Below are 66,523 nucleotides of genomic sequence, written 5' to 3' on the forward strand. Positions count from 1 at the left end.
GACATCATAAACATTGTTGTTGTTGTATTGGATGTGATACAAACTTCACCTCCAACTTCACCAAAACACACACTTGATGTGCGTAAGTGTAGCAAGACCAGTTACAATAAAGGTCAATCAGAGTCCAGCAGCATGAATCCAGACAGACAGACAGACAGTGTCCTGTGATGAGGGCAGGAGGCAGAGTCCAGCTCCACAGTTGTGATGTGTAGGACCCAGCCAAGCAGTCACATCTATCTGTCCTCAGAAAGGACCCAGTCAGACAGTCACATCTATCTGTCCTCAGAAAGGACCCAGTCACATCTATCTGTCCTCAGAAAGGACCCAGTCAGACAGTCACATTTATCTGTCCTCAGAAAGGACCCAGCCCAGACAGTCACATCTATCTGTCCTCAGAAAGGACCCAGCCAGACAGTCACATCTATCTGTCCTCAGAAAGGACCCAGCCAGACAGTCACATCTATCTGACAGTCACATTTATCTGTCCTCAGAAAGGACCCAGCTAGACAGTCACATCTATCTGTCCTCAGAAAGGACCCAGCCAGACAGAAAGGCAGTCACATCTATCTGTCCTCAGAAAGGACCCAGCCAGACAGTCACATCTATCTGTCCTCAGAAAGGACCCAGTCACATCTATCTGTCCTCAGAAAGGACCCAGTCAGACAGTCACATTTATCTGTCCTCAGAAAGGACCCAGCCAGACAGTCACATCTATCTGTCCTCAGAAAGGACCCAGCCAGACAGTCACATCTATCTGTCCTCAGAAAGGACCCAGCCAGACAGTCACATCTATCTGTCCTCAGAAAGGACACAGTCACATCTATCTGTCCTCAGAAAGGACCCAGCTAGACAGTCACATCTATCTGTCCTCAGAAAGGACCCAGCCAGACAGGCAGTCACATCTATCTGTCCTCAGAAAGGACCCAGCCAGACAGTCACATCTATCTGTCCTCAGAAAGGACCCAGCCAGACAGTCACATCTATCTGTCCTCAGAAAGGACCTCAGGAGAGACCGTGTGTATCAGGTATCTTAGAGAAGGAGTGCTGGTGTAGGATCAGGTCCCCACTGTCCATATAATTGATCCTGAATCAGCATTTCTGCTTTCAGAAGCTTTATGTATTTGGCCCCTGGAGGATTACAACAGACAGCAACAACCATCAATCAGATACTCCATCAACAGACCTCTCCTATCTGACCTTCATTTAGATCCCTGTATATGTGGCTAGGAAAAACTCCCTAGAAAGGCCAAAACCTAGGAAGAAACCGAGAGAGGAACCAGGCTATGAGGGGTGGCCAGTCCTCTGCTGGCTGTGCCGGGTGGAGATTATAACAGAACATGGCCAAGATGTTAAAATGTTCATAAATGACCAGCATGGTCCAATAATAATAAGGCAGAACAGTTGAAACTGGAGCAGCAGCACGGCCAGGTGGACTGGGGACAGCAAGGAGTCATCATGTCAGGTAGTCCTGAGGCATGGTCCTAGGGCTCAGGTCCTCCGAGAGAGAGAAATAAAGAGAGAAAGAGAGAATTAGAGAGAGCACACTTAAATTCACACAGGACACCGAATAGGACAGGAGAAGAACTCCAGATATAACAAACTGACCCTAGCCACCCAACACATAAACTACTGCAGCATAAATACTGGAGGCTGAGACAGGAGGTGTCAGGAGACACTGTGGCCCCATCCGAGGACACCCCTGGACAGGGCCAAACAGGAAGGATATAACCCCACCCACTTTGCCAAAGCACAACCCCCACACCACTAGAGGGATATCTTCAACCACCAACTTACCATCCTGAGACAAGGCTGAGTATCGCTATATACAGGGAGCACCAGGCAATTACATGGTTATATAAAGGGAGTACCAGGTAATAACATTACTATATACAGGGAGTACCAGGTAATAACATGGTTATATACAGGGAGTACCAGGTAATAACATGGCTATATACAGGGAGTACAGGTAGCTATGTACATATAGGTAGGGGTAAAGTGACTAGACAACAGGATAGATAATAGACAGTAACAGCAGTATACTGTAGGTAGGGGTAAAGGATAGATAATAGACAGTAACAGCAGTATACTGTAGGTAGGGGTAAAGAATAGATAATATCATCAAATCAAATCAAATCAAATTATATTTGTCACATACACATGGTTAGCAGATGTTAATGCGAGTGTAGCGAAATGCTTGTGCTTCTAGTTCCGACAATGCAGTAATAACCAACAAGTAATCTAGCTAACAATTCCAAAACTACTACCTTATAGACACAAGTGTAAGGGGATAAAGAATATGTACATAAAGATATATGAATGAGTGATGGTACAGAGCGGCATAGGCAAGATACAGTAGATGGTATTGAGTGCAGTATATACATATGAGATGAGTATGTAAACAAAGTGGCATAGTTAAAGTGGCTAGTGATACATGTATTACATAAAGATGCAGTAGATGATATAGAGTACAGTATATACGTATACATATGAGATGGATAATGTAGGGTATGTAAACATTATATTAGGTAGCATTGTTTAAAGTGGCTAGTGATATATTTTACATAATTTCGCATCAATTCCCATTATTAAAGTGGCTGGAGTTGAGTCAGTGTGTTGGCAGCAGCCACTCAATGTTAGTGGTGGCTGTTTAACAGTCTGATGGCCTTGAGATAGAAGCTGTTTTTCAGTCTCTTGGTCCCAGCTTTGATGCACCTGTACTGACCTCGCCTTCTGGATGATAGCGGGGTGAACAGGCAGTGGCTCGGGTGGTTGTTGTCCTTGATGATCTTTATGGCCTTCCTGTGACATCGGGTGGTGTAGGTGTCCTGGAGGGCAGGTAGTTTGCCCCCGGTGATGCGTTGTGCAGACCTCACTACCCTCTAGAGAGCCTTACGGTTGTGGGCGGAGCAGTTGCCGTACCAGGCGGTGATACAGCCCGACAGGATGCTCTCGATTGTGCATTTGTAGAAGTTTGTGAGTGCTTTTGGTGACAAGCCGAATTTCTTCAGCCTCCTGAGGTTGAAGAGGCGCTGCTGCGCCTTCTTCACGATGCTGTCTGTGTGGGTGGACGAATTCAGTTTGTCTGTGATGTGTACGCCGAGGAACTTAAAACTTACTACCCTCTCCACTACTGTTCACTCAATGTGGATAGGGGGGGTGTTCCCTCTGCTGTTTCCTGAAGTCCACAATCATCTCCTTAGCTTTGTTGATGTTGAGTGTGAGGTTATTTTCCCGACACCACACTCCGCGGGCCCTCACCTCCTCCCTGTAGGCCGTCTCGTCGTTGTTGGTAATCAAGCCTACCACTGTTGTGTCGTCCGCAAACTTGATGATTGAGTTGGAGGCGTGCGTGGCCACGCAGTCGTGGGTGAACAGGGAGTACAGGAGAGGGCTCAGAACGCACCCTTGTGGGGCCCCAGTGTTGAAGATCAGCGGGGTGGAGATGTTGTTGCCTACCCTCACCACCTGGGGGCGGCCCGTCAGGAAGTCCAGTACCCAGTTGCACAGGGCGGGGTCGAGACCCAGGGTCTCGAGCTTGATGACGAGCTTGGAGGGCACTATGGTGTTAAATGCCGAGCTGTAGTCGATGAACAGCATTCTCACATAGGTATTCCTCTTGTCCAGATGGGTTAGGGCAGTGTGCAGTGTGGTTGAGATTGCATCGTCTGTGGACCTATTTGGGCGGTAAGCAAATTGGAGTGGGTCTAGGGTGTCAGGTAGGGTGGAGGTGATATGGTCCTTGACTAGTCTCTCAAAGCACTTCATGATGACGGAAGTGAGTGCTATGCAGTAATAATGCAGTAATAACCAACAAGTAATCTAGCTAACAATTCCAAAACTACTACCTTATAGACACAAGTGTAAGGGGATAAAGAATATGTACATAAAGATATATGAATGAGTGATGGTACAGAGCGGCATAGGCAAGATACAGTAGATGGTATTGAGTGCAGTATATACATCAGACTGGGATAAGGATTGATTGAATATGTCCGTAAACACACCAGCCAGCTGGTCTGCGCATGCTCTGAGGGCGCGGCTGGGGATGCTGTCTGGGCCTGCAGCCTTGCAAGGGTTGACACGTTTAAATGTTTTCCTCACATCGGCTGCAGTGAAGGAGAGTCCGCATGTTTTAGTTGCGGGAACAGGAACGTGTCAGTGGCACTGTATTGTCCTCAAAGCGGGCAAAAAGTTATTTAGTCTGCCTGGGAGCAAGACATCCTGGTCCGTGTCTGCCTGGGAGGGCTGGTTTTTTTTTGTAATCCGTGATTGACTGTAGACCCTGCCACATACCTCTTGTGTCTGAGCCGTTGAATTTGAGATTCTACTTTGTCTCTATACTGACGCTTAGCTTGTTTGATTGCCTTGCGGAGGGAATAGCTGCACTGTTTGTATTCGGTCATGTTACCAGTCACCTTGCCCTGATTAAAAGCAGTGGTTCGCGCTTTCAGTTTCACGCGAATGCTGCCATCAATCCACGGTTTCTGGTTTGGGAATGTTTTAATCATTGCTATGGGAATGACATCTTCAACGCACGTTCTAATGAACTCGCTCACCGAATCAGCGTATTTGTCAATGTTGTTGTCTGACGCAATACAAAACAAATCCCAGTCCACGTGATGGAAGCAGTCTTGGTGCGTGGAATCAGATTGGTCGGACCAGCGTTGAACAGACCTCAGCGTGGGAGCTTCTTGTTTTAGTCTCTGTCTGTAGGCAGGGATCAGCAAAATGGACAGTAACAGTAGTGTACTGTAGGTAGGGGTAAAGGATAGATAATAGACAGTAACAGCAGTATACTGTAGGTAGGGGTAAATGATATATAATAGACAGTAACAGCAGTATACTGTAGGTAGGGGTAAAGGATAGATAATAGACAGTAACAGCAGTATACTGTAGGTAGGGGTAAAGTGACTAGACAACAGGATAGATAATAGACAGTAACAGTAGTATACTGTAGGTAAAGGATAGATAATAGACAGTAACAGCAGTATACTGTAGGTAGGGGTAAAGGGTAGATAATAGACAGTAACAGCAGTATACTGTAGGTAGGGGTAAAGGACAGATAATAGACAGTAACAGCAGTATACTGTAGGTAGGGGTAGATAAGGATAGATAATAGACAGTAACAGCAGTATACTGTAGGTAGGGGTAAATGATAGATAATAGACAGTAACAGCAGTATACTGTAGGTAAGGGTAAAGGATAGATAATAGACAGTAACAGCAGTATACTGTAGGTAAGGGTAAAGGATAGATAATAGACAGACAAATGCCAAAATGACATGAATTCCAGGCTTGATTGCTTTTTTATAACATTCTGCATTTAGTATTAGTATATGAAGTGTCTGACAGTGTGTTGGTGAGCACACAGGGCCATCTAGTGTCCATCTAGTGATTGAGATTATGCTCAACAATGCGTCATATTCAGCTTGTTAAAAAGAGAACATCCTCAGCACTGTGTGATTATTATTTATTTTTTACTCACTCATTCACATAAATGCAACATACCAACATGCTACCTGTTTTCACACAACTCTACTGAGACATCTGGAAAACATGAAGACACAAACATGTTTCAAACATTATTCCAGCAAATTATTCCACTGAAACTCAGGCAGCTCCTGACTGGCGTAGCAGTCTAAGGCACTGCATCTCAGCACTTGAGGTGTCACTACAGACACCCTGGTTCAAAACCAGGCAGTATCAGAACCAGCTGTGATTGGGAGAACCATAGGGTGGCTCACAATTGTCCCAGCTGGGGTAGGCTGTCATTCTAAATAATAATTTGTTCTTAACTGACTTGCCTAGTTAAATAAAGATATATAAATAATTTTTTAAACAAAAATATAAGCAAAGTTTGAGTTTGCTCCAGTATGCCAGTTATCCTGTAGAGATCACTGTTGTCTTTCACCTCAGTGACAGACTGTAGGCCTATGAGGACAGAAGATGTCACTGAAGCAGAGTGATCAGCTCATTCCAGAGGATACAGTCTGTTTCAGACTCCTAGAGTTAGGAACTATAGTAACCCTTCTAACCAGTCTGACTGCTACTGTGAACCTGTTTCAGACTCCTAGAGTTAGAAACTATAGTAACCCTTCTAACTAGTCTGACTGCTACTGTGAACCTGTTTCAGACTCCTAGAGTTAGGAACTATAGTAACCCTTAACCCTTCTAACCAGTCTGAACTTTACTGTTAGGAACTATGAACCTTTAACTGGTTACTGAACCCAGTTGTCTATAGTAACCCTTCTAACCAGTCTGACTGCTACTGTGAACCTGTTTCTGGAACTATAGTAACCCTTCCTAACCAGTCTGTGACTGACTCTGTTCAAGCCTTCCTAGAGTTAGAACTATAGTAACCCTTCTAACAGTCTGCTGTTTCAGCACCATAGACAGCGGCATGACTTTAATTGTGTATCTTCTCATCGGAACCTATTTAATCTACTGAGAACACTGTGGTTTCTTTCTGATCATGTCGGGTCCTAGCCTATGTTTCTGGCTTGAACAGACGTATGCTTGACTGTCCCTCTACTAAACACATGAAGGAAGGCCTATGTCAATCGTATTGGATATGACTCGAGATGACAGCAGAAGTACCCTAGCCCAATCCCCCCTCCACCTCTCTCGGTAGCACCGCCTCGGTATCTAAAATACTGCACAGCAGTCTCCATCTGTAGAGCTGTGAGATCAATCTGTGACATCCACCGTCCGAGCTATGCTCCCGCTACTACTACTACTACAGCATGCGCATGCGCACTGACAGCACCCAGCCGGTCGGGTGGAAGAAGTCGTATGCCGACGGATGTAATCTTGGCAGAGAATTCCCTCTTCTCCCTGGGCATACATGGTGAAACTGTGAGTATTTGGTTTCCCGATGGGTCCTGGTCTGGTCTGGTCGGGAGAAGAGCGGGCTAGGCGGGTTAAAACGGTCTGTCACGGTGGTTGTACCGAGTGGTGGTAGAGGGCGATGGATGGATGGAGCTGTAAGCTTCGTAGCGACTGCGTCTTTTTCTGTTCACTCTTCATCATGGCACTTTCTATTGATGTGATGTTGTGTTCTGGGCTGATGGTTATTCAACGGGTTCTCTGTGTTCGTCTCGCACAACAGCCTATGCCGTGTAGATATCTATAGGTTTTATTCTGTAATACGAGTTGTGATTGAGTGACATCAGGATGTTTTTCCTGTACGGAATCCCCCCCTCCTCCTCTTCCTCCTCCTCCACCCCCATCCAGCTGGTGATGGTGAAGTCAGCCTACCGATATTCCTCGTATGTCAGCTCTTAATGAACCAACATACCAATCGTAAAGAGGCTGTTTGGTAATGCTACAAATATCCAAATATCATCCCCCATCTCCCTATTTTCCCTGGTCTGGGTCTATTTTACTAGCGAACATGCAGACACCACCCACTGGGCACATACTGGCTGAATCAACGTTGTTTCAATGTACTTTGCCAACGTATTGTGACGTGGAATCAATGTTAAAAAAAATACATCGGTTTTAAAAAGTCATCAACCAGTGCTATTTTCATCCCATTTCAACCAGCGTTGTAAATTGGGGCAAAACTTCAATTTAATTAACATTGATGTAACAACCCGATTAAGTCAATCTAATTTCAACATAATCATCAGAACTATGTATACATTGAAAATTGCATTGAAAATGTCACACAGAAATTTAAAAAAGATTGTTTCAATGAACCTAAACACAGTAAACAGCAGTGGTATATTGAAATAAAATGTGGAGCCACAGTCCTACATTTCCTGTCTGAACAGTGACTCCTACTGGTATATGAGGGGTAACAAATGTACCATCCAGATTAGAGCCGGGATGATAAACAAACCATTTTCAACACCGACCACACTGACCACTTATCGCAGGCACTTTGCTGATATTGTTCATTATGATAAGAAGCCTATACTAGAGAAATGTGAAGTTTAAAATGAAATAAGTTTGCGAATATGGGTGATTGTTAATGGGACAATGAATGGCTACAACCACCACATTAGTAGTAGTAGTTTCAAGGGTAGAAACAGTGGTCCAGGGTGTTCTGAAGCATTCTATTTACCTTATCAATTCAGGCAATTTATTGCGATATGGATTTGTGTCCATATCGACCAGCCTAACCCAGATCCTCTGTGTACCCTGTTTAACTTTGTAACCCATCTGTGTTCGAGACAGTGGAGTTATCATTTAGACATTGTCTGTTGCTTAGGGATACTCACAGTGCTTTTAACTTCCATATTTTACATACCTGATTACATTGTGAATGTTCATTTATACAGTAATTATTATCCAACACCTGGGATTTGAGCTCAAAACAACCTCTTGGTTCACAGCTTTCAGATATTCCTGCTCCACTACCATGTCTGTCAGTTAGCAGTCAATTTGACTGTTCTCTCATCATTGATTTGATTTACTTATTTCAACAATTGAAGGGTTTTCTGTATTGTTGTCTAATGTTGGTGGGGCATTTTAACCTGTTTTAATGATACTCCTGAATCACCATGAGTGTACTTTTAACAGAGCTGAGACTGACTTCAAAGTGCATTCACCCTATTGATTACACCAATCAGGTTGTTTCAGATCTACACAAGTACCTAGGGAGGAGGGGGTAGGGTTTCTTCAGGAAAGGGCCTTTGATCAAATCAATGATGAGAATAGTCAGATGAACTAATACCTGAAACGGAGATCGGAGTACCGTGAACCAATGTTGAGAGTTCAAATCCCAGGTGAGGACATGTTGAATAATAATTACTTTATAAATGAACATCCACAATGTAATCAAATCAAATCAAATCAAATTTTATTTGTCACATACACATGGTTAGCAGATGTTAATGCGAGTGTAGCGAAATGCTTGTGCTTCTAGTTCCGACAATGCAGTAATAACGAACAAGTAATCTAGCTAACAATTCCAAAACTACTGTCTTATACACACAAGTGTAAGGGGATAAAGAATATGTACATAAAGATATATGAATGAGTGATGGTACAGAGCGGCATAGGCAAGATACAGTAGATAGTATTGAGTACAGTATATACATATGAGATGAGTATGTAAACAAAGTGGCATAGTTAAAGTGGCTAGTGATACATGTATTACATAAAGATGCAGTAGATGATATAGAGTACAGTATATACGTATACATATGAGATGAATAATGTAGGGTATGTAAACATTATATTAGGTAGCATTGTTTAAAGTGGCTAGTGATATGGTGTAGGTGGTGTAGGTGTCCTGGAGGGCAGGTAGTTTGCCCCCGGTGATGCGTTGTGCAGACCTCACTACCCTCTGGAGAGCCTTACGGTTGAGGGTGGAGCAGTTGCCGTACCAGGCGGTGATACAGCCCGACAGGATGCTCTCGATTGTGCATTTGTAGATGTTTGTGAGTGCTTTTGGTGACAAGCCGAATTTCTTCAGCCTCCTGAGGTTGAAGAGGCGCTGCTGCGCCTTCTTCACGATGCTGTCTGTGTGGGTGGACCAATTCAGTTTGTCTGTGATGTGTACGCCGACGAACTTAAAACTTACTACCCTCTCCACTACTGTTCCATCGATGTGGATAGGGGGGTCTTCCCTCTGCTGTTTCCTGAAGTCCACAATCATCTCCTTAGTTTTGTTGACGTTGAGTGTGAGGTCATTTTCCTGACACCACACTCCGAGGGCCCTCACCTCCTCCCTGTAGGCCGTCTCGTCGTTGTTGGTAATCAAGCCTACCACTGTTGTGTCGTCCGCAAACTTGATGATTGAGTTGGAGGCGTGCGTGGCCACGCAGTCGTGGGTGAACAGGGAGTACAGGAGAGGGCTCAGAACGCAACCTTGTGGGGCCCCAGTGTTGAGGATCAGCGGGGTGGAGATGTTGTTGCCTACACTCACCACCTGGGGGCGGCCCGTCAGGAAGTCCAGTACCCAGTTGCACAGGGCGGGGTCGAGACCCAGGGTCTCGAGCTTGATGACGAGCTTGGAGGGCACTATGGTGTTAAATGCCGAGCTGTAGTCGATGAACAGCATTCTCACATAGGTATTCCTCCTGTCCAGATGAGTTAGGGCAGTGTGCAGTGTGGTTGAGATTGCATCGTCTGTGGACCTATTTGGGCGGTAAGCAAATTGGAGTGGGTCTAGGGTGTCAGTTAGGGTGGAGGTGATATGGTCCTTGACTAGTCTCTCAAAGCACTTCATGATGACGGAAGTGAGTGCTACGGGGCGGTAGTCATTTAGCTCAGTTACCTTAGCTTTCTTGGGAACAGGAACAATGGTGGCCCTCTTGAAGCTTGTGGGAACAACAGACTGGGATAGGGATTGATTGAATATGTCCGTAAACACACCAGCCAGCTGGTCTGCGCATGCTCTGAGGGCGCGGCTGGGGATGCCGTCTGGGCCTGCAACCTTGCGAGGGTTGACACGTTTAAATGTTTTCCTCACGTCGGCTGCAGTGAAGGAGAGTCCGCATGTTTTGGTTGCGGGCCGTGTCAGTGGCACTGTATTGCCCTCAAAGCGGGCAAAAAAGTTATTTAGTCTGCCTGGGAGCAAGGCATCCTGGTCAAATATGTAAGTTAAAAACACTATATGTTAAAAACGAAATGTTAAAAACACCATGTTAAAAACACTATGTTAAAACACTGTGTGTGTATCCCTAACCTTGCCAACAGACAGAGAGCTATGAATGGATCAGTGGTTAACCAATCAGGGCCTTAATTGGCTCGGTAATGTGATTAAAGATTTTTTCTTCGGACACAAATGTTCTTACAACGTTCCAATGAAACATGTCTTGAACATTAATATAGTAGGTTCTGAGAACATGGTAACTATGTTCTGGCTAAGTTCTACTTCATATTAAGGGAATGGTCTCTTGAAAACATTCCATGCACATCACGGGAACATTTATATGAAAACCTCTTAAGAGACTCTTAACGGAACTCTAAAGTTGGGGGAATGTTCGTTGTTAGCTGGGGTTGGGTTTATGTAGGCTACGTTGACATCTGATTTGCCCAACACCATCATGTTGAGCAAATCAAATGCATAAAATGCATAAAGTTTGATTTGATGTAGTCCTATTCTTTAACTTGGATTTTTGGTTGAGATGGAGACGTGAATCCAACATATTAAAAACTTGTAGATTACATTTGAAATCAACCAACCATCCTTAATATACAAGACAACATACAAAGGAAATTGTATTATTCATATCTTTGGCATCCTATTTATAGGGCGAATGATAACTACTTATAAGCTTCCAAAGATTGAATAAACCAGGGAAGAATGCTTGTATATCTAGTGTCACGTTGAAATTATGTTATTGGGCAAATCACATGGCAATGTAGCCTACATAAACCCAACCTCATACAGCCTGTGTAAGAGAAGTTAAAGGAGTTCCTTTCCAATATTCAATTATATTTGGGTAGTCTGCACAAATGAGGTTGGAGGCTGACCAATGTCTAAATGTGTTGGCATGATAGCTCAGCTAAAATGTACACACTTGTTTACAAAGTCAAGCAGGGTCTGTAGAGGTAGGCATCTGGATGGCAGACTTGTTTTCAGTGAAGTGCATTACCCCTCATATACTATTTGGAGTCTCTGTTCAGAAAATACTGTGGCTTCTTACTTTATTTCAATATAGCTCTTTATTTAGGTTGATGGCATGACATTGAAACAAGATCTAATCAAATATAAAATTCAACAATTTCAACAACCCAATATACAGTATATTGAAGATAGGATGAAAAAGAAGTGTAATGTTTCGATGTGGAATTTTCAACGTATCCAGGTTGGAGTCATTAACACTAGTTTACATACACTCAGGTTGGAGTCATTAACACTAGTTTACATACACTCAGGTTGGAGTCATTAACACTAGTTTACATACACTCAGGTTGGAGTCATTAAAACTAGTTTACATACACTCAGGTTGGACTCATTAAAACCCATTTTTCAACCAGTCATTAACAAACTAAAGTTTTACACATCACTTTGTGCATGACACAAGTCATTTTTCCAACAATTATTTTCAGACAGATTATTTCATATAAATCACTGTACCACAATTCCAGTGGGTCAGAAATTTACATGCACAAAGTTGACTTTGCCTTTGAACAGTTGGAAAATTCCAGAAAATTATGTCATGTCTTTAGAAGCTTCTGTTAGGCTAATTGACATCATTTGAGTATATTGGAGGTGTACCAGTATTTCAAGGCCTAGTCATTGACATCATGGGAAAATCAAAAGAAATCAGCCAAGACCCCAGTTTACACCTCCACAGTCTGGTTGGGAGAAATTTCCAATCGCCTGAAGGTACCACGTTCATCTGTACAGTACGCAAGGTTGGGACCACACAGTCATTCCGCTCAGGAAGGACATTGCTGCGAAAAGTGCAAATCATACACAGCAAAGGACCCTGTGAAGATTAAAACAGTTACATATCCACAGTAAAACTACAGGTTGGAGTCATCCACACATCAGAAAAAAAAAAATTTGGATTATGTCCAGGATTATAGTTTACATACACTCAGGTTGGAGTCATTAACACTAGTTTACATACACTCAGGTTGGAGTCATTAACACTAGTTTACATACACTCAGGTTGGAGTCATTAAAACTAGTTTACATACACTCAGGTTGGACTCATTAAAACCCATTTTTCAACCACTCCACAAATTTCTTGTTAACAAACTAAAGTTTTGGAAAGGCGGTTAGGACATCTACTTTGTGCATGACACAAGTCATTTTTCCAACAATTAGTTTCAGACAGATTATTTCACTTATAAATCACTGTACCACAATTCCAGTGGGTCAGAAATTTACATGCACAAAGTTGACTTTGCCTTTGAACAGCTTGGAAAATTCCAGAAAATTATGTCATGTCTTTAGAAGCTTCTGTTAGGCTAATTGACATCATTTGAGTATATTGGAGGTGTACCTGTGGATGTATTTCAAGGCCTACCGTCAAACTCAGTGCCTCTTTGCTTGACATCATGGGAAAATCAAAAGAAATCAGCCAAGACCCCAGAAAAAAAATTGTCGACCTCCACAAGTCTGGTTCATCCTTGGGAGAAATTTCGCCCCCAGGTAGTGAGGGTAGGCAACAACATCTCATCTGTACAAAGAATAGTACGCAAGTATAAACACTATGGGACACAACAGCCGTCATACCGCTCAGGAAGGAGGCGCGTTCGTCTCCTAGAGATGAACGTCCACATCGTGGAACGAAAAGTGCAAATCAATCTCAGAAACACAGCAAAGGACCCTCGTGAGGAAGATGCTGGAGGAAACAGCTTGTCACAAAAGCACTCACAAACTTCTACAGATGCACAATCGAGAGCATCCTGGCGGGCTGTACAAAAGTATGCTGGAGGAAACAGCCCTCAAAAGTATCTATATCCACAGAAAACAAGTCCTACATCGACATAACCTGAAAGGTGGCTCAGCAAGGATCCACTGCTCCAAAACCGCCATAAAAAAATGTGGATTATGTGGATTATCCAGTATGTGGATATATTGAAGCAACATCTCAAGACATCAGTCAGGAATTTAAAGCTTATGTACATATTCTTTATCCCCTTACACTGTGTATGACGCAAATGGGTCTTTCAAATGGACAATGACCCCAAGCATACTTCCAAAATTGTTGCAAAATGGCTTAAGGACAACAAAGTGAAGGTATTGGAGTGGCCATCACAAAGCCCTGACCTCAACCCTATAGAATATTTGTGGGCAGAACTGAAAAAGCATGTGCGAGCAAGGAGGCCTACAAACCTGACTCAGTTACACCAGCTCTGTCAGGAGGAATGGGCCAAAATTCACCCAACTTATTGTGGGAAGCTTGTGGAAGGCTACCCGAAACGTTTGACCCAAGTAAAAAAATGTAAAGGCAATGCTATCAAATACTAATTGAGTGTATGTAAACTTCTGATCCACTGGGAATGTGATGAAAGAAATAAAAGCTGAAATAAATCATTCTCTCTACTATTATTCTGACATTTCACATTCTTAAAATAAAGTAGTGATCCTAACCGACCTTATGAAATGAGTAACGTTACCTCGCTTGTCCGCGGTTATAAGGAATATACACAAATATATTATGCTCCATACACACAGTGAGCTACAGTAGAAACTGTATAACATAACACACAGAAACTATTATAACGTAATAAGGCACTTACTTTGATAGAAACACAGTCTGGATTTAAACCTGGGTGTCTGTAGTGACACCTCTAGCACTGAGACACTGTGCCTTAGACAGCTGCGCCACTTGGGGGTCATAAGGCCAGGGTAGCGTCAAAATACAACACATGCTAATACTTCTCTGAAGCAATTAGCATTGTAGCTAGCTACCTAAGCATTGAATACACCACAAAGGTTATGAAATTAGTAACGTTGCCTTTCGTATCCATGGTTATAAGGAATATACACAAATATATTATGCTACAGTAGAAACGACATAACATGACATGCAGAAACTATTATAACATATTTACTTTGATAGAAACGCACACATTTCCAAAGTTATTATTTGTAACGAAAACAACTATGACTGAGATGCAGGCAACAGACGGAAAATGTGAACACGTGTGTGCAGGACAGGAGATGAGCAAATGTCTGCAGACTTGAACTGCACAAACAATTGGGAAGTGTTTGGGGAATTTTGTTCGGGTCAGAAATGTCTAAAAAATGAATTGGTCCGCAAAAGTAAAAATGAGTATTTGTATGTGAATGTAAATGCTGCGTGTTGGTGGAAGGAAGTCAGGAGAACAAACTTGGTATAAACGGAGTCGTTTAATAAGTGCTGACAGAACTCCAAAATATACAAAATATCAAAAGTGGGTACAAAACCCGTCGCACACCAACACATACCTTGCTCAATACATATAATAAAACAATCTCCGACCCTTTTTCCGCACTATTGGTTAGAGCCTGTATGTAAGCATTTCACTGTTGTATTCGGCGAATGTGACAAATCAACTTTGATTTGATTTGATTTAACATGAGGGGAAAACAGAGGGTTAAATACACAACATGTAATTGATGGGATTGGAACCAGGTGTGAAGGAAGACGTCCGTCGATGTCCAGAGGGGCCCCCTCGATGTCCAGTGGCTGGCCCGCTCAAACTCCTGTAGCGGGCCAGCCACCACTGGCCTGAGGAGAGACACATGGAGCGAGGGGTTAATACGGTAAATGGGGGGAAGCTGTAACCTGTAACATACCTCGTTCACTCTCCTCAGGACTTTAAATGGCCCCACAAAATGCGGACCCAGCTTCTGACAGGGCAGGCGGATGGGCACATTTCGGGTCGAGAGCCAGACCCGGTCCCCCGGTGCATCACTGCGGTGACAGTCTGCGCAGTACGGCGCGCTGAAGGTGGACATGGGCGGCCTCCCATTTCCTCCGCGCTCCGGAACCAGAATTGGGATTGGAACCAGGTGTGAAGGAAGATAAGACAAAACAAATGGAAAATAAAAAATGGATCAGTGATGGCTAGAAGGTCGGTGACGTCAACCTCCGAACACCGCCCGAACAAGGAGAGGGACCGACTTCGGCGGAAGTCGTGACAGTGAATGAATGAGGCGGAACACACCTCAATTCAAGCTGTGCTTAGAAAATAAAAAACTTCCTCGAAAATAATTTGAAATTGGCAAGTTGAAAACAACCTATAAATAAAAACAGGTTGCGTGCCTTGGTTTGAGGGCAGCATGAATAAAATGTACTGTTGCGTAACAATCACATTCTGGAATGGAAGGAATGTTCTAACATCACGTGCATTAAAAAAACTCACGCGACCGTTACAGATATTTGGAACTAACGCATGAAAGGGTTAAACATTTGTTTTCCCTCACCCATCTATACACAATACCCCATAATGACAAAGTGAAAACATGTATTTAGAAATTTTAGCAAATGTATTGAAAATGAAATACAGAAATATCTAATATGTATTCACACCCCTTTGTTATGACACTCTAAATTGAGCTCCGGTGCATCCAATTTTCTTTGATCATCCTTGAGACATCACTACAACGTGATTGGAGGCCACCTCACTACAACGTGATTGGAGGCCACATCACTACAACGTGATTGGAGGCCACATCACTACAACGTGATTGGAGGCCACATCACTACAACGTGATTGGAGGCCACATCACTAAAACGTGATTGGAGGCCACATCACTACAACGTGATTGGAGGCCACATCACTACAACGTGATTGGAGGCCACATCACTACAACGTGATTGGAGGCCACATCACTACAACGTGATTGGAGGCCACATCACTACAACGTGATTGGAGGCCACATCACTACAACGTGATTGGAGGCCATCTCACTGGAGGCCAAAACGTGATTGGAGGCCACCTCACTAAAACGTGATTGGAGGCCACCTCACTGGAAAAACGTGATTGGAGGCCATCTCACTAAAACGTGATTGGAGGCCACATCACTACAACGTGATTGGAGGCCACCTCACTAAAACGTGATTGGAGGCCATCTCACTAAAACGTGATTGGAGGCCACATCACAATAACGTGATTGGAGGCCATCTCACTGATTGGAAAACGTGATTGGAGGCCACCTCACTAAAACGTGATTGGAGGCCACCTCACTGATTGGAGGCCAAAACGTGATTGGAGGCCATCTCACTAAAACGTGATTGGAGGCCATCTCACTAAAACGTGATTGGAGGCCATCTCACTAAAAAACGTGATTGGAGGCCACCGTGATTCACTCACAACGTGATTGGAGGCCACCTCACTCACTAAAACGTGACTGGAGGCCTAAAACATCACTCACTAAAACGTGATTGGAGGCCACATCACTACTAAAACGTGATTGGAGGCCACATCACTCACAACGTGATTGGAGGCCACATCACTCACTAAAACGTGATTGGAGGCCACATCACTAAAACGTGATTGGAGGCCACATCACTCACAACGTGATTGGAGGCCACCTCACTAAAAAAACGTGATTGGAGGCCACCTCACTAAAACGTGATTGGAGGCCACATCACTAAAATGTGATTGGAGGCCACCTCACTCAAAACGTGATTGGAGGCCACCTCACTGGAAAACGTGATTGGAGGCCACCTCACTAAAACGTGATTGGAGGCCACCTCACTAAAACGTGATTGGAGGCCATCTCACTAAAACGTGATTGGAGGCCACCTCACTAAAACGTGATTGGAGGCCACATCACTACAACGTGATTGGAGGCCACCTCACTGGAGGCCAAAACGTGATTGTGAGGCCACCTCACTAAAACGTGATTGGAGGCCACATCACTAAAGCGTGATTGGAGGCCAGCTCACTAAAACGTGATTGGAGGCCACATCACAATAACGTGATTGGAGGCCATCTCACTAAAACGTGATTGGAGGCCACCTCACTAAAACGTGATTGGAGGCCACCTCACTAAAACGTGATTGGAGGCCATCTCACTAAAACGTGATTGGAGGCCATCTCACTAAAACGTGATTGGAGGCCACCTCACTAAAACGTGATTGGAGGCCACATCACTACAACGTGATTGGAGGCCACCTCACTAAAACGTGATTGGAGGCCAAATCACTAAAACGTGATTGGAGGCCACCTCACTAAAACGTGATTGGAGGCCACATCACTAAAACGTGATTGGAGGCCACATCACTAAAACGTGATTGGAGGCCATCTCACTAAAACGTGATTGGGGGCCACATCACTAAAACGTGATTGGAGGCCAACTCACTAAAACCTGATTGGAGGCCACCTCACTACAACGTGATTGGAGGCCACCTCACTAAAACGTGATTGGAGGCCACATCACTAAAACGTGATTGGAGATCACCTCACTAAAACGTGATTGGAGATCACCTCACTAAAACGTGATTGGAGGCCACATCACTAAAACGTGATTGGAGGCCACATCACTACAACGTGATTGGAGGCCACATCACTACAACGTGATTGGAGGCCACATCACTACAACGTGATTGGAGGCCACATCACTAAAACGTGATTGGAGGTCACATCACTACAACGTGATTGGAGGCCACCTCACTAAAACGTGATTGGAGGCCATCTCACTAAAACGTGATTGGAGACCATCTCACTAAAACGTGATTGGAGGCCACATCACAAAAACGTGATTGGAGACCATCATCACTAAAACGTGATTGGAGGCCACCTCACTAAAACGTGATTGGAGGCCACCTCACACATAAAACGTGATTGGAGGCCATCTCACTCAAAACGTGATTGGAGGCCACCTCACTAAAACGTGATTGGAGGCCACATCACTACAACGTGATTGGAGGCCACATCACTACAACGTGATTGGAGGCCACATCACTAAAACGTGATTGGAGGCCACTCACTAAAGCGTGATTGGAGGCCAGCTCATCACTACAACGTGATTGGAGGCCACATCACTACAACGTGATTGGAGGCCACATCACTAAAACGTGATTGGAGGCCATCTCACTGGAGGCCACATCAAAACGTGATTGGAGGCCACATCACTACAACGTGATTGGAGGCCACATCACTACAACGTGATTGGAGGCCACCTCACTAGGTCAAACGTGATTGGAGGCCAAATCACTAAAACGTGATTGGAGGCCACCTCACTAAAACGTGATTGGAGGCCACATCACTACAAAACGTGATTGGAGGCCACCTCACTACGTGATTGGAGGCCAACGTGATTGGAGGCCATCTCACTAAAACGTGATTGGAGGCCACATCACTGAAACGTGATTGGAGGCCACATCACTACAACGTGATTGGAGGCCATTGTGATTGGAGGCCACATCACTCACAACGTGATTGGAGGCCACATCACTACAACGTGATTGGAGGCCACATCACTAAAACGTGATTGGAGGCCACATCACTCAACGTGATTGGAGGCCACCTCACTACAACGTGATTGGAGGCCCCATCACTACAACGTGATTGGAGGCCCCATCACTCACAACGATTGCCACATCATTGGAGGCCACATCACTACAACGTGATTGGAGGCCACCTCACTCAAAACGTGATTGGAGGCCACATCATTGATTGGAGGCCACATCACTACAACGTGATTGGAGGCCACCTCACTCACTGAGGTCAACGTGATTGGAGGCACATCATCACTGGAGGCCAACGTGATTGGAGGGTGATTGGAGGCCACATCCTCACTGAAACGTGATTGGAGGCCACATCACTACAACGTGATTGGAGGCCACCTCACTAAACGTGATTGGAGGCCACATCACTACAACGTGATTGGAGGCCACCTCACTACAACGTGATTGGAGGCCACCTCACTACAACGTGATTGGAGGCCACCTTTGGCCAATACATGATTCAGAAAGAAACACAGGTCTATATACAGTGAGCTCCAGAAGGGTTGAGACAGGGACACATGTTTAGTTGTTTTGGCTCTGTACTCCAGCGCTTTGAAATGATACAATGACTCAAGTTGAGTATTTGGTCCGTTATTCCCAGCACACAATGACGACATCAAGCTTGTGACTCTACACATTTGTTGGATGCATTTGCTGTTTGTTTAGGATGTTTAGATTATTTTGTAACCAATAGAAATTAATGGTAAATAATGTATTGTGTCATTTTGGATTCACTTTTATTGTAAATAAGAATAGAATATGTTTCTATACACTTCTACATTAATGTGAATACTACCATGATAACGGATAGTGAGAAAGTTAGACACACAAATATCATACCCCCCCAAAAATGCTAACCTCCCCTGTTATAGTAATGGGGAGAGGTTAGCATGTCTTGGGGGTATGATATAAAATGCTAATCTCCCCTGTTATTGTAATGGTGAGAGGTTAGCATGTCTTGGGGATATGATATAAAATGCTAACCTCCCCTGTTATTGTAATGGTGAGAGGTTAGCATGTCTTGGGGGTATGATATAAAATGCTAACCTCCCCTGTTATTGTAATGGTGAGAGGTTAGCATGTCTTGGGGATATGATATAAAATGCTAATCTCCCCTGTTATTGTAATGGTGAGATGGTTAGCATGTCTTGGGGATATGATATAAAATGCTAACCTCCCCTGTTATTGTAATGGTGAGAGGTTAGCATGTCTTGGGGGTATGATATAAAATGCTAACCTCCCCTGTTATTGTAATGGTGAGAGGTTAGCATATCTTGGGGATATGATATAAAATGCTAACCTCCCCTGTTATTGTAATGGTGAGAGGTTAGCATGTCTTGGGGATATGATATAAAATGCTAACCTCCCCTGTTATTGTAATGGTGAGAGGTTAGCATGTCTTGGGGGTATGATATAAAATGCTAACCTCCCCTGTTATTGTAATGGTGAGAGGTTAGCATGTCTTGGGGGTATGATATTTGTGCATCTGTAACTTCCTCACTCATCATTATTCACGATTCATTCAGGATTACCTGTAACCATGGTAGCATCCACATTAATGTACGTAGAAGTGTTTAGAAACATTATACTCTTATTTACAATAAAAAATTACAAAAGAATTACAATATATTATACTGAACTAAAATATAATGCAACATGCAACAATTTCATTGATTTTACAGTTCAAATTAGGAAATCAGTCAATTGATATAAATTCATTTATTAGGTTGTAATTTAGCTCCCGAGTGGCGCAGCAGTCTAAGGCCCTGCATCTCAGTGCTATAGGTGTCACTACAGACCCTGGTTTGATCCCAGGCTGTATCACAACTGACCGTGTTCGGGAGTCCCATAGGGCGTCGTCCGGGTTAGGGGAGGGTTTGGCTGGGGTAGGCCATCATAGTTAAGAACAATTTCGTATTTACAGACTTGCCAAGTGAAGTAAAGGTTAAATAAAACCATCTATGGATTTCACAATGGGCCTCGGGATTTTGTCACTGTATTTTGTGCATTCAAATTGCCATCGATAAAATGCAATTGTGTTCGTTGTCTGTAGCTTATGCCTGCCCATACCATAACCCAACCGCCACTCTGTTCACAACATTGACATCAGGAAACTGCTGTTCCACACAACGCCATACACGTGGTCTGCAGTTGTGAGGTCAGTTGGACGTACTGACATTTTTTTTTAAATGACATTGAGGCGGCTTGTGGCAGAGAAATGATCATTCAAGTCTCTGGCAACAGCTCTGGTGGACATTCCTGCAGTCAGCATGCCACTTGCACGCTCCGTCAACTTGACACAACACAAAATAAACTCAAACACAACCAGCAAATACATCTAACAAATGTGTAGAGTCACAAGCTTGATGTCGTCACCATTTGCTATGTATATGGGACCAAATACTTAACTTTTCACTACTTTAATACACATAAGTGAATTTGTCCCAATACTTTTGGTCCCCTAAAATGGAGCCAATATGTACAAAACGGTTCACCCAATATGGATGAAAATATCCTCAATATTATAGTTGACAGTCTGCCCTTTATCCTCATAATCATTGTATAATTTCAAATTCAAAGTGCTGGAGTACAGAGCCAAAACAACACGTCTCACTGTCCCAATACTGTTGGAGTCCACTGTAGGGTCCCAACAGGGCGTGTCATAGCAGAAACTATACCATGAAGGAACTGTCCACTGTAGGGTCCCAACAGGGCGTGTCATAGCAGAAACTATACCATGAAGGAACTGTCCACTGTAGGGTCCCAACAGGGCGTGTCATAGCAGAAACTATACCATGAAGGAACTGTCCGTAGATGTTGTAGCGACATCATCAGGACCATACAGTAGAGCACTGATGGAGCTCTAGCTTTGTGTTACACATATTGCAAGGCCAGATTGGTTGTAGTATTACTGGTGTTGTTTCAAAGACTAATACTGTATAATAGAAATCTAGTCTAAGTTCATTTGCATGTCATCACATGACTGTTATTACAATATTATGCAGCATATTATCCTCCTCTGCCTGTCTGTCCTCAGCCCCATGGGATCAGCCTTGTCTGTCTGTCTATCCTCAGCCCCATGGGATCAGCCTTGTCTGTCTGTCTCTCTGCCTGTCTGTCCTCAGCCCCATGGGATCAGCCTTGTCTGTCTGTCTGTCTGTCCTCAGCCCCTGTCTGTCTGTCTGTCTGTCTGTCTGTCTGTCTGTCTGTCTGTCTGTCTGTCTGTCTGTCTCAGCCCCATGGGATCAGCGTTGTCTGTCTCTCTGTCCTCAGCCCCATGGGATCAGCCTTGTATGTCTGTCTGTCTGCCTGTCTGTCCTCAGCCCCATGGGATCAGCCTTGTCTGTCTGTCTGTCTGTCTGTCTGTCTGTCTGTCTGTCTGTCTGTCTGTCTGTCTGTCTGTCTGTCTGTCCTCAGCCCCATGGGATCAGCTGTTGTCTGTCTGTCTGCCTGTCTGTCCTCAGCCCCATGGGATCAGCCTTGTCTGTCTGTCTGTCCTCAGCCCCATGGGATCAGCCTTGTCTGTCTGTCTGCCTGTCTGTCCTCAGCCCCATGGGATCAGCCTTGTCTGTCTGTCTGTCTGTCTGTCTGTCTGTCTGTCAGCTGTCTGTCTGTCTGTCTGTCTGTCTGTCTGTCTGTCTGTCTGTCCTCAGCCCCATGGGATCAGCCTTGTCTGTCTGTCTGCCTGTCTGTCAGCCCCATGGGATCAGCCTTGTCTGTCTGTCTGTCTGTCTGTCTGTCTGTCTGTCTGTCTGTCTGTCTGTCTGTCTGTCTGTCTGTCTGTCTGTCTGTCTGTCTGTCTGTCTGTCTGTCCTCAGCCCCATGGGATCAGCCTTGTCTGTCTGTCTGTCTGTCTGTCTGTTTGTCTGTCCTCCAGCCCATGGGATCAACCTTGGCTGTCTGTCTGTCTGTCTCAGCCCCATGGGATCAGCCTCTGCCTGTCTGTCTGTCTGTCCTCAGCCCCATGGATCAGCCCTGTTTGTCTGTCTGTCTGTCTGTCAGTCTGGGTCTGTCTGTCTGTCTGTCTGTCTGTGTCCCTCCAGCCCCATGGGATCAGCCTCTGTCTGTCTGTGTCTGTCCTGTCTGTCTGTCTGTCTGTCTGTCTGTCTGTCTGTCTGTCTGTCAGTCTGGGTCTGTCTGTCTGTCTGTCTCTGTGTCCTCAGCCCCATGGGATCAGCCTCTTGTCTCTGTGTCCCTGTCTGGGTCTGTCTGTCCTCTGTGTTCTTCTGTCCTCAGCCCCATGGGATCAGCCTTGTGTCTGTCTGTCTGTCTGTCTGTCTGTCTGTCTGTCTGTCTGTCAGTCTGTCTGTCTGTCTGTCTGTCTGTCCTCAGCCCCATGGGATCAGCCTTGTCTGTCTGTCTGTCCCAGCCCCATGGGATCAGCCTTGTCTGTCTGTCTGTCTGTGAACCAGACATGGAATCAGCCTTGTCTGTCTGTCTGTCTGTCTGTCTGTCTGTCTGTCTGTCTGTCTGTCTGTCTGTCTGTCTGTCTGTCTGTCTGTCTGTCTGTCTGTCTGTCTTCTGTCCTCAGCCCCATGGAATCAGCCCTGTCTGTCTGTCCCACTCCTCTGTGTCCCTCTAGCCACTGGGATTTAACCCTCTTTGTCTCTTTGTCCTCCAGCCAACGGGATCTAACCATGTGTGTCCCTCCAGGCAATGGGATCTAACTCTCTGTGTCTCTATGTCCTTCCAGCCATTGGGATCTAACTCTCTGTGTCTCTATGTCCTTCCAGCCAATGGGATCTAACTCTCTGTGTCGCTATGTCCATCCAGCCCATGGGATCTAACCCTCTGTGTCTATGTGTCCCTCCAGCCCATGGGCTCTAACCCTCTGTATCTCTGTGTCCCTCCAGCCCATGGGATCTAACCCTCTGTATCTCTGTGTCCCTCCAGCCCATGGGCTCTAACCCTCTGTATCTCTGTGTCCCTCCAGCCCATGGGATCTAACCCTCTGTATCTCTGTGTCCCTCCAGCCCATGGGCTCTAACCCTCTGTATCTCTGTGTCCCTCCAGCCCATGGGCTCTAACCCTGTGTATCTCTGTGTCCCTCCAGCCCATGGGCTCTAACCCTCTGCGTCTCTGTGTCCCTCCAGCCCATGGGCTCTAACCCTCTGTATCTCTGTGTCCCCAGCCCATGGGATCTAACCCTCTGTGTCTCTGTGTCCCTAGCCCATGGGATCAGAGCGTATGGAGATGCGAAAGCGTCAGATGTCGGTGCAGCAGGAGTCGATGGCGGGTGGCACGGCACCGACCCAGCAGGACCCTAACCAGAGCCAGAACCAGGGGAACCAGAACCAGGGGAATCAGAGCCAGGTGAACCAGAGAGGGAACAACGCCTGTTGCTTCTGCTGGTGCTGCTGCTGTAGCTGTTCCTGGTACGAACAGTATGGATTCATCCCAGACAGCACCCGATTCCCTTTATAGTGCACTACTTTTGATTAAAATCCTATGGGGAATAGGGTGCCATTTGGGACGCAAACTCTGTCATACACTTCTAGTAGTGTGTCACACACCCAGCATTGTTCGACACAGCACCCTACATCACACAGCACCCTACATCACACAGCACCATTCATCACACAGCACCCTACATCACACATCATCCTACAGTACATCACCCTACATCTACACAGCACCCTACAGTATGTCACCCTACATCTACACAGCACCCTACAGTACATCATCCTACATCTACACAGCACCCTACAGTACATAACCCTACAGTACATCATCCTACAGTACATCACCCTACATCTACACAGCACCCTACAGTACATCATCCTACATCTACACAGCACCCTACAGTACATCATCCTACATCTACACAGCACCCTACAGTACATCACCCTACAGTACATCCCCCTACAGTACATCACCCTACACCTACACAGCACCCTACAGTACATCACCCTACACCTACACAGCACCCTACAGTACAGCACCCTACATCACACAGCACCCTACAGTACAGCACCCTGCATCACACAGCACCCTACAGTACAGCACCCTACAGTACATATCCCTACATCTACACATCATAGGGGTGGCAGTTAGCCTAGTGGTTAGAGCGTTGGACTAGTAACCGAAAGGTTGCAAGATCAAATTCCTGAGCTGACAAGGTAGAAATCTGTCTTTCTGCCCCTGAACAGGCAGTTAACCCACCGTTCCTAGGCCGTCGTTGAAAATAAGAATTTGTTCTTCACTGACTTGCCTAGTTAAATAAATGTAAAACAATTATGAATCATACAGCACCCTAATGTACATTACATTACAGTAGATCACCCTACAATACATCACCCTACAGTATATCACCCTACAGTACATCACCCTACAGTACATCACCCTACAGTATATCACCCTAAGTTTATCTTCCCTGACAGTAGATCAAATAAAGTAAAACAATTATGAATCCCTACATGTACATCACCCTACAGTAGATCACCCTACAATACATCACCCTACAGTATATCACCCTACAGTAGATCACCCTACAGTACATCACCCTACAGTACATCACCCTACAGTAGATCACCCTACAGTACATCACCCTACAGTACATCACCCTACAGTAGATCACCCTACAGTACATCACCCTACAGTATATCACCCTACAGTAGATCACCCTACAGTACATCACCCTACAGTACATCACCCTACAGTAGATCACCCTACAGTACATCACCCTACAGTAGATCACCCTACAGTACATCACCCTACAGTACATCACCCTACAGTAGATCACCCTACAGTACATCACCCTACAGTACATCACCCTACAGTACATCACCCTACAGTACATCACCCTACAGTACATCACCCTACAGTATATCACCCTACAGTACATCACCCTACAGTACATCACCCTACAGTACATCACCCTACAGTAGATCACCCTACAATACATCACCCTACAGTATATCACCCTACAGTACATCACCCTACAGTACATCACCCTACAGTACATCACCCTACAGTACATCACCCTACAGTACATCACCCTACAGTATATCACCCTACAGTACATCACCCTACAATACATCACCCTACAGTATATCACCCTACAGTATATCACCCTACAGTACATCAGTACATACAGTAGATCACCCTACAGTACATCACCCTACAGTACAGTATCATCCCCTACAGTACACTACAGTATATCACTGTTCATCTACACATCACCCTACAGTACATCACCGTACATCTACATCACCCTACAGTACATCACCCTACAGTACATCATCCTACACATCATCATCCTACAGTACATTACCGTTCATCTAGTACATCACCCTATAGTACAGCACCCTGCACAGCACCGTTCATCTACACATCACCCTATAGTACAGCACCCCATCTACACATCACCCTATAGTACAGCACCCCTACAGCATCATCTACAGTACATCCCCTATAGTACAGAACTCTACACATTACAATTCATCTACACATCCCCCTATAGTACAGCACTCTGCACAGCACTGTTCATCTACACATCACCCTATAGTACAGCACCGTTCATCTACACATCCCCCTATAGTACAGCACTCTGCACAGCACCGTTCATCTACATATCACCCTATAGTACAGCACCGTTCATCTACACATCACCCTATAGTACAGCACTCTGCACAGCACCGTTCATCTACACATCACCCTATAGTACAGCACTCTACACATTACCGTTCATCTACACATCACCCTATAGTACAGCACTCTGCACAGCACCGTTCATCTACACATCACCCTATAGTACAGCACTGTTCATCTACACATCACCCTATAGTACAGCACTCTGCACAGCACTGTTCATCTACATATCACCCTATAGTTCATCATCAATAACCATAAGCATGCTCCATTCAAGAAATGTAGAACCAGGAACAGATATAGCCCTTGGTTCTCTCCAGACCTGACTGCCCTTGACCAGCACAAAAACATCCTATGGCGTTCTGCATTAGCATCGAACAGCCCCCGTGATATGCAACTTTTCAGGGAAGCTAGAATCCAATATACACAGGCAGTTAGAAAAGCCAAGGCTAACTTTTTCAAGCTTTTTCCTGTAACACAAACTCAAAAAAGTTCTGAGACACTGTAAAGTCCATGGAGAATAAGAACACCTCCTCCCAGCTGCCCACTGCACTGAAGATAGGAAACACTGTCACCACTGATAAATCCACTATAATTGAGAATTTCAATAAGCATTTTTCTACGGCTGGCCATGCTTTCCACCTGGTTACCCCTACCCCGGTCAACAGCACTGCACCCCCCCACAGCAACTCGCCCAAACCTTCCCCATTTCTCCTTCTCCCAAATCCAGTCAGCTGATGTTCTGAAAGAGCTGCAAAATCTGGACCCCTACAAATCTAAAATTATCTGCAGAAATGGTTGCAACCCCTATTACCAGCATGTTCAACCTCTCTTTCATGTCGTCTGAGATTCCCAAAGATTGGAAAGCAGCTGCGGTCATCCCCCTCTTCAAAGGGGGGGACACACTTGACCCAAACTGCTACAGACCTATATCTATCCTACCCTGCCTTTCTAAGGTCTTCGAAAGCCAAGTCTACAAGCAGATTACCGACCATTTAGAATCCCACCATACCTTCTCCCCTATGCAATCTGGTTTCAGAGCTGGTCATGGGTGCACCTCAGCCACACCTCAAGTTCCTAAACGATATCTTAACCGCCATCGATAAGAGACAATACTGTGCAGCCGTATTCATTGATCTGGCCAAGGCTTTCGACTCTGTCAATCACCACATCCTCATCGGCAGACTCGATAGCCTTGGTTTCTCAAATTATTGTCTCGCCTGGTTCACCAACTACTTAGAGAGAGTAGAGATAGAGCTCAGTGTGTCAAATCGGAGGGCCTGTTGTCCGGGCCTCTGGCTGTCTCTATGGGGGTGCCTCAGGGTTCAATTCTTGGACCGACTCTCTTCTCTGTATACATCAATGATGTCGCTCTTGCTGCTGGTGAGTCTCTGATCCACCTCTACGCAGACGACACCATTCTGTATACTTCTGGCCCTTCTTTGGACACTGTGTTAACAACACTCCAGACGAATTTCAATGCCATACAACTCTCCTTCCGTGGCCAACAATTGCTCTAAAATACAAGTAAAACTAAATGCATGCTCTTCAACCGATCGCTGCCTGCACCTGCCCGCCCGTCCAACATCACTACTCTGGACGGTTCTAACTTAGAATATGTGGACAACTACAAATACCTAGGTGTCTGGCTAGACTGTAAACTCTCCTTCCAGACCCATATCAAACATCTCCAATCCAAAGTTAAATCTAGAATCGGCTTCCTATTTCGCAACAAAGCATCCTTCACTCATGCTGCCAAACATACCCTTGTAAAACATCCTGCCGATCCTCGACTTCGACGATGTCATTTACAAAATAGCCTCCAATACCCTACTCAATACATTGGATGCAGTCTATCACAGTGCCATCCGTTTTGTCACCAAAGCCCCATATACTATCCATCACTGCGACCTGTACACTCTCGTTGGCTGGCCCTCGCCTCATACTCGTCGCCAAACCCACTGGCTCCAGGTCATCTACAAGACCCTGCTAGGTAAAGTCCCCCCTTATCTCAGCTCGCTGGTCACCATAGCAGCACCCACTCATAGCACACGCTCCAGCAGGTATATCTCACTGGTCACCCCCAAAACCAATTCTTCCTTTGGCCGCCTCTCCTTCCAGTTCTCTGCTGCCAATGACTGGAACGAATTACAAAAATCTCTGAAACTGGAAACACTTATCTCCCTCACTAGCTTTAAGCACCAGCTGTCAGAGCATCTCACAGATTACTGTACATAGCTCATCTATAATTTAGCCCAAACAACTACCTCTCCCCCTACTGTATTTATTTATTTTGCTCCTTTGCATCCCATTATTTCTCTCTACTTTGCACATTCTTCCACTGCAAATCTACCATTCCAGTGTTTTACTTGCTATATTGTATTTACTTCGCCACCATGGCCTTTTTTTTTGCCTTTACCTCCCTTTTCTCACCCCATTTGCTCACATTGTATGTAGACTTATTTTTCTACTGTATTACTCCATGTGTAAAAAATAAAAAATAAATCACACAGCACCCTAATGTACATCCCCCTACAATACACTACAGTACATCCCCCTGCAATACACTACAGTACATCCCCCTACAATACACTACAGTACACCCTCCTGCAATACACTACAGTACATCATCCTACAGTACATCACACATCATCCTACAGTACATCCCCCTACAATACACTACAGTACATCCCCTACAATACACTACAGTACATCCCCTACAATACACTACAGTACATCCCCTACAATACACTACAGTACATCATCCGACAGTACATCACACATCGTCCTACAGTAGATCCCCCTACAATACACTACAGTACATCCCCCTACAATACACTACAGTACATCCCCCTACAATACACTACAGTACATCCACCTACAATACACTACAGTACATCATCCTACAGTACACTACAGTACATCCCCCTACAATACACTACAGTACATCATCCTACAATACACTACAGTACATCATCCTACAGTACAAGTTCATCTACACAGCACCCTTCATCTACACAGCACCCTTCATCTACACAGCAACCTTCATCTACACAGCACCCTTCATCTACACAGCACCCTTCATCTACACAACACCCTTCATCTACACAGCACCCTTCATCTACACAACACCCTTCATCTACACAGCACCCTTCATCTACACAACACCCTTCATCTACACAACACCCTTCATCCACACAGCACCCTTCATCTACACAGCACCCTTCATCTACACATCACCCTACAGTATATCCCCCTACAATACACTACAGTACATCACCCTACAGTACATCATCACACAGTTGACTGGATGTGCATCATTATGAGGCTGATAGGGTCAGTGAAGACATGTGTAACCTCCTGACTGGTACATCATATATATTCAGTACTAGATGTCGTCTGATCTCTGTCCTGTTGCCCACCGTTCTCTCCTATAGGAACGAGGAGCGTGAGGAGAGGAACCGCCGGGCGTCCTACGACCTCAAGGCTGAGGGAACGGCCGACTGCGAGGACAGGTTAGTCACAGCAGTATTCCTGTGTAGAGAATATGAAAGATGAGTTCTGTTGAGTTGCTCACCTCCAGTCCAAGTTTGTAGCCCTGCATTAGTGCATTGGATAACTGATCAAGGGCTTAATGGCTAGCAGTGTGTTAATACCTGGTGTTGGTGAAACAGTGTCAGCCCCTGTAAGTCCAGTGTGTTAGTACCTGGTGTTGGTGAAATGGTGTCAGCCCCTGTAAGTCCAGTGTGTTAGTACCTGGTGTTGGTGAAACAGTGTCAGCCCCTGTAAGTCCAGTGTGTTAGTACCTGGTGTTGGTGAAACGGTGTCATCCCCTGTAAGTCCAGTGTGTTAGTGCCTGGTGTTGGTGAAACGGTGTCAGCCCCTGTAAGTCCAGTGTGTTAGTGCCTGGTGTTGGTGAAACGGTGTCAGCCCCTGTAAGTCCAGTGTGTTAGTACCTGGTGTTGGTGAAACGGTGTCAGCCCCTGTAAGTCCAGTGTGTTAGTGCCTGGTGTTGGTGAAACGGTGTCAGCCACTGTAAGTCCAGTGTGTTAGTGCCTGGTGTTGGTGAAACGGTGTCAGCCACTGTAAGTCCAGTGTGTTAGTGCCTTACCTGGTGCCTGCTGTTCTTCTCTGATTGGTATGTGTTCTCTGCAGCCCCCCTCCTACTCTGGAGGAGGTCCGTTCCTGGGCCCAGTCGTTTGACCGACTGATGTCGTGCGCTGCTGGCCGAGTGGCGTTTAGGTTGTTCCTGTGTACAGAGTTTAGTGAGGAGAACATGTTGTTCTGGCTGGCTTGTGAGGAGTTCACCAAGGAAACCAACAAGACCTCCATTGAGGAGAAGGCACGGATCATCTATGAGGACTACATCTCCATCCTCTCACCCAAAGAGGTGAGTAAGACTTCTCCTCCTTCTTCTTCATGTGATATTATATGTATCTAGTCTCTTCATGCTGTGTTTCCCCAGGTGAGTCTGGACTCCCGTGTTCGGGAGGTGATCAACAAGAACATGTTGGAGCCGTCATCCCAGACCTTCGTTGATGCTCAGGTGCAGATCTACACGCTGATGCAAAGAGACTCCTACCCCCGATACATGAACTCCCCCGCCTACAAGAACCTGCTCAACTCCCTCTCAGAGCAGGCCCCTGAGTTCTAACTCAGCACTCTCAGAGCAGGCCCCTGAGTCCTAACTCAGCACTCTCAGAGCAGGCCCCTGAGTCCTAACTCAGCACTCTCAGAGCAGGCCCCTGAGTCAGCACCTAACAGGCCCCAGCACTCTCAGAGCAGGCCCCTGAGTCCTAACTCAGCACTCTCAGAGCTGGCCCCTGAGTCCTAACTCAGCACTCTCAGAGCAGGCCCCTGAGTCCTAACTCAGCACTCTCAGAGCAGGCCCCTGAGTCCTAACTCAGCACTCTCAGAGCAGGTCCCTGAGTCCTAACTCAGCACTCTCAGAGTAGGTCTCCGAGTCCTAAGTCAACACTCTTTGTTCTAGAGTCTTAGGTGACAACAAACCTGGGATCGTCTCTCTTTTCTCATTTCCATTTGGTTTGAATGTTAGTGAAGAGAAGGGGTGGCCAACCTTCCTCCTGGAGAGCTATTACGTGTGCTATAACTGTCTGCACACCCAGTAGCTCTCTAGGAGTGTCGAGGATGTGAAGCGGGCCTCTGACCTGACCTAGCCCTGTCCCCATGACCTGGCTCCGCGCTACAGAGACGTCACCTGACTAAAGACACTCAGGGTTCTACTGTCCGAGAAGTCTACTCGCCTAGGGCTCTACTATTCTGAAGGCTCTATTCTACTGGGCTCAGCTCCTCTGAGGGTGAGGGCTCTACTCTCCCGAGGGCTCTACTCCCCAAGGGCTCTATTCCACCTAGGTCTCTACTGTCCTAAGGGTTCTACTCCACCTAGGGCTCTACTGTCCTAATGGTTCTACTCCACCTAGGGCTCTACTGTCCTGAGTGTTCTACTCTTCTGAAGGCTGTACTCCCCTGAGGGTGAGGGTTCTACTCCACCTAGGGCTCTACTGTCCCAGCTCTCTATTCCACAGCGGCTCTACTCCCTTAAGGCTCCATTCCCCCCAGGGCTCTACTCCCTTAAGGCTCCATTCCCCCCAGGGCTCTACTCACTTAAGGCTCCATTCCCCCCAGGGCTCTACTCCCTTAAGGCTCCATTCCCCCAGGGATCTACTCCCTTAAGGCTCCATTCCCCCAGGGCTCTACTCCCTTAAGGCTCCATTCCCCCAGGGCTCTACTCCCTTAAGGCTCCATTCCCCCAGGGCTCTACTCCCTTAAGGCTCCATTCCTCCCAGGGCTCAGGCTCCATTCCCCCAGGGCTCTACTCCCTTAAGGCTCCATTCCCCCCAGGGCTCTCCTCCCCCCAGGGCTCTACTTTTGAGGATCTGAATAGCCAATATAATCTTTTCCCTTAAGGCTCCATTCCCCCAGGGCTCTACTCCCTTAAGGCTCCATTCCCCCAGGGCTCTACTCCCTTAAGGCTCCATTCCCCCAGGGCTCTACTCCCTTAAGGCTCCATTCCCCCCAGGGCTCTACTCCCTTAAGGCTCCATTCCCCCAGGGCCATAAGGCTCCATTCCCCCAGGGAATCCCCTCCCTATCGATGGTGCAACTCCACACCACCATTACTGCTCCAGATCAACCCCCTCAAAGGAATATATAGTTTTAGAAAAAAATCATCTACATTTTATTTGTGTACAAGTTATTTTATTGTGTGTTATGATTGTTTATTATTTGTATAATTGTTTGGACGGACAAATGATGCCTACTTGTGGGCAATATTATATATATTTATGCGTTTGTAAATAGACAAAAGGGAATTGTGGGTAAACTGCATATGAGAATCAAGTGGGTGTCCCAATTGACACCCTATTCACTATATAGTGCACTACCTAATGGGCCCTGGTCTAAAATAGTGAACTATATAGTGCATCACCTAATGGGCCCTGGTCTAAAATAATGAACTATATAGTGCACTACCTAATGGGCCCTGGTCTAAAATAGTGAACTATATAGTGCACTACCTAATGGGTCCTGGTCTAAAGTAGTGAACTATATAGGCAACTATATAGACTTTGCCCAAGTCAAATCTACGTTATACATTTATTTCCTCAAAAATGGCTCCCTATCCCCTACATAGAGCACTACTACATTATAATCTATGGGAATAATCAAATCCAATTCTATTCATCACATGCTTCGTAAACAGGTGTAGACTAACAGTGAAATGCTTCCCCACAATGCAGAGAGAGAAAATAGAAAAATAATAGAAAGTAATAAATAACATACAATAATAAAAGTAATAATAAATACACAATAAGTAACGATAACTTGGCTATATTCACAGGGTACCAGTACCAAGTCAATGAGTAACGAGGCTATATACACGGGGTAGTGTGCAGGGGTACGAGGTAGTCGCGGTAGATATGTACATGTAGGTAGGGATAAAGTGACTAGGCAACAGGATAGATAATAAACAGCAGCAGCGTATATGAAGAGTAAATAAACAGTGTTTGCAAAAAGGGTCAATGCAGATAGTTAAAAAGTTAACCAATAGCTACCCAGACTAACTATCTTATGGCTTGAAGGTAGAAGCTGTTCAGGGTCCTGTAGGTTCCAGACTTGGTGCACTGGTGCCACTTGCTGTGCATTAGGAGAAAGAAGTCTTGTTTAGCTTAGGGGTAGAAGCTGTTCAGGGTCCTGTTGGTTCCAGACTTGGTGCATCGGTAGCGCTTGCCATGCGGCAGGAGAGAGAACAGTCTATGTAGCTGTAGTGTTTGACAATTTGTAGGGCCTTCTTCTGACACCACCTGGTATAGAGGCCCTGGATGACAGGAAGCTTGGCCCCAGTGATGTACTGGGCTGTACCCACTACACTCTGTAGCGCCTTACGGTCGGATATCAAGGAGCTGTCATACCAGGCGGTGATGCAACCGGTCAGGATGCTCTCGATGGTGCAGCTGTAGAGCTTTTTGAGGATCTGAAAGCCAATGCCAATCTTTTCAGCCTCCTGAGGGTGAAGAGCCATTGTCGTGCCCTCTTCATGACTGTGTTGGTGTGTGTGGACCAGGATAGATCTTCAGTGATGTTGGACACCGAGCAACTTGAAGCTCTCGACCCGCTCCACAACAGCCCTGTTGATGTGAATGGGGGTGTGCTCAGTTTCCCATAGTTCACAATCAGCTCCGTTGTCTTGGTGAGGTTGTTGTCCTGGCACCACACTGCCAGGTCTCTGGCCTCCTCCCTATAGGCTTTCTCATCGTTGTGGGTGATCAGGCCGAGCACCGTTGTGTCGTCAGCAAACTGTTGGAGCAGTTTGGCCATGCAGTCGTGGCTGAACAGGGTGTACAGGAGGGGACTGAACCTGTGTTAAACATCAGCGTGGTGGATATGTTGTTGCCAACCCTCACCACCTGTGGGAGGCCCGTCAGGAAGTCCAGGATCCAGTTGCAGAGGGAGGCGTTTAGTCCTAGGGTCCTTAGCTTCATGAGCACTATGGTGTTAAACGCTGAGCTGTAGTCAATGAACAGCACTGGCCCTCCAACACCACATCCAGCAGTATCTGGTCTCATTATCTAGCCAGTGTAGGGCTAGATAATGATCTCTGTTAACAGTAGTCCAGTTAGGGCTAGATAATGACATGTTAACAGTAGTCCAGTTAGGGCTAGATAATGACATGTTAACAGTAGTCCAGTTAGGGCTAGATAATGACATGTTAACAGTAGTCCAGTTAGGGCTAGATAATGATCTCTGTTAACAGTAGTCCAGTTAGGGCTAGATAATGACATGTTAACAGTAGTCCAGTTAGGGCTAGATAATGATCTCTGTTAACAGTAGTCCAGTTAAGGCTAGATAATGACATGTTAACAGTAGTCCAGTTAGGGCTAGATAATGACATGTTAACAGTAGTCCAGTTAGGGCTAGATAATGATCTCTGTTAACAGTAGTCCAGTTAGGGCTAGATAATGACATGTTAACAGTAGTCCAGTTAGGGCTAGATAATGACATGTTAACAGTAGTCCAGTTAGGGCTAGATAATGATCTCTGTTAACAGTAGTCCAGTTAGGGCTAGATAATGACATGTTAACAGTAGTCCAGTTAGGGCTAGATAATGATCTCTGTTAACAGTAGTCCAGTTAGGGCTAGATAATGATCTCTGTTAACAGTAGTCCAGTTAGGGCTAGATAATGACATGTTAACAGTAGTCCAGTTAGGGCTAGATAATGACATGTTAACAGTAGTCCAGTTAGGGCTAGATAATGATCTCTGTTAACAGTAGTCCAGTTAGGGCTAGATAATGACATGTTAACAGTAGTCCAGTTAGGGCTAGATAATGATCTCTGTTAACTAGATAGTTATGATAATGACATGTTAACAGTAGTCCAGTTAGGGCTAGATAATGACATGTTAACAGTAGTCCAGTTAGGGCTAGATAATGACATGTTAACAGTAGTCCAGTTAGGGCTAGATAATGACATGTTAACAGTAGTCCAGTTAGGGCTAGATAATGACATGTTAACAGTAGTCCAGTTAGGGCTAGATAATGATCTCTGTTAACAGTAGTCCAGTTAGGGCTAGATAATGACATGTTAACAGTAGTCCAGTTAGGGCTAGATAATGACATGTTAACAGTAGTCCAGTTAGGGCTAGATAATGATCATGTTAACAGTAGTCCAGTTAGGGCTAGATAATGACATGTTAACAGTAGTCCAGTTAGGGCTAGATAATGACATGTTAACAGTAGTCCAGTTAGGGCTAGATAATGATCTCTGTTAACAGTAGTCCAGTTAGGGCTAGATAATGACATGTTAACAGTAGTCCAGTTAGGGCTAGATAATGACATGTTAACAGGTTAGGGGCTAGATAATGATCTCTGTTAACAGTAGTCCAGTTAGGGCTAGATAATGACATGTTAACAGTAGTCCAGTTAGACATGGCTAGATAATGACATGTTAACAGTAGTCCAGTTAGGGCTAGATAATGACATGTTAACAGTAGTCCAGTTAGGGCTAGATAATGATCTCTGTTAACAGTAGTCCAGTTAGGGCTAGATAATGACATGTTAACAGTAGTCCAGTTAGGGCTAGATAATGACATGTTAACAGTAGTCCAGTTAGGGCTAGATAATGATCTCTGTTAACAGTAGTCCAGTTAGGGCTAGATAATGACATGTTAACAGTAGTCCAGTTAGGGCTAGATAATGACATGTTAACAGTAGTCCAGTTAGGGCTAGATAATGACATGTTAACAGTAGTCCAGTTAGGGCTAGATAATGACATGTTAACAGTAGTCCAGTTAGGGCTAGATAATGATCTCTGTTAACAGTAGTCCAGTTAGGGCTAGATAATGACATGTTAACAGTAGTCCAGTTAGGGCTAGATAATGACATGTTAACAGTAGTCCAGTTAGGGCTAGATAATGATCTCTGTTAACAGTAGTCCAGTTAGGGCTAGATAATGACATGTTAACAGTAGTCCAGTTAGGGCTAGATAATGATCTCTGTTAACAGTAGTCCAGTTAGGGCTAGATAATGACATGTTAACAGTAGTCCAGTTAGGGCTAGATAATGACATGTTAACAGTAGTCCAGTTAGGGCTAGATAATGACATGTTAACAGTAGTCCAGTTAGGGCTAGATAATGACATGTTAACAGTAGTCCAGTTAGGGCTAGATAATGACATGTTAACAGTAGTCCAGTTAGGGCTAGATAATGACATGTTAACAGTAGTCCAGTTAGGGCTAGATAATGATCTCTGTTAACAGTAGTCCAGTTAGGGCTAGATAATGACATGTTAACAGTAGTCCAGTTAGGGCTAGATAATGACATGTTAACAGTAGTCCAGTTAGGGCTAGATAATGACATGTTAACAGTAGTCCAGTTAGGGCTAGATAATGATCTCTGTTAACAGTAGTCCAGTTAGGGCTAGATAATGACATGTTAACAGTAGTCCAGTTAGGGCTAGATAATGACATGTTAACAGTAGTCCAGTTAGGCTAGATAATGACATGTTAACAGTAGTCCAGTTAGGGCTAGATAATGACATGTTAACAGTAGTCCAGTTAGGGCTAGATAATGACATGTTAACAGTAGTCCAGTTTAGATAATGATCTCTGTTAACAGTAGTCCAGTTATAATGACATGTTAACAGTAGTCCAGTTAGGGCTAGATAATGATCTCTGTTAACAGTAGTCCAGTTAGGGCTAGATAATGACATGTTAACAGTAGTCCAGTTAGGGCTAGATAATGACATGTTAACAGTAGTCCAGTTAGGGCTAGATATTGACATGTTAACAGTTGTCCAGTTAGGGCTAGATAATGACATGTTAACAGTAGTCCAGTTAGGGCTAGATAATGACATGTTAACAGTAGTCCAGTTAGGACTAGATAATGACATGTTAACAGTAGTCCAGTTAGGGCTAGATAATGACATGTTAACAGTAGTCCAGTTAGGGCTAGATAATGATCTCTGTTAACAGTAGTCCAGTTAGGGCTAGATAATGACATGTTAACAGTAGTCCAGTTAGGGCTAGATAATGACATGTTAACAGTAGTCCAGTTAGGGCTAGATAATGACATGTTAACAGTAGTCCAGTTAGGCCTAGATAATGACATGTTTACAGTAGTCCAGTTAGGGCTAGATAATGATCTCTGTTAACAGTAATCCAGTTAGGGCTAGATAATGGCATGTTAACAGTAGTCCAGTTAGGGCAAGATAATGACATGTTAACAGTTGTCCAGTTAGGGCTAGATAATGGCGTGTTAACAGTAGTCCAGTTAGGGCTAGATAATGACATGTTAACAGTAGTCCAGTTAGGGCTAGATAATGATCTCTGTTAACAGTAGTCCAGTTAGGGCTAGATAATGACATGTTAACAGTAGTCCAGTTAGGGCTAGATAATGATCTCTGTTAACAGTAGTCCAGTTAGGGCTAGATAATGACATGTTGACAGTAGTCCAGTTAGGGCTAGATAATTACATGTTAACAGTTGTCCAGTTAGGGCTAGATAATGACATGTTAACAGTAGTCCAGTTAGGCCTAGATAATGACATGTTAACAGTAGTCCAGTTAGGGCTAGATAATGATCTCTGTTAACAGTAATCCAGTTAGGGCTAGATAATGGCATGTTAACAGTAGTCCAGTTAGGGCAAGATAATGACATGTTAACAGTAGTCCAGTTAGGGCTAGATAATGACATGTTAACAGTAGTCCAGTTAGGGCTAGATAATGACATGTTAACAGTAGTCCAGTTAGGGCTAGATAATGACCTGTTAACAGTAGTCCAGTTAGGGCTAGATAATGATCTCTGTTAACAGTAGTCCAGTTAGGGCTAGATAATGACATGTTAACAGTAGTCCAGTTAGGGCTAGATAATGACATGTTAACAGTAGTCCAGTTAGGGCTAGATAATGACATGTTAACAGTAGTCCAGTTAGGGCTAGATAATGACATGTTAACAGTAGTACAGTTAGGGCTAGATAATGACATGTTAACAGTAGTCCAGTTAGGGCTAGATAATGACATGTTAACAGTAGTCCAGTTAGGGCTAGATAATGACATGTTAACAGTAGTACAGTTAGGGCTAGATAATGACATGTTAACAGTAGTCCAGTTAGGGCTAGATAATGACATGTTAACAGTAGTCCAGTTAGGGCTAGATAATGACATGTTAACAGTATTCCCGTTAGGACCTGATAATGACCTGTTAACAATAGTTTCTCCTGATGGCCAGTAGAACAGCGGGGTGTCACTGCAACGGCTCCACAGTTATGGCCAGTTTTCCCGAACAGAAATTAAGCCTATTCCTGGATGAAAAAAAAAACACTTTCAATTAAGATTCTCAAATGAGATTGGTGTTTGATACAGGACTAGGCTTAATCTGTGTACCAGGATAGCGTCTCTTACAGCATATCTCACAGTTAGTGCTGCGTTTCAAAAGCCAGATGAGTTTCTAATCAAAAAGGACTACCAGATGCACACAGCCCAGCAACAGACCAGGCTCGCCAGCTTAAAAGTGACACCAACCTACCAAATAAACAGTGTTATTATTATTATTTAGAAATCCAGTTCTCCGAACTAGCCAAGTGTTTAATAATGACATTATTCTGTTTTATTATCTAGTTTAATATGTTGGTGCCTCACAGACACTGAAAGACAAGATCCTCTCTCTCTGGGGAAGTGCCTTGACATCAGATCCTGTTGTGACGTCATCTCTCCACCAGGCAATAGTGTTCACCACGTCTGCATCGGGAATGGTACCCTAGTGTACTATAAAGGGAACAGGGTGCTAATGGGCCCTGATCTAAAGTAGTGCACTATATAGGGAACATGGTGCTGGGGAGACCAGTCCTTCTAATTTGCTGAAGGACTGCATGAGGTTTGTGTTTATTCATTCTAGACGTGACCAAACAAACCGGGTATCGAACCAGAGTCATTTGAGTGCCTCAAGACCACATTCGTCCACAGAGCTAAAGGCTTGATAGGCCCCAGCTTTGGATCTTACACTAGTCCTCAGGTTAGGTTCATCAATCATCACGATGGACGGGGGAGGAAAAACACTAGTCCTCAGGTTAGGTTCATCTATCATCATGAGTGGGGGAGGAAAAACACTAGTCCTCAGGTTAGGTTCATCTATCATCATGAGTGGGGGAGGAAAAACACTAGTCCTCAGGTTAGGTTCATCTATCATCATGAGTGGGGAAGGAAAAACACTAGTCCTCAGGTTAGGTTCATCTATCATCATGAGTGGGGAAGGAAAAACACTAGTCCTCAGGTTAGGTTCATCTATCATGACGATGGACGGGGGAGGAAAAACACTAGTCCTCAGGTTATGTTCATCTATCATGGAGGGATAAGGAATCACATTTCTTAATGAATCAGAGAAGGACAGGTTGACTCTCTTTGATGAGCTAGACCTTTATGAGGCAAGGATGGAGAGGTTGACTGTGTCCCGATTCTCTACCCTTCTTCCGAAGTGCACAGGTGCAAACGGTCATGGATTTCACAATGGTGGAAACTCCCTCTAGCCTTTAAATCCACGATGTGGAGTGTGCAAGTGCATCCTTGGAGGATCGGGATGTATCCGTGTGCAGTCCTCGGTCTGCTATCATGCTTCATGGTGGTACAGTACTTCGAATTGTCCTACAACAGCGTCTCAACCTTCTTCTTGGGAGACCAGACAGTCCACATCTTTGTTCCAGCCCTATACTAACACACCTGATTACCTCACCGCCAAACCCTTGGTCAGCTGACCTAGGTGTCAAATAGGGCAGAGCTAGAACTAATACTTGCAGCCTGGTGTTTCCCCAGGAGGGTTGGGAAATCATGTGTCCGAATGGCACTCTCTAGCCCCTATATAGGGCACTATCTTTGACCTGAGCCCTATAGGCCCTGGTCAAAAGTAGAGCACTATTGGGAATAGGGTACCATTTGGGACGAGCTGATTAATTGAACATAGATCAACTTCAAAATGCAAAGGTTAAGGTTTGGAGAGCCACTGCTATACAGGTTAATTTTTTTTCTGTTCATAATCAACTGTGCTCTTTTGTGGTACGTTTACTAACTAGGGGATACCTTTTAATCAAATGTGAATGTTTACAGTGTATATGGTTGAGTTTTTTTCTGTTATATTCCAAGAAAAGGATGTGGGCATTTAAAGTCTTTAAGATAAAATAAAGATAAAATAACGCACAATCATTGTACTGGGTGGTAATGTATTGTTTAAAACAGGCTGGAGGAGAGTGCCTCCTTCCTGGACTGTTTGTTCTTCTTTGGGTGATCCGGTGTGTTTGTTGCAGTGTTGTGTGTAGGAGAGGACAGAGCCCCCACCTCTCTTCATGCCTTGAAGTGTCTGCACCTGGACACCACAAAGGAAGAGGCTCTATTGTGTCCTACTGGCTCAACCAATCACAGCCCTCCAAGCAGTTATCTGGCCTCATCCATATGCGGGGATATTAACATTCATCAGACCAGACTCAATGACACAACATCAATGGACAGGAACATCGACTATATATATTACAGAGTATCAATGAAGGGGAACAGAAATGATATATACTGAACAAAAATATAAACACAACATGTAAAGTCTTGGTCCCATATTTCATGAGTTGAAATAAACGATCCCAGAAATTGTACATATGCACAAAAAGCTTATTTCTCTCAAATGTTCACAAATTTGTTTACATCCCTGTTTTTTGAGCATTTCTCCTTTGTCAAGATAATCCATCCACCTGTCAGGTCAGGGTTGAGGAGTAACGGATAATATGTAAGGGATTACTAAAAAAAACTGTAACTGTATTCCGTTACATTGTCAGCAAGCATATTGTAATCAGAATTGATACTTTTGAAAAACTAGATGACTTTTAAATTGAGAAAGGATGCTTTGCGGGAAAAAAAATATTTGACACTTTTCTTTTCATCTTTGACAGTTTTCTCAATGACGACATTGAAATCAGCTGCATAGTGTGGATCCCAGCCTATAGAATAACAGCTGCATAGTGTGGATCCCAGCCTATAGAATAACAGCTGCATAGTGTGGATCCCAGCCTATAGAATAACAGCTGCATAGTGTGGATCCCAGCCTATAGAATAACAGCTGCATGGTGTGGATCCCAGCCTATGGAATAACAGCTGCACAGTGTGGATCCCAGCCTATGGAATAACAGCTGCACAGTGTGGATCCCAGCCTATAGAATAACAGCTGCACAGTGTGGATCCCAGCCTATGGAATAACAGCTGCACAGTGTGGATCCCAGCCTATAGAATAACAGCTGCACAGTGTGGATCCCAGCCTATAGAATAACAGCTGCATAGTGTGGATCCCAGCCTATGGAATAACAGCTGCACAGTGTGGATCCCAGCCTATAGAATAACAGCTGCACAGTGTGGATCCCAGCCTATAGAATAACAGCTGCATAGTGTGGATCCCAGCCTATGGAATAACAGCTGCACAGTGTGGATCCCAGCCTATGGAATAACAGCTGCATGGTGTGGATCCCAGCCTATAGAATAACAGCTGCACAGTGTGGATCCCAGCCTATAGAATAACAGTAACAGCCTGAATAACAGCTGCATAGTGTGGATCCCAGCCTATGGAATAACAGCTGCACAGTGTGGATCCCAGCCTATAGAATAACAGCTGCATAGTGTGGATCCCAGCCTATGGAATAACAGCTGCACAGTGTGGATCCCAGCCTATAGAATAACAGCTGCATAGTGTGGATCCCAGCCTATGGAATAACAGCTGCACAGTGTGGATCCCAGCCTATAGAATAACAGCTGCATGGTGTGGATCCCAGCCTATAGAATAACAGCTGCATAGTGTGGATCCCAGCCTATAGAATAACAGTGTGTATCCCAGCCTATAGAATAACAGCTGCACAGTGTGGATCCCAGCCTATAGAATAACAGCTGCATAGTGTGGATCCCAGCCTATGGAATAACAGCTGCATAGTGTGGATCCCAGCCTATGGAATAACAGCTGCACAGTGTGGATCCCAGCCTATAGAATAACAGCTGCATAGTGTGGATCCCAGCCTATGGAATAACAGCTGCATAGTGTGGATCCCAGCCTATAGAATAACAGCTGCATAGTGTGGATCCCAGCCTATGGAATAACAGCTGCATAGTGTGGATCCCAGCCTATAGAATAACAGCTGCATAGTGTGGATCCCAGCCTATGGAATAACAGCTGCATAGTGTGGATCCCAGCCTATAGAATAACAGCTGCATAGTGTGGATCCCAGCCTATGGAATAACAGCTGCATAGTGTGGATCCCAGCCTATAGAATAACAGCTGCATAGTGTGGATCCCAGCCTATAGAATAACAGCTGCGTAGTGTGGATCCCAGCCTATGGAATAACAGCTGCATAGTGTGGATCCCAGCCTAGGGAATAACCTCTGCATAGTGTGGGTCTTTTTCAAGACCACTGCAATCCGCCCTGGCATGCTGTCAATTAACTTCTGGGCCACATCCTGATTGATGGAAGCCAATTCTTGCATAATCAGTGCTTGGAGTTTGTCAGAATTTGTGGGTTTCTGTTTGTCTACCCGCCTCTTGAGGATTGACTACAAGTTCTCAATGGGATTAAGGTCTGGGGAGTTTCCTGGCCATGGACCCAAAATATCAATTTTTGTTCCCCGAGCCACTTAGTTATCACTGTTGCCTTATGGCAAGGTGCTCCATCATGCTGGAAAAGGCATTGTTCGTCACCAAACTGTTCCTGGATGGTTGGGAGAAGGACTGATGGTAGCGCTCACCTTGTCTTCTCCGGACAAGCTTTTTTTTCCGGATGCCCCAAACAATAGGAAAGGGGTATCATCAGAGAAAATGACTTTACCCCAGTCCTCAGCAGTCCAATCCCTGTACCTTTTGCAGAATATCAGTCTGTCCCTGATGTTTTTTCCTGAAGAGAAGTGGCTTCTTTGCTGTCCTTGTTGACACCAAGCCATCCTCCAAAGTCTTCAACTGACTGTGCGTGCAGATGCACTCATATCTGCCTGCTGCCATTCCTGAGCAAGCTCTGTACTGGTGGTGCCCCGATCCCGCAGCTGAATCAACTTTAGGAGATGGTCCTGGCGCTTGCTGGACTTTCTTGGGCGACCTGAAACCTTCTTCACAACATTTAACCGCTCTCCTTGAAGTTCTTGATGATCCGATAAATGGTTGATTTAGGTGCAATCTTACTGGCAAAAATATCCTTGCCTGTGAAGCCCTTTTTGTGCAAAGAAATTATGACGCACGTGTTTCCTTGATGGTAACCATGGTTGACAGAGGAAGAACAATGATTCCAAACACCCCTCTCTTTTTGTAGCTTCCAGTCTGTTATTCAAACTCAATCAGCATGACAGTGATCTCCAGCCTTGTCCTCGTCAACACTCACACCTGTGTTAAAAGAGAGAATCACTGACATGATGTCAGCTGGTCCTTTTGTGGCAGGGCTGAAATGCAGTGGACATGTTTTTTTGGGATTCAGTTAATTTGCATGGCAAAGAGGGACTTTGCAATTAATTGTAATTCATCTGATCACTCTTCATAACATTCTGGAGTATATGCAAATTGCCATCATACAGACTGAGGAAGCAGACTTTGTGAAAATTAATATATGTGTCATTCTCAAAACTTTTGGCCATGACTGTACATACATACTACCAGTCAACAGTTTGGACACACCTACTCATTCCAGGGTTATTATACATTTTTACTTTTTTCTACATTCTAGAATAGTGAAGACATCACAATTATGAAATAAAAAATATGGAATCATGTAGTAACAAAAAAAGTGTTAAACAAATCAAAATATATTTGAGGTTTCAGATTCTTCAAAGTAGCCACCCTTTGTCTTGATGGCAGCTTTGCACACTCTTGGCATTCTCTCAACCAGCTTCATGAGGTAGTCACCTGGAATGCATTTCAATTAACAGATGTGCCTTGTTAAAAGTTGATTTGTGGAATTTCTTTCCTTCTTATTGCGTTTGATCCAATCAATTGTGTTGTGACAAGGTAGCAGTGGTATACAGAAGATTGGTATTTTACCAATCTTCTGTGTGCCACCCCTACCTTGTCACAACAACTGATTGGATCAAATGCATTTTATTTATTTATTTAACTAGGGTAGTCAGTTAAGAACAAATTCTTATGATGACGACCTACCCTGGCCAAACCCGGACGGCGCTGAGCCAATTGTGCGCCGCCCTATGGGACTCCCAATCACGGCTGATGTGACACAGCCTTGATTTGAACCAGGGACTATAATGATGCCTCTTGCACTGAGGTGCAGTGCCTTAGACCACTGCGTCACTCTGGAGCATGAAGGAAAGAAATTCCAAACAAACAAACTTTTAACAAGGCACACCTGTTAATTTAAATGCATTGACTACCTCATGAAGCTGGTTGAGAGAATGCCAAGATTGTGCAAAGCTGTAATCAACGCAAATGGTGGCTACTTTGAAGAATCTAAAATCTAAAATATATTTTGATTTGTTTCACACTTTCTGGTTACTTCATGATTCCATTGAAGTTATTTCATAGTTTTGATGTCTTCACTATTATTCTACAATGTAGAAAATAGTTTTAAAAAATAAAGACGATTCTTGAATGAGTAGTTGTGCCCAAACTTTTGACTGGTACTGTGTTGTTTCTTGAATAATAAAACTTAGACATTTCTCATGATCTTAGTTCAACTGTCAAACTCCATGAGAACCCAAAATATAACCTTGTTTTTCTCCAATGTTGGTAAACATTGTAAATGTAAACAAACAATGTATAGCCTCACAACATGGTTAAAATAATGTTGATATTATGGATGGTCAGTTCTTGCATCCACAGCTCTGTCTATTAGTCTGAGAGTGGTTACACTTCTCCAGGTTTGTACCAAAACAGAGGCGGGGCAACCGTTTTGTTATTGTTTCATCTGTGGATTTGCCCTTTAAACAGCTGCATGTTATCACGATTGTGTCAACAACAAAAAGGTAAACAAGAGGCCTATTGCTGCATTTGCTTATGGCATTCATTCTTCACATGTAAACAGCCCTTTTCAGTAGTGCTCAAATCCATTCCATGAGCACAGCATTTATTTCACCTCCAATCAATGAGACCAATCAGTCCTCCATGACAACAACATCATAAACAACAGAGTAGGGCTTGCTGATAAGTCCTTCCTTTTGGGGTTATCCTCAGGTAAAACTATTTGGGTAATCTCTACTTCCATATTTCCAAGTCCTATTCTTGAAGCTCAAGGGGTATAACATTTATTGGAATGACTGGAATTCTGATAGACTTTGGTTTTTAATGTAAAGATATAATTTAATTGTATTATTATATGTAGTAGAAAGCGATGGTTTAGAAGAAGCCTACATAACCAACCCATAAAGTAACATTTAACATCCATATATGGCCAGCTATGTAAACATGAACATTAATTTATCCTGCAATAGATGTTGTTCAATTGGTAACATACCTTTTTGTCTTCTTCTAATGCCTCTTAAGGAGAAGTAATCTAAAAGCAACGGAATGTAATCAGATTACATTACTGAGTTTGGGGTAATCCAAAAGTTATATTACTGATTAGAATTTTGGACAGGTAACTAGTAACTAACAGATTACATTTAGAAAGTAACCTACCTACCCAACCCTGACAGGGGTGGCATATCAAGAAGCTGATTAAACAGCATGATCATTACACAGCTGCACCTTGTGCTGGGAACAATAAAAGGCAACTTTAAAATGTGCAGTTTTGTCACAACACAATGCCAGACGTCTCAAGTTTTGAGGGAGCATGCAATTGTCATGCTGACTGCAGGAAAGTCCAAAAGAGCTGTTGCCAGCAAATTGAATATAGAGAATTTGGCAGTATGTCCAACCGGCCTCACAACCGCAGACCACGTCAGCCCAGGACCTCCACATCCGACTTCTTCACCTGCAGGATGGTCTGAGACCAGCCACCTGGACATCTGATGAAACTGTGTTTGCACAACCAAAGAATTTCTGCACAAACTGTCAGAAACTGTCTCAGTGAAGCTCATCTGCGTGCTCGTCATTCTCACCAGGGTCTTGACCTGACTGCAGTTCGGTGTTGTAACCGACTTCAGTGGGCAAATGCTCACCTTCGATGGCCACTTGCACATTGGAGAAGTGGGCTCTTCACAGATTAATCCCTGTTTCAACTGTACTGGTCAGATGGCAGGCAATGTGTATGAATATTAAAATGTCCACTCAGACATGTCACCCACTGAGTATGTTTGAGATGCTCTGGATCGACGTGTAAAACAGCATGTTTGGGATGCTCTGGATCGACATGTAAACAGCAGGTTTGGAATGCTCTGGATTGACGTGTAAAACAAACAGCATGTTCCAGTTCCCGCCGATATCGCACAGCCATTGCAGAGGAGTGAGACAACATTACACAATCAACAGCCTGATCAACTAGGCGAAGGAGATGTCGCGCTGCATGAGGCAAATGGAACACATATTATATAGAACGGAGTATCAGGCTTCATCTGGGACTCAGTGATATGACGTTGCCAAGAGCAGCAGGATGAACCGTGGATATTGCAGGTGAGTAGAAAGCAAGACGTTGCACTCAGAAAATCAATCTATATGTGCACGGGTATACTTTACTCTGCGTCAACAAGATAGCTATTATAGCTCTGCAAAAAAAGTTAAGCATTGCGCTTCACGTTCTTAGTTGTTGTGAAAGTATTGATGTTTACTTTGTACATCGCTGACTCTACCTTGGATATTGGTCTGGGAAACCCCCTCTCTTACCAGAACTTGTTGAAGACGTAAACAAATCCAGAGGGATTGATCTTTTTAATTTAAAATGTAATTTAATCAAACATCATATTACTGGGAATTAGACATTTTCATGAGAGTTGAAGAAACACTTGTAGATCCAAGTTTGTCAAAATGTTAAAACTTTATATATAAATGTATGGAGGGTAAATGAAGAAACAGTGAGACAACAATATTGATCGTCATCGGAACAGCAGAGGGTGTGCGTGGCTAAAAGTAAGAAAGGCAGGTTAAAACACAGGCTTGGCTATGGACAATATCTTCCAATAGAAACAGTGCGTGTGTCTGTATGTGGCAGTAGGTCAGGTGGTGCTGCAGGTACCAGGGTTTCAGATCTTGTGCTGTAGCAGCCTGAACCTGACTTGAAGCCTGGTCTGCAAGGTCCACTAGTATCTCAATCCACAAGCTCTCTAAAAAGCAAGCAGCCAATAAGAACAAGGTTACAGTGGGAACAGAACATTACATTGAGACACTGAACAATGGGTTACCGTGGGAACAACAATCGTGTTTATTTACTTGTAAACAGAAGTAAAACATGCAGATAAACGATTGCAGTGAAACAGTAACTTAATGTGTTTTCTAGAGTGGGTGTATAGTGTTTGTGTGTGTATAGAGTGTGTATGTGTGTGTATAGAGTGTGTGTATGTGTATAGAGTGTGTGTATGTGTATGGAGTGTGTGTACTTCCGGCGCCGACAGAGATGTGTGTGTGTTTTTTGTGTGTGTGTGTACAGCCGACAAGAACTACTGTAAGATGTCAACTCACCATGTGTGTGTGTGTTCTGTGTGTGTGTGTGTGACAAGAGTGTTTGTGTATGATTTGATTTGAGAGTGTGTGTATGTGTATAGTGTGTGTGTATGTGTATAGAGTGTTTGTGTATGTGTATGGATGTGTATGTGTGTGTGTGTGTGTGTGTGTGTAGAGTGTTTGTGTGTGTAGAGAGTTTGTGTGTGTAGAGTGTGAAGTGTGTGTATGTGTATAGAGTGTGTGTATGTGTATGGAGTGTGTGTGTGTGTGTGTGTGTGTGTGTGTGTGTGTGTGTGTGTGTGTGTGTGTGTGTGTGTGTGTGTGTGTGTGTGTGTAGAGTGTAGAGTGTTTGTGTGTGTAGAGTGTTTGTGTGTGTATAATAGTGTGTTTAGAGTGTATATTGGGCAACATACCATCCATCTGTTTCCACAGTCATTACAGAAGACAAAGGTGGTCATGGGTTAATCAACCCTGCTGGTCTGCACCTGGAGAGGCCACATTGGAACATTAGAAGCAGGGATGCAAACTGGCGAGGGACCAAAAAAGTGGCAATTATTTTCACAGGAACACATGAACAATCTATTTAAACTGCAAGAAAATGTGGCCATTTTCAGAATGCGGTACCAACATTTTACTAACAATGTGATACCAGGCCAACCACCACGATAGGGGGCAGTATGGTGACACCACAGGGTTGGTCCCGCCACCAGTCATATTGCTGCACTAAAACCTGTCCCCAAGTCACACCTCCAATCAATAGAACAGGCTACTGCAGAAAACAGCTCATTTACTCATATGCCTATGATTGAGCAGGAGGAATGAAATGCATAACGGTCTGCATTGACATTGTGGCAGTAAGGACAAAACACACCTGGCCTATATGGAACCATCTGTAGGCCTTTTCTAATTTGGGAAAAAGTCCTCCGCCACTCTGTCCTCTGTCCCGTGTGAAACAGATCAGTGGTTAAGGAGTGTCAATTTGTTAGAAGGTAAATGAAAGACTGACCTCCTCTCGATAGCTTCCTCTTGGCGAGGAAGCACCAGTGTGTCCTACTGAAGTCTTTTGCAGAAGAGTTCTGCCACACCCCCTTTACAATCAGCTATTGTTTTCTCAAAGGAGAAAAGCATGAAATGTAAAAAAAAAATGCTATGCTCCTTTTATCTATAAATGTCTGGCACAATTAGCTAAATGTTTTAGCACTTTAAATATTCATTCTGTGATTACACAATGTAAACGTAATTTGCATGATGACGTGCGATTGGAGAAGGAGAGTTTTCATACAGGTGCATTTTCCCATCGCCTCTATTACCTTTGACCTTTTTCAAAAGGAGGCCAGAGAAGACGCAGAATTTGAGCAAATCCAATTGAGAAAAAGGCGACACAATGGTGTTCATTCTCTCGCTCACAGGCACACTGCTGCCAAATGTTGGGCAGAATAAGGAATATCAGAAAAATAGGGATTTTAAAAAATTCAGATTTAACTTAGAATTACATCGATTTTTAGCTTTAAAGCATCTCTAGCAGCCATCTATCCCTTTTCCCTGTGCCATCCAAATGTGTGCATAGCCAAGGTACCATATTGTTAGCTAGCTAGCCAGGTAACATCACCTAACAGGGTCGTTTGTATTTAAACCAAAAACTAACGGCATGCGATTAGTTTAAAAACAGCTCGTAAAATGTTCTATAAAATATACAAATATACGCCAGTTCGCAGTAGAAAGGGAACAAGGTAACTCTGGTAATATGGGGTGTAACTCTTGACAGGGAACAAGGTAACTCTGGTAATATGAGGTGTAACTCTTGACAGGGAACAAGGTAACTCTGGTAATATGGGGTGTAACTCTTGACAGGGAACAAGGTAACTCTGGTAATATGGGGTGTAACTCTTGACAGGGAACAAGGTAACTCTGGTAATATGGGGTGTAACTCTTGACAGGGAACAAGGTAACTCTGGTAATATGGGGCGTAACTCTTGACAGGGAACAAGGTAACTCTGGTAATATGGGGCGTAACTCTTGACAGGGAACAAGGTAACTCTGGTAATATGGGGCGTAACTCTTGACAGGGAACAAGGTAACTCTGGTAATATGGGGTGTAACTCTTGACAGGGAACAGGGTAGATCTGGTAATATGGGGCGTAACTCTTGACAGGGAACCAGGTAGATCTGGTAATATGGGGCGTAACTCTTGACAGGGAACAGGGTAGATCTGGTAATATGGGGCGGGGCGTAACTCTTGACAGGGAACAAGGTAACTCTGGTAATATGGGGAGTAACTCTTTACAGGGAACAAGGTAACTCTGGTAATATGGGGCGTAACTGTTAACACATTTTGTTGTGGAACAATCAGACAAATATTATATACAGTACATTCGGAAAGTATTCAGACCACTTCCCTTTTCCACATTTTGCTATGTTACAGCCTAATTCTGAAACGGATTAAAAAATATATAATCCTCAATCTAGACACAACACCCCATAATGACAAAGCGAAAATAGGTTTAGAAAAGTTTGATAACGTATTAAAAATAAAACAGAAATACCTAATTTACATAAATATTCAGACTATTTGCTATGAGACTCGAGCTCACATGCATTCTGTTTCCATTGATCATTCTTGACATGTTTCTACAACTTGATTGGTGTCCCCCTGTGGTAAATTCCATTGATTGGACATGATTTAGAAAGGCACACACCTGTCTATGTAAGGTCCCACAGTTGACAATGCATGTCAGAGCAAAAACCAAGCCAATGAGGTGGAAGGAATTGTCCATTGAGCTCCGAGACAGGATTGTGTCGAGGCACAGATCTGGGGAAGGGTACCACAAAATATCTGCAGCATTGAAGGTCCCCAAGAACACAGTGGCCTCCATCATTCTTAAATGGAAGAAGTCTGTGTTAGGAGTTAATGTTATTCTTCAATAACACAGAAATCAGGGGGAGAAAAATATATTTATTCAAAGAGAACAAATCATAGTTGTATGCTGGAAACTAGATGGCAGATTGTCATTCTTCCCTGTCCTCAGTGATTCTCCACAGAACAAAAAGACAGGATGTAGTTCATAACCAAGCCTAGCCTGTGGTTGACTGATTAGAATTCCATGTAGTAAAATTGGGCCAACGGCCAAACAACAAGTATCCCATTTCAGACTCAATATATAGACAATCAATTCAGACCAATGAGGACTTGCCACACGTAGCTATGAGTCCTATACTGAAACCCCTACACAGATGACCTGAAGATGACTCTATATCATCGACTGCATCCTTATGTAATACATGTATCACTAGCCACTTTAACTATGCCACTTGGTTTACATACTTATCTCATATGTATATACTGTACTCGATATCATCTACTGTATCTTGCCTATGCTGCTCTGTACCATCACTCATTCATATATCCTTATGTACATATTCTTTATCCCCTTACACTGTGTATAAGACAGTAGTTTTTTTTGGAATTGTTAGTTAGATTACTTGCTCGTTATTACTGCATTGTCGGAACTAGAAGCACAAGCATTTCGCTACACTCGCATTAACATCTGCTAACCATGTGTATGTGACAAATAAAATTTGATTTGATTTGATTTGATTTGAAACACAACTGGAATTGGCCAAAAGCCACCTAAAGACTCTCAGACCATGAGAAACAAGATTCTCTAGTCTGATGAAACCAACATTGACCTCTTTGGTCTGAATGCCAAGCGTCACGTCTGGAGAAAACCCAGCATCATCCCTACGGTAAAGCATGGTAGTGGCAGCATCATGCTGTGGCAATGTTTTTCAGCAGCAGGGACTGGGAGACTAGTCAGGATTGAGGGAAAGATGAACAGAGCAAAGTACAGAGAGAGAGAGATGAAATCCTTGATGAAAACCTGCTCCAGAGTGGTCAGGACCTCAGACTGGAGCGAAGGTTCACCATTCAACAAGAAAACAACCCTAAGCACACAGCCAAAACAACACAGGTGTCCTTGAGTGGCCCAGCCAGAGCCCAGAATTGAACCTGATCGAATATCTCTGGAGAGACCTGAATAGCTGAGCAGCAACCCTCCCAACCTGACAGAGCTTGAGAGGATCTGGTGTGCCAAGCTTGTAGCGTCATACCCAGGAAGACCCGATGCTGTAATCGCTGCCAAAGGTGCTTCAACAAAGTACTGAGTAAAGGGTCTGAATACCTATGTAAATGTGATGGTTCATTTTATTTATATATTTTTTATACATTTGACCACATTTCTAAAATCCTGTTTTTGCGTGGTCATTATGGGGTATTGTGTGTAGATTGATGAGGGAAAAAAAATTTAAAATCTTTTTTTGAATAAGGCTGTAATGTAACAAAATTAGGGTTGCACGTTATAACGCCGCAATGTGCAAAACTGATGTCAAAGCTGACGTGCATACCTATATAACAAAGGTACATGACATAATGAATTCATGAAAAAAATTGCGCTATATTTGCAATACAGCATTCCTAAACTAGTGTCACGATCGTCGTATTGAGGAGACCAAAGCACAGCGTGGTGTGAATACATTCTTCTTTATTGAATGAAGAACACGAAGAACACTTAAACAAAAAACAACAAAATGATTAAGACGAACGTGACCGCTATATAAACAATGTGCTAACGTGCAACATAGCATAGACAATAACCCACAAAATACCCAAAGAAGATGGCTGCCTAAATATGGTTCCCAATCAGAGACAACGATAAACACCTGCCTCTAATTGAGAACCAATCTAGGCAACCATAGACCAACATAAACACCTAGATGAAAACAACCTCATAAATCTACAAAAACCCCTAGACAGTACAAACACCCTAGAATAAGACAAAAACACACATATCACCCATGTCACACCCTGACGGGCGTAACAACTAGCCCACAATGTTGTTGCGACTTTGTACTTGAGGTAGTAAAGGTAGTCAAGCGCAGGAGAGCAGAGATGTCAATTTAGCGTCTTTAATAGGCAAGTCCCAAAACGGTACAGGTACAATACCAATAAACACCCAAGACATAGGAACACACAGTACTAACGGAAGGAGGAAAACAACGCTCCTTACTATTCTATAACACAGTACACAAGAGAATAAACTGAGGAAAACCTCAACGAGCAAAATGAAAATAATCCCGCACAAACCTAAGCGGGAAACAGGGGCAACTGCACCGCCCTCAACCGTAAGGCTCTCCAGAGGGTAGTGAGGTCTGCACAACGCATCACCGGGGGCAAACTACCTGCCCTCCAGGACACCTACACCACCCGATGCTACAGGAAGGCCATAAAGATCATCAAGGACATCAACCACCCGAGCCACTGCCTGTTCACCCCGCTGTCATCCAGAAGGCGAGGTCAGTACAGGTGCATCAAAGCTGGGACCGAGAGACTGAAAAACAGCTTCTATCTCAAGGCCATCAGACTGTTAAACAGCCACCACTAACATTGAGTGGCTACTGCCAACACACTGTCAATGACACTGACTCTACTCCAGCCACTTTAATCATGGGAATTGATGGGAAATGATGTAAATATATCACTAGCCACTTTAAACAATGCTACCTTATATAATGTTACTTACCCTACATTATTCATCTCATATGCATACGTTGATACTGTACTCTATATCATCGACTGCATCCTTATGTAATACATGTATCACTAGCCACTTTAACTATGCCACTTGGTTTACATACTTATCTCATATGTATATACTGTACTCGATATCATCTACTGTATCTTGCCTATGCTGCTCTGTACCATCACTCATTCATATATCCTTATGTACATATTCTTTATCCCCTTACACTGTGTATGACAGTAGTTTTTTTTGGAATTGTTAGTTAGATTACTTGCTCGTTATTACTGCATTGTCGGAACTAGAAGCACAATCATTTCGCTACACTCGCATTAACATCTGCTAACCATGTGTATGTGACAAATAAAATTTGATTTGATTTGATTTGATTTGACATAGTACTATTACAACAACCACTACAGTTGTTAATGATCTTGTCAATGCTGTAGACACTACAACGAAATGTGCTGCTTTGTTTGTGGACCTATCAAAAGCTTTTGATACTCTTGATCATTCTATTTTATTGATTAAGTTGTCCCTGAAATCATCAAATCAAATCAAATCAAATCAAATCAAATCAAATTTTATTTGTCACATACACATGGTTAGCAGATGTTAATGCGAGTGTAGCGAAATGCTTGTGCTTCTAGTTCCGGTGATGCGTTGTGCAGACCTCACTACCCTCTGGAGAGCCTTACGGTTGAGGGCGGTGCAGTTGCCATACCAGGCGGTGATACAGCCCGCCAGGATGCTCTCGATTGTGCATCTGTAGAAGTTTGTGAGTGCTTTTGGTGACAAGCCGAATTTCTTCAGCCTCCTGAGGTTGAAGAGGCGCTGCTGCGCCTTCCTCACGATGCTGTCTGTGTGAGTGGACCAATTCAGTTTGTCTGTGATGTGTATGCCGAGGAACTTAAAACTTGCTACCCTCTCCACTACTGTTCCATCGATGTGGATGGGGGTGTTCCCTCTGCTGTTTCCTGAAGTCCACAATCATCTCCTTAGTTTTGTTGACGTTGAGTGTGAGGTTATTTTCCTGACACCACACTCCGAGGGCCCTCACCTCTTCCCTGTAGGCCGTCTCGTCGTTGTTGGTAATCAAGCCTACCACTGTTGTGTCGTCCTAAACTTGATGATTGAGTTGGAGGCGTGCATGGCCACGCAGTCGTGGGTGAACAGGGAGTACAGGAGAGGGCTCAGAACGCACCCTTGTGGGGCCCCAGTGTTGAGGATCAGCGGGGAGGAGATGTTGTTGCCTACCCTCACCACCTGGGGGCGGCCCGTCAGGAAGTCCAGTACCCAGTTGCACAGGGCGGGGTCGAGACCCAGGGTCTCGAGCTTGATGACGAGCTTGGAGGGTACTATGGTGTTGAATGCCGAGCTGTAGTCGATGAACAGCATTCTCACATAGGTATTCCTCTTGTCCAGATGGGTTAGGGCAGTGTGCAGTGTGGTTGAGATTGGAGTGGGTCAAGGGTGTCAGGTAGGGTGGAGGTGATATGGTCCTTGACTAGTCTCTCAAAGCACTTCATGATGACGGATGTGAGTGCTACGGGGCGGTAGTCGTTTAGCTCAGTTACCTTAGCTTTCTTGGGAACAGGAACAATGGTGGCCCTCTTGAAGCATGTGGGAACAGCAGACTGGTATAGGGATTGATTGAATATGTCCGTAAACACACCGGCCAGCTGGTCTGCGCATGCTCTGAGGGCGCGGCTGGGGATGCCGTCTGGGCCTGCAGCCTTGCGAGGGTTAACACGTTTAAATGTCTTACTCACTTCGGCTGCAGTGAAGGAGAGACCGCATGTTTCCGTTGCAGGCCGTGTCAGTGGCACTGTATTGTCCTCAAAGCGGGCAAAAAAGTTATTTAGTCTGCCTGGGAGCAAGACATCCTGGTCCGTGACTGGGCTGGGTTTCTTCCTGTAGTCCGTGATTGACTGTAGACCCTGCCACATACCTCTTGTGTCTGAGCCGTTGAATTGAGATTCTACTTTGTCTCTGTACTGGCGCTTAGCTTGTTTGATAGCCTTGCGGAGGAATAGCTGCACTGTTTGTATTCAGTCATGTTACCAGACACCTTGCCCTGATTAAAAGCAGTGGTTCGTGCCTTCAGTTTCACACGAATGCTGCCATCAATCCACGGTTTCTGGTTAGGGAATGTTTTAATCGTTGCTATGGGAACGACATCTTCAACGCACGTTCTAATGAACTCGCACACCGTATCAGCGTATTCGTCAATGTTGTTGTCTGGCAATCGAAACATCTCCCAGTCCATGTGATGGAAGCAGTCTTGGAGTGTGGAGTCAGCTTGGTCGGACCAGCGTTGGACAGACCTCAGCGTGGGAGCTTCTTGTTTTAGTTTCTGTCTGTAGGCAGGGATCAACAAAATGGAGTCGTGGTCAGCTTTTCCCGAAAGGGGGGCGGGGCAGGGCCTTATATGCGTCGCGGAAGTTAGAGTAACAATGATCCAGGGTCTTTCCACCCCTGGTTGCGCAATCGATATGCTGATAAAATTTAGGGAGTCTTGTTTTCAGATTAGCCTTGTTAAAATCCCCAGCTACAATGAATGCAGCCTCCGGATAAATCGTTTCCAGTTTGCAGAGAGTTAAATAAAGTTCGTTCAGAGCCATCGATGTGTCTGCTTGGGGGGGATATATACGGCTGTGATTATAATCGAAGAGAATTCTCTTGGTAGATAATGCGGTCTACATTTGATTGTGAGGAATTCTAAATCAGGTGAACAGAAGGATTTGAGTTCCTGTATGTTTCTTTCATCACACCATGTCACGTTGGCCATAAGACATACGCCCCCGCCCGTCTTCTTACCAGAAAGATGTTTGTTTCTGTCGGCGCGATGCGTGGAGAAACCCGCTGGCTGCACCGCTCGGATTGCGTCTCTCCAGTTAGCCATGTTTCCGTGAAGCAAAGAACGTTACAGTCTCTGATGTCCCTCTGGAATGCTACCCTTGCTCGGATTTCATCAACCTTGTTGTCAAGAGACTGGACATTGGCAAGAAGAATGCTAGGGAGTGGTGCACGATGTGCCCGTCTCCGGAGTTTGACCAGAAGACCGCTTCGTTTCCCTCTTTTTCTGAGTCGTTTTTTTTTTTTTGGTCGCTGCATGTGATCCACTCGGTTACACTGGTTGTAAGGCAGAACACAGGATCCGCATCGCGAAAAACATATTCTTGGTCGTACTGATGGTGAGTTGACGCTGATCTTATATTCAGTAGTTCTTCTCGGCTGTATGTAAAGAAACCTAAGATGACCTGGGGTACTAGTGTAAGAAATAACACGTAAAAAAACAAAAAACTGCATAGTTTCCTAGGAACGCGAAGCGAGGCGGCCATCTCTGTCGGCGCCGGAAGTACAGATAGGCCCTCAGGCCCTGATAGGCCTGAGCTCTGACGCCTGTTTATGGTTTCATGATTACACAACTCAGGCCATTGGTGATTGATGGGGTTGAGTATGAATTTCTTGAAGTACATAAAGTTGCACCACAGGTCGATTTTGGGAAATGTTCTCTTCACTATTTATATAAACACCATTGGTCAATCTGTTAAAATGTGTACACTTCACCTACATGTGAATGATACTATTATGTATGATATTAACATCTGCTAACCATGTGTATGTGACAAATAAAATTAGATTAGATTTGATTTGAGATTTAGATTTGATTTGAGATTTAAATATACACACAAAAATTAAAGCAAATGAAAACCAGGTGTGAATGAACCAAAGACAAAACAAACGGAAAAAGAAAAATGGATTGGTGATGGCTAGTAGGCCGGCGAAGTCGACCGCCGAGCACCGCCTGAACATATGTCTGCTGTGTGGATAGAGCAGTCAACAAGTCGAGCAATCATTTGAAAGAGTAACAAGATTTCAGCAAGACAACAAAAGTAATATCAAATAAAGCCAAGATAATGGAATTCAATGTCCTTGACAATCAACCGTTCTCTGTCGTGGGTGATGTTGGCTTTTGCCGACTAGTCGAGCACCAGTACACACTACCAAGTGCAGTATTTTTCTACCTGAGTTACACAGTAATAGCGTCACAGCTAATAGCTTCCCGCCATATATACTATGGAACGCCGTTTGGGTCTTTGTGTGTCAAAAAAGATACAGTAGCACTGTCTGCAAATTCTGCAAACAAGCAAACACTGGCCACGAACGATGTTTTTACAATACCGCATTGGTAATAAAGCATCATTTGTTCACCTGCAACTTCTGGGATAGCTAGCTTTAGCTTGGTACCCAGCAAGCACCAATATAACCAGCCTGAAAGCAATGACCAGTAGAACCTGCAGTCATTTTCATTATTCTTAGCAATGATTTAGGAATCCTTGTGAGTAAGTATTAGCTAGGTTGCCATTTGTTGTTCACATATTGAAATTGAACTTCAGTTCATGAAAATAAATAGTTAGCTACTTAACCCTGGTGCCCAAAGCTAATGTTATAAGCAGCCAGCTAGCTTCATCAGGCTAGTGAGGCTCGACCGGACCAGGTTATGTGTTGTGAAGCAAGACACAATATGAATTATCCACAATAGTGGAATCTGCAGTTTGCTTTCAAAATAAAAGTCTCATTGACAGTGATACAAATAGTAGAATTATGCCATACTTTTATTTTGAAGGCTAACCGCAAAGTTCACTATTTTAGCTAATCCTTATTGTGGCTAGCTTCACATAGATGGGTCCGACCACCATTAATCAAATAAGAACTGTCTTATAAATTAGGGTTATTTTAGATGATGGCACCTAGCTATATAGTTAGCTAGATAACTATAGCTACTGAAACATATGTTTTTGGGAAAGAACATTGTTTGCATCCATGAGCTAGCTAGCGTTAAATTATTATGTGACGTGCAGTCATATTCAGGTCCTGATTGGTCAACAAACTAACACGTCAAATAGTGTTAGTTGACACGTCAAATAGGGTAAAATAGTATATTTTTTGACACGCAAAGACCCAAAAGGCGTTCCATAGAAATCCTGGTTGACAATGAAATGACTGAACAGCAAAACACCACAGCAAGTAAGTGAAAGAAATAGGTTTTGATGATGTTTTACTGGTAATGGGGACATACATAAATGACAAAAAATTAACATTTTGGTCAGTGTGTGTAAAACCTTTATTTAACTAGGCAAGTCAGTTAATGACTAATCTCACTGCAACCCCCTTCCAGGTCTCTAATCACTACTTTGTTCCCTTTTCTGTCTCCCTCTCCTCCAACCTTAACTAATCAGACCCTACCCAGATGTTCATGCAACGTTGCAATCTTCTCTCTCCGCCACTACTCTCTCCTCTTCCATCCTATCATCTCTCCCTTCTGATAAATCCTTCTCCCTCCTGTATTCTGATTATGCTTCTTCGACCCTACTATCCTCCCTTTCTGCATCCTATGACTATCATTGTCCCCTTTCAACCCTGCCGACTCGGCACTCCTCTCCTGCTCCGTGCCTGAGTGACTCATAGCTTACAGAACAGGGCTGCGGGCAGCTGACAGAACATTGAAAAAAACTTAACTTCCAGAGCTCTCCTGATGAAATCCTGCAAATAGTGAGGTCCGGCCACCCAACAACCTGCCCGCTCGACCTCATCCCCTCCACCCTTCTCCAGACCATCTCTGGAGGCCTTCTCCCAATCCTCACTTCCCTCATCCACTCATCCCTGATGACTGGCTGCATCCCCTATGACTTAAAAATGGCCCAAATTGCTCCCCTTCTCAAGAAAAAAAAACTTGACCCCTCTACAGACCGGTAACCCTTCAGAGCCTAGTGATAGGGAAACATAATTTGCAAGTAAATTCATAAAAAATCCTACAATGTGATTTTCTGGATTTTTCTTCTAATTTTGTCTGTCATAGTTGAAGTGTACCTATGATGAAAATTACAGGCCTCTCTCATCTTTTTACATGGGAGAACTTGCACAATTGGTGGCTGACTAAATACTTTTTTGCCTCACTGTATATCCACATAAATTGTCCTTCCTCATGAAGACATCTATTTTGTGAAGTGCACTAGTCCCTCCTGCAAAAAAAGCACCCACACAACATGATGCTGCCACACCCGTGCTTCACAGTTGGGATGGTGTTCTTTGGCTTGCAAGCCTCCCCCTTTTTCCTCCAAACATAACGATGGTCATTATGGCCAAACAGTTCTATTTTTGTTTCATCAGACCAGAGGACAAAAGGTACGATCTTTGTCCCCATGTGCAGTTGCAAACCGTAGTCTGGGTTTTTTATGGCGGTTTTGGAGCAGTGACTTCTTTCTTGCTGAGCGGCCTTTCAGGTTATGTCGATACAGGACTCATTTTACTCTGGATATAGATACTTTCGAACCTGTTTCTCCAGCATCTTCACAAGGTCCTTTGCTGTTGTTCTGGGATTGATTTGCACTTTTCACACCAAAGTACATTCATCTCTAGGAGACAGAACACATCTCCTTCCTAAGCGGTATGACGGCTGCGTGGTCCCATAGTGTTTATACTTGCGTACTTGTTTGTACAGATGAACGTGGTAATTACAAAGAGGACATTCTAAAATAGAGTCCGACCTGAAAAAAATCTAAATATACACATTGTGAGATATTTGGTTTCAACTAGCAATAACTTCACTTTACATTATTTACAGATCTAATTCTCTGATAGCATGGCACGGCAGGCAGGACACTTCTGAAAAGAAACTGCTCAGCAAAGCAAAGGCTCTTAAGATCTACCAGATTTTTTAAATTTTGTATAGTCAAAAGTTTGGACACACCAACTCATTCAAGAGTTTTAATTTATTTGTACTATTTTCTACATATAACAATGAATGAAAACATCAAAACTATGAAATAACAAATCAAATCAAAATGTATTTTATATTTTAAATTCTTCAAAGTAGCCACCCTTTACCTTGACAGCTTTGCACACTTTTGGCATTCTCTCAACCCTCTTTCTGAGGTAGTCACCTGTAATGGATTTCAATTAACAGGAGTGTCTTGTAAAAAGGTTAATTTGTGGAATGTCTTTCCTTCTTAATTTGAGCCAATCAGTTGTGTTGTGACAAGGTAGGGGTCGTATACAGAATATATTTAGTAAAATCCATATTATGGCAAGAACAGCTCAAATAAGCAAAGATAAAGGACAGTCCATCATTACTTTAAGCCATGAAGGTCAGTCAATGCGGAACATTTCAAGAATTTTGAAAGTTTCTTCAAGTGCAGTCGCAAAAACGGTCAAACACTATGGTGAAACTGGATCTCATGAGGGCCGCCACAGTTCTTTAGAGTTAACTGCTTCAGAAATTGCAGCCCAAAAAAATACTTCAAAGAGTATTTTCAACATCAAATGCTCCGAGGAGACAGATTTTTTTTTAACCTTTATTTAACTAGACAGCTCAGTTAAGAACAAATTATTATTTTCAATGATGGCCTAGGAACAGTGGATTAACCTCCTTGTTCAGAGGTAGAATGACAGATTTTTACCTTGTCAGCATGGGGATTTGATCTTGCACCCTTCCAGTTACTAGTCCACGCTCTCACCACCTTCCTGCCACCCCTGCACACCTGTTGTCTTGTGAATGAGGCTGGTTGAGAGAATACCAAGAGTGTGCCAAGAGTGTGCAAAGCTGTCATCAAGGTGGCTACTTTGAAGAATCTCAAAATATTTTGATTTGTTTATCACTTTTTTGGTTACTACATGATTCCATATGTGTTGTTTATTTAGTCAGTTAGGAAAGCAAAGGATAGCTTTTCAAACAGAAATTTGCATCCTGCAGCAATAATTCCAAAAAGTTTTGGGACACTAAAGACCATTGAGAAAAAGAGCACCTCCTCCTAGCTGACCACTGCACTGAGGCTAGGAAACACTGTCACCACCGATAAAACCACGATAATCGAGAATTTCAATAAACATTTCTCTACGGCTGGCGATGCTTTCCTCCTGGCTACCCAAACCCCGGCCAACAGCTCCGCACCCCCCACAGCAACTGGCCCATATCCCCGCTTCTCCTTCACCCAAATCAAGTCAGCTGATGTTCTGAAAGAGCTGAAAAAAATCTGGATCCCTACAAATCAGCTGGGCGAAATTATCCACTGCCATTGTTGCAACCCATATTACTAGTCTGTTCAACCTCTCTTTCTAGCTGGTCTGTCATATTATAATAGAGACAGTAGATCTAGCTGATCTGTCATAATATAATAGAGACAGTAGATCCAGCTGGTCTGTCATAATATAATAGAGACAGTAGATCCAGCTGGTCTGTCATAATATAATAGAGATAATAGATCTAGCTGGTCTGTCATAATACAATAGAGACAGTAGATCTAGCTGGTCTGTCATAATACAATAGAGACAGTAGATCTAGCTGGTGTGTCATAATATAATAGAGACAGTAGATGTAGCTGGTCTGTCATATTATAAGAGAGACAGTAGATCCAGCTGGTCTGTCATAATATAATAGAGAGAGAGTAGATTTAGCTGGTATGTCATAATATAATAGAGACACAGAGACAGTAGATCTAGCTGGTCTGTCATATTTTAATAGAGACAGTAGATCTAGCTGGTCTGTCATAATATAATAGAGACAGCAGATCTAGCTGGTCAGTCATAACATAATAGAGAGTAGATTTAGCTGGTCTGTCATAATATAATAGAGACAGTAGATCTAGCTGGTCTGTCATAATATAATAGAGACAGTAGATGTAACTGGTCTGTCATAATAGAATAGAGACAGTAGATCGAGCTGGTCTGTCATATTACAGAGACAGTAGATCTAGCTGGTCTGTCATATTATAATAGAGAGAGTAGATCTAGCTGGTCTGTCATAATATAATTGTGACAGTAGGTCTAGCTGGTCTATCATATTATAATGGAGATGGTAGATCTAGCTGGTCTGTCATAATATAATAGAGACAGTAAATCTAGATGGTCTGTCATATTATAATAGAGAGAGTAGATCTAGCTGGTCTGTCATATTATAATAGAGACAGTAAATCTAGATGGTCTGTCATATTATAATAGAGACAGTAGATGTAGCTGGTCTGTCATAATATAATAGAGACAGTAGATCTAGCTGGTCTGTCATATTATAATAGAGACAGTAGATCTAGCTGGTCTGTCATAATATAATAGAGACAGTAGATCTAGCTGGTCTGTCATAATATAATAGAGACAGTAGATCTAGCTGGTCTGTCATAATATAATAGAGACAGTAGATCTAGCTGGTCTGTCATACTATAATTGTGACAGTAGCTCTAGCTGGTCTGTCATATTATAATAGAGACATTAGATCTAGCTGGTCTGTCATAATATAATAGAGACAGTAGATCTAGCTGGTCTGTCATACTATAATTGTGACAGTAGGTCTAGCTGGTCTGTTATATTATAATAGAGACAGTAGATCTAGCTGGTCTGTCATAATATAATAGAGACAGTAGATCTAGCTGGTCTGTTATATTATAATAGAGACAGTAGATCTAGCTGGTCTGTCATATTATAATAGACACAGTAGATCTAGCTGGTCTGTTATATTGTAATAGAGACATTAGATCTAGCTGGTCTGTCATAATATAATAGAGACAGTAGATCTAGCTGGTCTGTCATACTATAATTGTGACAGTAGCTCTAGCTATCTGTCATATTATAATAGAGACAGTAGATCTAGCTGGTCTGTCATAATATAATGTGACAGCAGGTCTAGCTGGTCTGTCATATTATAATAGACACAGTAGATCTAGCTGGTCTGTCATACTATAATAGTGACAGTAGGTCTAGCTGGTCTGTCATATTATAATAGAGACAGTAGATCTAGCTGGTCTGTCATAATATAATAGAGACAGTAGATCTAGCTTGTCTGTCATACTATAATTGTGACAGTAGGTCTAGCTGGTCTGTCATATTATAATAGAGACAGTAGATCTAGCTGGTCTGTCATAATATAATAGAGACAGTAGATCTAGCTGGTCTGTCATATTATAATAGAGACAGTAGATCTAGCTGGTCTGTCATAATATAATAGAGACAGTAGATCTAGCTGGTCTGTCATGTTATAATAGAGACAGTAGATCTAGCTGGTCTGTCATAATATAATAGAGACAGTAGATATAGCTGGTCTGTCATAATATCATTGAAACAGTAGATCTAGCTGGGATGTCATAATATAATAGAGACCGTACATCTAGCTGGTGTGTCAGTCATATTATAATAGTGACAGTAGATCTAGCTGGTCTGTCATAATATGATAGAAACAGTAGATCTAGCTGGGATGTCATAATATAATAGAGGCCGTAGATCTAGCTGGTGTGTCATAATATAATAGAGACAGTAGATCTAGCTTGTCTGTCATAATATAATAGAGACAGTAGATCTAGCTGGTCTGTCATAAATATAATTGTGACAGTAGGCTCTAGCTGGTCTGTCATATTATAATAGAGACATTAGATCTAGCTGGTCTGTCATAATATAATAGAGACATTAGATCTAGCTGGTCTGTCATACTATAATTGTGACAGTAGGTCTAGCTGGTCTGTCATATTATAATAGAGACAGTAGATCTAGCTGGTCTGTCATATTGTAATAGAGACAGTAGATCTGGCTGGTCTGTCATATTGTAATAGAGACAGTAGATCTAGCTGGTCTGTCATTATATAATAGAGACAGTAGATCTAGCTGGTCTGTCATAATATAATAGAGACAGTAGATCTAGCTGGTCTGTCATATTATAATAGAGACAGTAGATCTAGCTGGTCTGTCATAATATAATAGAGACAGTAGATCTAGCTGGTCTGTCATAATATAATAGAGACAGTAGATCTAGCTGGTCTGTCATATTATAATAGAGACAGTAGATCTAGCTGGTCTTTCATAATATAATAGAGACAGTAGATCTAGCTGGTCTGTCATATTATAATAGAGACATTAGATCTAGCTGGTCTGTCATAATATAATAGAGACAGTAGATCTAGCTGGTCTGTCATAATATAATTGTGACAGTAGCTCTAGCTGGTCTGTCATATTATAATAGAGACAGTAGATCTAGCTGGTCTGTCATAATATAATAGAGACAGTAGATCTAGCTGGTCTGTCATATTATAATAGAGACAGTAGATCTAGCTGGTCTGTCATAATATAATAGAGACAGTAGATCTAGCTGGTCTGTCATATTATAATAGAGACAGTAGATCTAGCTGGTCTGTCATAATATAATAGAGACAGTAGATCTAGCTGGTCTGTCATATTGTAATAGAGACAGTAGATCTAGCTGGTCTGTCATATATAATAGAGACAGTAGATCTAGCTGGTCTGTCATATTATAATAGAGACAGTAGATCTAGCTGGTCTGTCATAATATAATAGAGACAGTAGATCTAGCTGGTCTGTCATATTGTAATAGAGACAGTAGATCTAGCTGGTCTGTCATAATATAATAGAGACAGTAGATCTAGCTGGTCTGTCATACTATAATAGAGACAGTAGATCTAGCTGTCTGTCTGTCATATTGTCATATTATAATAGAGACAGTAGATCTAGCTGGTCTGTCATTATATAATAGAGACAGTTGTGACAGTAGCTCTAGCTGGTCTGTCATATTATAATAGAGACATTAGATCTAGCTGGTCTGTCATAATATAATAGAGACAGTAGATCTAGCTGGTCTGTCATACTATAATTGTGACAGTAGGTCTAGCTGGTCTGTTATATTATAATAGAGACAGTAGATCTAGCTGGTCTGTCATAATTATAATAGAGACAGTAGATCTAGCTGGTCTGTCATATTATAATAGAGACAGTAGATCTAGCTGGTCTGTCATAATATAATAGAGACAGTAGATCTAGCTGGTCTGTCATAATATAATAGAGACAGTAGATCTAGCTGGTCTGTCATAATATAATAGAGACAGTAGATCTAGCTTGTCTGTCATACTATAATTGTGACAGTAGGTCTAGCTGGTCTGTCATATTATAATAGAGACAGTAGATCTAGCTGGTCTGTCATAATATAATAGAGACAGTAGATCTAGCTGGTCTGTCATATTATAATAGAGAGAGTAGATCTAACAGGTCTGTCATAATATAATAGAGACAGTAGATCTAGTTGGTCTGTCATATTGTAATAGAGACAGTAGATCTAGCTGGTCTGTCATAATATAATAGAGACAGTAGATCTAGCTGGTCTGTCATATTATAATAGAGAGAGTAGATCTAGCTGGTCTGTCATAATATAATAGAGACAGTAGATCTAGCTGGTCTGTCATATTGTAATAGAGACAGTAGATCTAGCTGGTCTGTCATAATATAATAGAGACAGTAGATCTAGCTGGTCTGTCATAATATAATAGAGACAGTAGATCTAGCTGGTCTGTATCTAGCTGGTCTGTCATAATATAATAGAGACAGTAGATCTAGCTGGTCTGTCATGCTATAATTGTGACAGTAGGTCTAGCTGGTTTGTCATATTACAGAGACATTAGATCTATCTGGTCTGTCATAATATAATAGAGACAGTAGATCTAGCTGGTCTGTCATAATATAATAGAGACAGTAGATCTAGCTGGTCTGTCATATTATAATAGAGACAGTAGATCTAGCTGGTCTGTCATAATATAATAGAGACAGTAGATCTAGCTGGTCTGTCATATTATAATAGAGACAGTAGATCTAGCTGGTCTGTCATAATATAATAGAGACAGTAGATCTAGCTGGTCTGTCATATTGTAATAGAGACAAATATAATAGAGACAGTAGATCTAGCTGGTCTGTCATACTATAATAGAGACAGTAGATCTAGCTGGTCTGTCATATTATAATAGAGACAGTAGATCTAGCTGGTCTGTCATATATATAATAGAGACAGTAGATCTAGCTGGTCTGTCATAATATAATAGAGACAGTAGATCTAGCTGGTCTGTCATAATATAATAGAGACAGTAGATCTAGCTGGTCTGTCATACTATAATTGTGACAGTAG

At 43.4% G+C, this 66,523-nt stretch overlaps 1 protein-coding gene and 1 long non-coding RNA gene across 3 annotated transcripts; both read left to right on the forward strand.

Moving 5' to 3' along the window:
* The first annotated feature begins 6,770 nt into the window (after positions 1–6,770).
* Positions 6,771–41,078, forward strand: rgs20 (regulator of G protein signaling 20). 2 transcript variants are annotated; one of them, XM_042329289.1, is made up of 6 exons: positions 6,771–6,854; positions 24,029–24,234; positions 29,887–29,964; positions 30,605–30,839; positions 30,915–30,995; positions 40,757–41,078. In XM_042329289.1, the coding sequence occupies exons 1-6, from the start codon at positions 6,792–6,794 to the stop codon at positions 40,766–40,768; spliced, it is 675 nt and encodes a 224-aa protein (XP_042185223.1). In that variant the 5' UTR covers positions 6,771–6,791; the 3' UTR covers positions 40,769–41,078. The 2 variants fall into 2 exon arrangements, with proteins under 2 accessions (XP_042185223.1, XP_042185222.1); XM_042329288.1 differs by lacking the exon at positions 40,757–41,078 and having other exon boundaries at positions 30,915–31,188.
* Positions 38,560–40,649, forward strand: LOC121847548. The gene is made up of 2 exons (XR_006084425.1): positions 38,560–39,681; positions 39,733–40,649. It is a non-coding gene; the product is annotated as an uncharacterized LOC121847548 (long non-coding RNA).
* Positions 41,079–66,523: the final 25,445 nt, after the last annotated feature.

Source organism: Oncorhynchus tshawytscha, linkage group LG10, assembly GCF_018296145.1.
Source record: "Oncorhynchus tshawytscha isolate Ot180627B linkage group LG10, Otsh_v2.0, whole genome shotgun sequence".
Lineage (NCBI taxonomy): Eukaryota > Metazoa > Chordata > Actinopteri > Salmoniformes > Salmonidae > Oncorhynchus > Oncorhynchus tshawytscha.

Coding starts and splice junctions, on each gene's coding strand:
- rgs20 (XM_042329288.1), top strand. CDS start 6,792: ATGCCGACGGATGTAATCTTGGCAGAGAATTCCCTCTTCTCCCTGGGC. Junction 6,855..24,028: donor TGGGCATACATGGTGAAACT/GTGAGTATTTGG, acceptor CTGTGTCCCTAG/CCCATGGGATCAGAGCGTAT. Junction 29,965..30,604: donor ACGGCCGACTGCGAGGACAG/GTTAGTCACAGC, acceptor TGTTCTCTGCAG/CCCCCCTCCTACTCTGGAGG.